Source organism: Vitis vinifera, chromosome 14 (assembly GCF_030704535.1).
Source record: "Vitis vinifera cultivar Pinot Noir 40024 chromosome 14, ASM3070453v1".
In the NCBI taxonomy this organism is placed as follows: domain Eukaryota; kingdom Viridiplantae; phylum Streptophyta; class Magnoliopsida; order Vitales; family Vitaceae; genus Vitis; species Vitis vinifera.
This window is the reverse complement of record NC_081818.1, coordinates 11816122-11888210: the sequence shown is the minus strand read 5'-3', so window position 1 is coordinate 11888210 and position 72089 is coordinate 11816122. Positions and strand designations below refer to the sequence as shown.

General features: G+C 34.3%; 3 protein-coding genes across 4 annotated transcripts; 2 read left to right on the top strand and 1 right to left on the bottom strand.

Annotated features, from left to right (window-relative positions):
• Window positions 1–38357: 38357 nt before the first annotated feature.
• Window positions 38358–62191, top strand: LOC100257920 (peroxisome biogenesis protein 12). The gene is made up of 10 exons (XM_002264947.5): window positions 38358–38685; window positions 39017–39122; window positions 41748–41896; window positions 43624–43873; window positions 44962–45071; window positions 52959–53033; window positions 59585–59671; window positions 59945–60031; window positions 60461–60598; window positions 61657–62191. The coding sequence occupies exons 1-10, from the start codon at window positions 38578–38580 to the stop codon at window positions 61726–61728; spliced, it is 1182 nt and encodes a 393-aa protein (XP_002264983.1). The 5' UTR covers window positions 38358–38577; the 3' UTR covers window positions 61729–62191.
• On the top strand, window positions 53481–57178 carry LOC132255015 (uncharacterized). Of its 2 annotated transcripts, none has more exons than XM_059742407.1 (5): window positions 53481–53563; window positions 54303–55315; window positions 55420–56229; window positions 56311–56429; window positions 56539–57178. In XM_059742407.1, the coding sequence occupies exons 2-5, from the start codon at window positions 54319–54321 to the stop codon at window positions 57022–57024; spliced, it is 2412 nt and encodes an 803-aa protein (XP_059598390.1). In that variant the 5' UTR covers window positions 53481–53563; window positions 54303–54318; the 3' UTR covers window positions 57025–57178. The 2 variants fall into 2 exon arrangements, with proteins under 2 accessions (XP_059598390.1, XP_059598389.1); XM_059742406.1 differs by lacking the exon at window positions 53481–53563 and adding an exon at window positions 53621–54049.
• A 6818-nt stretch (window positions 62192–69009) lies between the features above and the next one.
• On the bottom strand, window positions 69010–71053 carry LOC104881493 (uncharacterized). Its single transcript, XM_010661894.3, has 4 exons — window positions 70913–71053; window positions 70532–70611; window positions 69396–70443; window positions 69010–69319 (listed from the first exon to the last, which is right to left on the bottom strand). Exons 1-4 carry the CDS (start codon window positions 70994–70996, stop codon window positions 69239–69241), a joined length of 1293 nt encoding a protein of 430 aa, XP_010660196.1. The 5' UTR covers window positions 70997–71053; the 3' UTR covers window positions 69010–69238.
• Between the last annotated feature and the right edge of the window lie 1036 nt (window positions 71054–72089).

Sequence of the window (72089 nt, the reverse complement as noted above, 5' to 3'; positions counted from 1 at the left end):
TAGCTACCTCCAATGCTATCATTAATTGCAGGAATGGGGTGATGCAGCTCACATTTGGAAACATGACCTTGGAATTAAACATATTCCACCTATGCAAGAGGCATCTTCACCTAGAAGAAGAAGAAGGATTGGAGGAAGTGTGCTTGATCAACACCTTGGTTGAAGAGCATTGTGACAAGAATTTACAAGAGAGCTTGAATGAAAGCCTTGAAATGTTTGAAGAAGGGTTCCCTGAACCCTTTGATGTGCTAGCCATAATGTCTCCTTGGAGGAGACGGGAAGAGATCTTACCACTGTTCAACCAGGAAGACTCACAAGGAGCAACTGTGGAGGACCCTCCAAAGCTAGCTTTGAAGCCACTTCCTGTTGATTTAAATGCAAACTTCATATGGGATTCGGGCAAGCTAAATCCGGATCCAATTTTTTTTATGGACTTAGTCTTTCTAAAGACTAGCTAGTCCATATCTTTTTGTTTTATTTTTAAACTTGTTTTAATTTTGATTTCTTGCTTTAATTTTATTTTGGTTTGATTTAACTTAGTTTTTTTTTATGATCTTGCTATGGGGGCTGTTTTGGGACAAAGAGTCTTGCTTTATGATTCTAAACTTCATCTTTTTCCAGGAAAATTGAAATCCAGGTGGACGGGTCCTTTCATAATTCATGAAGTGCATCCCAATGGAGTGGTGGAAGTATTAAATCCCACAGGCAATCAAACCTTCAAAGTTAATGGCCATCGTCTCAAGCCATTCATAGAGCCTTACAGTACAGACAAGGAGGAGATCAACCTCCTTGAACCACCACAACTCTGAGTGAAAGCAGGGTATCATGGGCTAAATAAGTCCATGAATTTTTTGTTATAATTTTATAGTTATATCATTATTTTTATTTCTTTTTATTATAATTTTTCCTCAATCTTAGTTTATTTTGTCTTAATTCAAGTCAATTTTGATGATAAATTTCAGAAAAAAATCATGAAAGATGGGGAGAACTCTTCAAAAGCAAGAAAGGGGAGTAAAACCAAGGAAACAGAGCACCTGATTTCAAGGTGCGAAATTTTCGCACACCTCAAGCCACTTTTCGCACCGTGCGAAACAAGGTGCGAAAATTTCGCACACCTGATTTCAAGGTGCGAAAATTTAGCACACCTCATTTTAAGGTGCGAAATCCTCAGTTAAAAGGGTGCCATTTTCGCACACCTAATTTCAAGGTGCGAAATTTGCAAACCAAGATGCGAAAATTTCACACGGTAAAATTTTAAGTTCCAAAAATTTTAAACTGACTTTTAAATTAAAATTTTACCCCCGAAATTGTGCCTAACGTCCAAAAACGACTTTTCGGTTGCCTTGGAAAATTTTTAAACATCAAAACCCCCTAAACCTCATTCCTATATAATCCCTTGAAGTCCAGAAGCTCAAAGGACTCCCCACAATCCAGTTGAGAAGCCTCTGGAATCCCGAACAGCCACCTCCCTTCATTTCGGCCATGCCAAAGACCAGAGGAGGCCTTTCCGGCTCCCCATCCTCACCGACACCTCGACCACATCGAGCCGCCATGGGAGCCGCAGCTTCGTCACCTGTTCAGGCCCCGACCATTCCCCCGTCTGAGGGGGAAGCCCCTTCTCAGCGCCGATACCCCACCAGGAGACTACCCACGGACCCTGTGCCACCAGCCGATCAAGCCACGAGCTCTGTTTCTCGGCCACCAGCGAAGAGAACCAAGTTCTCGGGTCCTGGAGAACCATCCCACGCACCTCCGGCAGAGCCACCCATAGAGGAACCTCGGATTCCTGTAGAGATTAACCCCGAGACCCTTATCAGGCGTCCCATGATAGCCGGACCACCGATAGAGGGCAACTTGGATTGCAGAGATCGATCCTTCCATTCCGAGACCTACTTTGATATAGAGACCCTCAGACAGCAGCTAGAGCTCAGAGATTCATTCCGACTACTACAGAGGTATCACATGGAGGATCTTCTCACTCCTAGGCAATTCTACTATCCCAGAGTAGTTATAGATTTTTATCAATCTATGACTACTCGAGGCCTCCGTAATCCTACCCTCATCCAATTTACCATAGATGGACGCCAGGGTGCCATTGGAGCTCGTCACATTGCTGAGGCCCTCCGTATACCTTATGAGCCTGTGATTCAGGCAGACTTCAGGGAGTGGTCCTCATTCTCTCAGAGTGACATGGTCCGCATTTTGACCAGGGGGACTTCTACAGCCTCAGTGTTGACTAGGAGAGAGCTTCCATCTGGGATGCTCCTTATTGATGTCCTCCTGCGTGCCAACATCTTCCCACTTCAGCACAAGGTTCAGAGGAGAGGAGCTATTCTTGAGGCGTTATTTAGGATTTCTGAGGGCTATTTCTTTGGCCCTCATCATTTGATTATGACTTCTCTTCTTCATTTTGAAGAAAAATTCCATCAGAAGAAGCTTCAGAGGGCAGATGGCATCCCATTACTATTTCCGAGACTCCTCTGCCAGATTTTAGAGCACCTGGGCTATCCTGAAGAGCCCCGTCTTGAGAGGCGCCGCCATTGCAGAGAGGATTTCTCTCTCGGCAAATGGCATCACTTGGTAGCCTACTTTGCGCCTCAGGCAGCCCCAGCTGTGCCTGCACCTCCAGAGCTACCCCGAGATGAGCAGCTACCTCAGGCCCAGCAGGATGAGATTCTCACAGACACCACACCTCCTACCCCTGCAGCACACACCTCTGTGCATATGCCTGAGGCTATACATCCTTCTTCTCCTCTCACTCAGGCTGCTCCACCAGTCATGCCAGCTACCCCAGTACCTCCTCCTTCATCTGAGCCTACTGTCACCGTTTCTCTTACGAAATTCAGAGGCCTAGTGCGTTCATTGCAGACACTGAGCACTGCTCAGGATTCTATTATCCACCAGATGGCCACTATTCGTGCACACCAGGATCAGATCATTGCTACTCAGGCCCAGCATACCACGATCCTGCATCAGATCCAGCAGCATCTGAGTATGCAGACACCTCTTGGGCATGATAGGTCTGCACCATCCGAGCCTTTAGTGCCAGATGAGGAGACCATACCAGCTGAGCAGCCCATATCAGCTGAGGAGATCAGAGCAGAGCCATCACATGACCCCACTCATATCTGATCTTTTTATGTTTTTTCTTGTTTTTTATGTTAGACTTGTAAATCCCATCTTTTGCATGTTTTATAAACTGGGATTGGAAGTATTACTTGAAATCATACATTGTATATTTCTTTTCCAAGTAATATATATATATATCCTTTTTGATTATATTCCCTTTTCTCATTACTCTTTTCTCTTTGGAACATGTGGTTTAAGGTACTCCATACCTCCTTTACACTCAGACTTTGTCTCACTCAGGAGGTACCACTTCCTCCCTTTATTTTTAATCGCTCTTGAAACATTGAGGACAATGTTCAACTTGGTTGGGGGGAGAGTTGAGAAAGGAAGTTTTGTTGTTAATACTAAGTTATTTTGTTTTTTTTAGTTGATTTTTGCTTAAAATTTAAAATTTTTAAAAGTTTTTTGAATCATTCTCTATGGTTGTCAAAGATAATTTCTCAAAAATAAAATAGGATAAGTTGAGTTTTAACTTAATTATTTAAGTCTTAAAGTTTGTTTTATGCTTTCAAAGTTGATAATCTATTGAAGCCTCTTTGATTTCGAACTTTCTTCTTCCAATTCAAGCTTTACACACACTGTGCACATTAGATCTCGGATATATGATGAAAAACTTTCTCACCTTCTAAGCTTAGGAAAATTTTGACTTGGTTCATTACTTAACCTCTCTTTAATAGTGTTGGGACACCTCATAAAGACCAATGAGTCTTTGAAAAAAAAAAGAAAGAAGAATAAGCTTTTATTCTTTCCTTGAAACCTAAGCATGATCCGAAGGGGTGGCGAAATCCTTTAAAACCCGATGCCCTAAACCTTGATTGGTTGGGAGTCATCGATCCTCTGCTTGCTACATAGGTGAATTGGTTAAGATTAGTGAGTAAAAAGAATTGTGAATAAGAAGGTGCGCTCCTAACCTATTAAGAGTTGATTAATTTTGCCAATGTTCGAGAAAAGCTTAGGTTGGAGGGTGAGGATAGTTGTATATACTATATCCGGAAGCTAATCTCATTAACACTTAGCTTATTATGGAAGAGTTTGATTTGGAACCTTGAGAGTAGAGATTCTTTTGATACTTAATTGCATAATCTCCACTCTTTGTACTTTTTGTTTAAGTTTTAAGCTTTGATAACTCCTATTGCATTTTGAATCTTCATATCTTTAGTTACCCAGGTGAGATGAGTTTGGATATCAGTCATGCCTCTCAATTATTTTTTTTTTTTTTTTTTCGAAATGATTTGCATGACTTCTTTTATGTATATTATTACGTTTGCTTAGTTTTTCTCTCCTTAATTGCTAAGGGACTAGCAATATGTCGGTTGGGGGGAGTGATCACTACTCAAAACATGCTATTTTGTAGCTTGTAATTAGTTATTTTAAACACCCTTGAGTAGTAATTATTACCTTTTAACCCAATTAACATGTTAGGGACCCTTGCAATCGTTTCTAACAATTGTGTTAAGTTTTGGTGCTTTTTGATAGCTTTATGCTCACCAAAGCAATTTAAGAATGAGGGAGAGCTATTTATAGTTCATGGCAAAGCTTTTGAAAGCTTAAATTTATGAAGAAATCAAGCTATGGAGACTCATAACCCTTTGCCTTATTCGTTCAAAGTATACAAGGAAGAAACAATGGAGAAGAGGAAAACAGGGGATGAAAATAGGGGACACAGCTGCAGTCTTTCATCGCACTTTTGGAGCACTTCCCAAAGTCCATTTTTTACATTCTATATACCATTTCAAAGCTCAGAAAGTCAAGAATCCAACGGTTCAAACAATGTACGATTTGGAGCTGAAATGAGAAAGATATGGCCTTCGGAAGACAACTGCATCAAGCTAAGGGACAATTTCGCACACCACTGTGCAAGGTGCGAATTCCTCAGTCCACTGTGTGAGAATTTCGCACACCTCAAATCAAGGTGCGAAATTGGAACTCCAGCGTGCGAAAATTGGATATTTTTGCCGACTCTTTTTCTTCTGATATTTTTGTGTCTAAATTTCCATTTTCTCCTTGTATTCAACCACTCATGTAATTCCTTAGCTAGGAAGTATCCAAGGAAGGGTAAAATTACCTTCCTATATAAATTCTCTTGTAATCACTGAAAATCATCTTTCGGGGAGCTTTCTCTAAGAGACCAACTTATATAAATTTGTTACTTAGTGAAATACAGAGATCTCTTTTGTTTTCTTTTTCTCTCTTCTATTTTCTATTTTCTTGCAAGCCAAACACCCTCTGAGGATGTTTTCCCAGAGGATGAGAGGCTAAACATTTAGTTTCTTGGAGTAAAGGAAGCTAGGTGAAAAGTCCAGATTAAAACATGGAAAGTTTCCGTGCATTAAATTCAGGTAGTTGGAGTCCATAAATGGTTTTTAAAGCTAAGGTTTTGCCCTAAATCCCTTCGAATCACTTTGACTGGCCAATACATGGTAAGCTTAAGGTCTCTGTGGATGCTTATTGCTAGATCCATATCAGTCCATTAGTTATCATGTACGAGCCATTGGAAAGTGATTCAAGGTGATAGCCCATAGTGTCTTAAGCCATTAATGGACCTTGACTACCATCTCTAGTGACTTTTTATGGATTAAAACTTCATTGTCAAACCTATACCGGTTCGGGAAATAACTATAGGTTAAATCCCCAATGCGAGGAGAAAAATCCAGAATTTTCCACTTTGCATCTGGAACTTGAACCTAGCAACCTTTAGCTCCGGGAGACTTTCTTTCTTCCACTTTTTACTTAGTTCTATGTGAGTTTAGTTTAAATCACCACTTTCAAAACAATTTTATTTTCTTTTTCAAGTTTGTGCTAAAGGAAATCATCAGAATCAATTTCTAATTTAGAGTCTGTCACTGATAGAGTGAAAACCCATCCCTGAGTTCGACCCTAGAACTGCTATACTATAGTAGCTTTGCTACGCCAGTATAAGGTCATAGGTTTTATAAATGTTTTTGATTAAAAGACCCAGCTGGGCATCGAATCAATGAGACTTGCTCAAACTTCTGTATAATAGAAAAAGACATGGTTTAATCGGGGACCAAGAGATACCTGGTTGTCAAAATGGCTTGGTCCAAATTCTGCAGCTGTCGGTAGAGACATTCTGACCAGAATTATGCATTCCAAACATTTGGGCACGCGGATATGGCCTTCGGAAAATGAGAAGCACAGTTTTAAATGGAATGAGAGACTTTAGACTGTCTAAATTGGAATGTCAAGATGCAGTGTTGATGTCTTAACTGAGGTTTGCTGGGTCCAGTTATGTGGTAGAGTGCCTATCAGTTTATGGATGCAGATCGTGATACTCGGATGTCAGTGTGAAGTTGTGATTAAGGTGAAAGTGTTGAAATCAGAGCTTAGAAGAAGGTCATCGACTGTTAGGACTGATATAGAAAACAATGGGAACACGCATTATCCTTTCATTTTAGGCCACTCTATTGCAAATATTCACTCCCTCTTGGAGGCGGGTGCATTTTCTGGTTTCAAAGCTGAAGAGATTGATATTGAGATACTTTTCAACGCACAAAAGCAGGATTTGGATGGGATGAGGTTTGGAATATGACATCAAGGATATTTTCAGTTTGCTCTTGATGAATAAATGAGAATCACGTACAGACTTTGCCCGTTTGTCCAGCTAGGAAACTAATTGATGCAGAATTCTGGAACTAAAGGGAAATGCTACACAACTCTGCTTTGCTTTACTTAAAATTCCAAAATTCGAGCTTTGCTGATGGCCTCTGAATGCATAGAACCCCTTATTATCGTTGATACAATCTGATATCAGCATAGTTGTAGAACTTGGCGTTTTTCTTTTATTTAAGAGATTGTTGAATGATGAATAATTAGCAGAAGCTGATCTCAGCTTTTCATCTAGACTTTGGTGACTGTCAAGTCACAATATGGAATGATAAATGATGGTGCTCGTTTCCATGTCATATCACACTTGATTTGAGAAGTAGTCAACAGCAGAAAGAAGGAAACTGATGTAGCTTCTGTGGATAAGTAAGTCTCAAATACTTCGATTGGGAGAGCCTTCTCTATATAGTAATCAATCAGATGAGGTATCTTGCATAGAACATCTTGATCTTGCTTCTTTTGTTGCATATGTCAATTCTGGTCAACCATGGAATTTAAAATCCTCATTGCTGTTGTCTAGAAGATAGACTATGGCAATTAGAGAAGACAATAAAATTAAAGGATCACGGGTAGTGCCAGAAGCTGGGAGTCAGAATACTGTTTCAGTAGAAGCTAGCAATCAACTATAATTCGTCATGATTGCGTCTAAAGCTGAAATTAACTTCTATGCTTAATCGATTTTATTGAAGAATCTCTCGAGATGCTCCATTAGAAGACAAGCAATCCTATGACAGTAACCTTCTGTCAACTCCATTACCATGAGGACTCTTCGAATTAAAATTCTACGCTAAAGCAAAATTGAAGACTTACATCCCGTGAGCCGATTTGCCATCCAGATCGCGAAGGTCCAGAATTCTAGTTTTTTTTTGGGGCTGAAGCTAAGAGACAGTCCACTTTACGTTACAGCAAGGGCATGCGAAGCTACCAGTGTCTCTGAATATACTAATGATGAGATTCAACCCCTTGCCACCCTATTCACCTTCGCAGTTGCACCTGAAGCCTTTTACATCTCTGTTAAGCTTGGGGTGTATGTTGTTGAAGAAGGAGTTCTTGATCACAGAGTTGGCATGAAAGCAAAGCTCTCATGAGCCACTTTACATTCTCTTCTTCATCCGAATAGAATTGCTTATCAATACAATGAGTACGCCTGGTCTAGTGATTTGCTGATTGCAGAAACTAATGAGGAAAGGAATGCCAGTATATGGTCAACTATAAGTAACCCGCCTACGAACGTCATTGCTAAGATGAAATCAAAATCTGAAGTTGAAAAAGAAAAATGTCTGTTGGAAGCAACAAAGACGCCATATCTGAAGCCAAGGTTCTGAATGACTCTGTTTTTTTTTTTAATAGTGGAAGTGTGACAAGCAGTGTTGTACATGCTAGATGTTAAAATTGAAGGAGGTCAAATCAGCACCGAGGACATTGAACAGTTTGCTTCTGGAGGGTATTTCTTTTCATGAAAGTTCTGGAGATTTTTTTTTTTTTATCTAATCATTCTAGATTGAAAGGCGAAATTGGTGAGTTTTCATTACAAGAGAGTTTGTCATCTTCAGTATAGAATTTGGTGTCTCAAAAATTCATTAATTCTTGCTGTGGACCGGTTTGGTAAGTTTGTGGAGATTCAATTTGATCAGAGGAGAAGGATTTCAAGAGCAACTATCAGGACTTATTTTCCGGAAAGATCCTGTGTTTGTCAAGTGCCTAATCCTGAGAAATTATCATCGCTTCTACATGCTTTGTGATGCATCAACGGAGAATGTTCAAAGGTCCAGATTGGGAAAAGCAGGAAGTTTCCATTATCTGAATCAATCCAATCGCTATGAGCTAGAAGGTTGACAGCAACTAAAGACCTTTGCCATCTCATTTTTCCCTCACTAAAATCTGAACCTAAGGCATACATGCATGTGTGGACCTGCATTTTTCACATGTGCCCCCACTCGATCGGCGAGACTCGCTTTTTATTTGTGAAAAATTGATTTTTGAAAAAAAGTTGGAGTCGCCACCTATTTTATTTTTATTTTGAAGGGAAAATAAAACAAGAAAGAAAAACCCTAAAAAGTGACTCCATAGTTTTGGAAAAAGCATGTCTTTGAGAAACCCGAGTCTAAGTCCGGGGATCAGGTTACTTATTGGGAAGGTACCTCTAGAAGGTAGCACCCCTCTAAGCCCTAAAAAGGTCTCTACTGACTAAGTTAAGGGAAGCGTGGCAATTAAATGGTTGATCATGGATACCTAAGTAGACTAGGTGATTTCAAATATTGCATGCCTAATAAGAAAACAAACCATGAGAGGGAATCGAAGTGCATACCTGAACGAATTTTCAAGCGCTATCACAAGACATCAAAGTTAGTATAGAGATATAGCACTCAACATGCATTTTATCCAAGCAAGTCAAACATACATCTAAGCACCCAAGGATTAAATCAAAGCATGGATATAGCTCATGATAGCATGCATTTTCATAGAATTTTGGAATTAGAGGGTAGAGAACGTACCTGGATAGCAACTTGAGCACTTTATTGGGAAGCAAGGTTGACTCAACAATGAATATGAAACAAATTCAAGCATATCTCCAAGAGGAATCAAATTCAATTAAATACCAAACAATCATCTTTAAAATCAATATTAGTGAAGATATCAAGAATGTAGGACCCCCCACCAAAGCCCTAATTAATTTCGCACGAGTGGATTCCATAAATTCCATGACTTGGAATTATGGAGTTTGTTCATGCTTGTTGAAAATCAAGAAAAATCAAGAAAATAGTTAAAAATCAAAGAAAACAGTGAAAGTGCATACCCGAAATAAAGTGGCAGCAAATTGCATGTTAAAATCTGGATTTTGTACCTAAATGCTTCTAAGGAACCTTAGAGAAAACCAAATTCATTTTTGATAGAAAAAGGTTTTGAAATCCAGCTTTAAGACGTATAAGATCATAAAAAAGAAAAAGAAACAATAGGAGGAGTACAATGTGAGGCAAGGCGGCCAAGCTGGATTAGTGTCTAGGCTGCTTTTGAGACTGAGTTACTTAGGTTGCCTGATGGAGTGGAGTTCGGGATAGAAAGACCCAATTCGTTGCCAAAGTATTCAGTGATCAGAAGCATTTCCATTTATAAGATAACTTGGTTCATAAGCTCAGATGGATTCTCCCCAACGCTGGTCAAACACTGAACATAAAGCTCAAAATTCTTACTTTTCTGTATTGCTATATTTCCTGCATTCTGTGCTATTTTCTCATCATCAAGGCTTGATTCATCAGCTCCTCTAGAATACATACCCTTGCTGTTGCCTTTTTCTGTCTTTTCAATATTTTCAGCTTGCTGCATCCTTATGAATTCTCCTTATTTCTGGAATCTCCATATCTGACTTCTCAGGGCCATTTTCTTGAACATATAAGCTCCTCGTTGCTCATTGTTGTTAATGCTCTTGTCTTCACTGGTGAAGTTAGCAAGCAATGAAATTCTGGGTTTTGCATCATTTTCCTTAGTTCAGGGTTGGAATAAAGGGGGAGGAGTATTGAAGCATTTTTAGCATGGTTGACGCTACCAAAATAACCACCATTTTGCCAACTGATTTTAATATTGGAGAGAGTAGAAGCTGAAGCTTTTTGGTCTTCTGTGGTCAGAAGAAGGATGCTTGCATTTCAGGAATACAACTTTAAACAATTCCTAATGAGACATTCTTGTACCAGCCACTGTTTCATTTTTTTTAATATCTTCTTTCCCCATATTTCTGAATTTAAATTCTGGGATCCCATGCAAAGTTTCATTGGATACGAATATTTCTGACAGGTAGCCTAACTCCGACATGTAATAACTTTGATGAATTCTGGGTTCGCATCTGGTGTGGAAATGTATAGAAGAAAGAATCTCTTATATTAACATCTAGATTCTGTTTCTATTGTCAACTTGCTCGTAGTTAAATTTCTTCAACTGAATACTCGCATCCTGATTGATATTCTGATGTTCGATTTCCCGAGTAACTTTTCATTCTTCAAGCATATCAATTTGCCTATGGTCAGAAATTAACCTTCAGCCAATGGGTTTCAATAACTTATTCGCATGGATGAAGGTAAATGAGCAGTAAGTTAGAGACTTTCTGATATATCCCGCATTTCTGGACTTTCAAGAGTGGCTGTCAAGAAGATACCAAGCTCCACCATCCTCTTACTTCTCTTGTGGTTTCTTCTTTGCTATTTAGATCTGCTCAGACATTTTTTTTTTGTTCTCCCTGATTTTGCGAATTTAACTTTTTGAGCATTTGGAGCATGAATCGTGACCTTCAAAACCCTTATCATGACAAAGATCACCATCCCCTCTGTTACCTCTTTCATTGCATGTCTCGTTTAATAATTGATGTCGACATCCTCCCTAAACTGGATATAGATTCGGTCTGAAACCTGGAAGCAGCTTCCTCTTTAGACGAGCTGTATGAAGGATGATTGCCAGCTTGAGAAGAAGACTTCCAATTGGGTTGGTTAAGGACGTGAACCCATGAACTGATTGTATGACATAGCTTTTATATTGATTCCCGGAAGTTGAGCATCTTTTTACATGACTCCGCATTCTCGTCATCAATATTCAATCTAAGGAGTAATTAAATGGAGCCATATTTTGAGGGAGCTTTGGAATTCTGTTCGATCTTCATACCATCAGGTAAAGAAAGCCACGAGTACGAACCTGGTGTCAAGGCCTTGTAGGCAGCCGCACCAATCATTGGCACTATGACAAGACCCTCCTCAATGATGAGAATTCTATTTTATTCATCCTTAGCAAGTTCCAGCAATGCGTTTCTACATCAATTCTTAAAAGCTTTGCCAATTTTGGAATGACACCTGCTTCAACCATGATGCTGTGAAGAGATTTGCCTAATGCCAAATTTACCAAAACTCCTTCACAACTACCTCCAACCAAATTTTCTGGCACTTCACTGCCAATATCAGCAGCATCACTGCTGATCCCTACACCAATCGATCTAACTGAACCATGCTGATCATCATCCCTGCAATTATCATCCAACCTTGGCCTCCCACAATCATTCATAACTTTCCCATTCTTTAACATCATAAGTTCATTCGTCTGAATGACAAACCTCTGCCATACAAATTCTACGCGCATCAAATTCAGTTCCTCTTCAGTAGTGTCATAAGAGTGACTTCATGAGAAGTTTCTTGCTGTATCAGAATCAGCAGCATTAGGAACTGCTTCATCTCTTTTGCAGGCAGACATTCATCTTTAGGAACCAAACAGCTAGGGAGCATCATCATAAACTAACTCATTGACAAGAAGTGGACTTCCTGACACATCAGGTAAGTAGATCTTAGATTTATATTCATGAAACTGAACTTCAGCCGGATGTTGCACCTAAAAAAAAGCAAGGTCCGTTGTCAAAAGCTCCACCATCAGAACATCCATCTCCATTAGAATACGCAGAAACAACTGGAAACTGTCCACGTTTAAGCTCCATCTTGCATGCACTCTTTAGATAAAGCAATTATGGTTTGGCGGATCTTATTCTATACAATCCATTAGGGTTATCAACCCAGCAACTGCACCTGAATTTGCAATTATAAGATTTATTCCCCGACTTCCATTACAAACAAGACTAATCAGCCTGGGCAACAAAGGATCTGTCAATCACTTCATCAGATTTCATTAAAAGTGCAAGTGAAGGTATGATGCGCACGGTCTTCAAGATTACAAGGAACCTAACGACAATAGAAATTGCTCTAACAATCTTTTCAAACCCGTCAATTCGATCCAATGTATTCCCTGCCTAACTTTGAACTCAATGAGTGTTCTTGGACCCAACTAGAAGGTCATGATCATCCATGTGAGTAGATTGCAGGGTGTGTGCTACGTCAACAAATACCAGAAAGCTCCTCTGATAATTAACGATATTTTAAACTAGCCACTTGATGTATTATGATGCATGCCACGGAAGGCTTTGGATGTAGAAATCATGTGAGAAAAGGATGACGCCTGTAACTTGTCTACGAGTCATGGAAAGCCACTTGGATTTTAAGTGGATAATGATTAAGTGAAGAGCTTCTAGTCCCAAGATAGTGGACTTGAAGTAAATTTGGCTCTACTATTCTCAGATGGATAAACTGAAGATAGCATTAATCCAGAAACTGACTGGCTGCGATTAATATAATCAAAGTTCATAATCCTCGAATCTATGTCTTCCTCAACATCCGTCATCTGAGTAATTCCAAAAACATATTTGATTTGATCGAATATTGTGACCAGAGATCTTGCCAACAGTTGGACTGTGTAATCATAAGTCCTTTTCCATAGAGGAAATTCCTGAAGATCCCTCTCTCTTTGCTGTTTCCATGCAACCCTTCTTCTGTTATTCAACCAAATTCACACGATATGAATCTCCATCACTACCCTTCATTCCTCACAGTCCACCAGGAATACACTGAGTACACCGCGTTTGCTACGCACTTTATCTTTCATATCACCACTTCTATCGGTCCCGAATACACACCCAAATATGCAAACAAGGACTGGAAGATAGTATGAATAAGGGAACAGAGGACATGGATAAACACATAGGAATAAGCAAAGGATGCCAATTAACGTAGCCCCATTTCAAGTGTTAATCCAGGGGCTTAGGTTGGTGGGAGGAGTAAAAGAGAAACAAGGCAACCAATGTCATCAAATAATATGCCATGAAACAGAGTCTCACCGAGTTCAAATGATAAAATTAAATAAATGAATATAGTAGTAGGGAATGAAACAATATCTGTAAGCATATACAAAGACTAGAAATCAGCAAAGTTCACATAGAGTTTCCACCATCCTCAACCCAACAAGCAAGCAGTGTTCCAGATCATAAAAGGAGAGAATGAAGAATATAGATTGGGAAGGTGAGCCAGAAAAATAAACAGAAAGCTTACCTTAGAACTTTTCTAAAGAAGTAAAGTCCGCTTCTCTTTTCCAATTCCCCTCTCCCGGATGAATCTCTTTCCCCATGTTTTCCCTATGTGTGCTGAAAAGTCCCCTCTGAAAAAAACCCCTTTCTTTCCTATCTCTCCCTCCGGTGTATCCTTCTCATGCGTGCTGCCAGTCCCACTTTTCCAAAAGAAACCATCTTGCTGAAAAGGAAAATCCTACTTCCTTTTCTCCTTTCTTTCCTTTCTTTCTTTTCTTTCCTTCTTCCTTTTCTTTCCTTCTTGTAGCCGATCCCCACATGGAAGAAGTATATGTGTTGTCCCTCTAAAAATCAAAATCTCCTCTTTTCAAAATTCCGTTGATTTTCCTTCCAAATAAATGGCGGTCCGTTTCCTCATGCCCAAAAAATAAATAAATAAAGATACAAATAGAAATAAGAATAAAATAAAGACAAAATAGAATAAAGATTAAAATCAATAAATATCATGAAATTGAAAATCAAAAGAAATTTAAATCACACATCTAAAAAATAAAATAAATAAATAAAAATAAAAAAATAAAAAATAAAAAATAAAAAATAAATTAAAAACGAAAATAAAAAAAATCAACCACATGCAAGTCATACGAGCTATGTAACCACCAAAAGAATATGAGTTATGCAACCATGCAAACCATGCAAAAACATCTAAAGGTGACCTAGGGTGTGTCCTAGTGCGCTAGGGCAAACGAAATGGACTAAGTGTGCTTAAAAGCTATCCTAAAAAAAAAAGAAAAGCCTACGACTAAGTTAGGGCTGCCAAGGGTCACAATAAGGGATCAAATAATCCCTCAACCAAAATCTCCGAGGTGACTCAGAAAAAGGTAAGTGGTATGAGTAGCCATGGGCCACCAAGGAACTATGGGGCACTGAAAACGAATTTAAAGACATGTGCTAAAGGGACAAAATTGAGGGTCTACAGCATGCTGTCACCATGGCTCCCGGTCACTCACATCTAGAAGATAAGAACATAAGGAAAATTCTTGTGCCAAATGAGACATCAAATGTGCATGATGGTACAAAAATCAATGATAGAATTGGCACTTCCAGTGGACAGGTGGAAAGAATGCCAGAATTGGTCACTTTGTCTACAGACTTGCATAGTGATTGGCAATGCCTAGGCAGTCTTGAAATACTTGCAAATCTGTACAGCTCACCATTTGAGCCTAGGAATTTTGATGTATCTTCGGGAATGGATGATGAATCCAATAATTGTGAGATGGTGAATTCTGGTTTAGAAATCCCCAACGCAGGTGATGGTGATACTCTTCATGCTAGCGCTCTAGTTTTCTTGCCACTGAGATCCACAAATTGTCAGAAAGACCTGTCCCCAAATCCGTCCAATAAGAGTTGATTAAGTTGAAACTCGAATCATCATATTTCTCTCCTCTATTATGGCTCCCGAGAAGTCTTATTTGACACCGGAAACGATCCTGTTTTCTAAATTTGTAGTTAAGCCTTTTGTTGTGAGAGAAGTGATTTCTCTTGGTTCGATTACATATCGATAAAGTTGGCGTTTCGGCTGGAAATGCTAATTCCTGAGCTGCCAAGTGTGAAAGTTGAGTTTACAAGAAGCTGGAGGCGCTTACCTAATAGCTAGTGAAAAGAACAAGTAATTATAAGAATCTGAACCCCTTTGGAGGAGTTTCTCGAGACCAGAAGCTGCCCCACTTCCAGCTATACTCATTGATGAAAGTCTTGAATTACCCAATTGCCTATGGATAGGTATCATAGCTTACAGGTATCCCGAACATGGTGTATAGTTGTACTGATAATCCATCATCTGACAAGCCTTGGAGGTGTTCTCTGCTGCTATTGCATTCAGGAAGCTTGCTGAAAGTATCTCAAACATACTACAGCAAAACAATCTGGCAAAACCTGACAGCTTAAACTTGGAGTGAAGCCTTTGATGGTCTTGGAATTTCTCTTCTTCTGACCATGAACCCCTGCAATTAAGTATACAGTATTTGATCAGCCGAAGCAAAGATGCCTGAAGAGGAATCAAAACGTAACAGAGAAGGGCTCATCCCCAGAAACCCTTTCTGCCCTCTCGATTTTCATGTTAGGTGTGATGTCAAAGAGTATCGTCAACAATCTGGTGTAAGGTCATGATTCAAGCAGCAGACTCAAATGATGATGAAGCCAACAAAGCTCCATAGAAATCCCATAAAGCAGGACATAGTGTTCTTTACGCTATTTAGAATAGAAAAAGGGTGTCAGGGTTCTTTAAGGGATTGTAAGCTGAGGTCCTGAAAATTGTACTAAGCTCAATATTGTTTTTGATGATCCCGAAAAAAATTGCAGCAGGCACTTGAGTATTAATACTTGCAGTCAGAAAGTATATGTTGCTCACAGAGAGTAGACTGAAGAAGGCTCAGAAACCATAACATCAATGATGGAGCCTGGTGTCTTCTTGGTGGCCACTCTCGAAAATCCAGAAATGCAGAATCCATCAGAAAGTCCTTAGCCTACTACTCATTTACCTTCACACGCGCAAAGAAGTTGCTGAATCTTATTGACTGAAGGTTAATTTCTGACCATAGGCAATTTGATATGCTCGAAGAATGAAAATTTATTCGGGAAACCGAACATCAGAATATCAATCAGGACGCAAGTACTCAATTGAAGAAAACTGTCTGTGAGCAAGTTGACAACGGAAACAGAACTCAGATATTAATATAGGAGAAATAGCTCATGCATGTTTCCAGATCAGATGATAAGCTGAAATTGCTTTTCCGCCAGCATTTCCTCTTTTCCGCCATCTTTAAGATGATGATAATGGTTCTACTTTCTCCAATGTGGTGAATCCAAATGACTTCTTGTCATTCTCTGAACCTGAATTAGAAGAAATATTGGAAGACATCAGCTGGAGTGCACCAACCTGGTTTGGGTTGTCATGCCAGTGGACAGGAACTTTAGGAAGAGATGGCAGTGAAATTTCTTTCTCCACAGTTGTTTTGAGTGAATTGAGTTTGCAGACAGCGACCACTGATGTAAGAACGCAGAATTCCATTTCAGCAATCTACAGAAACATCCTCAGGCAACTCAAGTAATTCAGTCTCAAAAGTAGCTTAGACACTAATCCAGCTTGGCCACCTCACCACACATCATACTCCTTCTATTGTTTCTTTTTCTTCTTTTGTGATTTTATACATCTTAAATCTAGATTTCAAAACCATTCTACGTCAAAATAACTCCAATTTTCTTTAAACTTCTTTAGAAGCTCCTAGGTACAAAATCCAGATTTTAACATGCAATTTGCTGCCACTTTACTTCGGGTATGCACTTTCACTGTTTTCTTTGATTTTAACTTTTTTCGTGTTTTTCTTGATTTTCCTAAGCATGAATAAACTTCATAATTCCAAATCATGGAATTTATGGAATCAACTCATGCAAAATTAATTAGGGCTTTGGTGGGGGCCCGACATTCATGATACCTTCTTCAATATTGTTTGCTTGATATGTTGATTTTTTATTCTTCTTGATGATATACATGAATGTGTTTCGTATTTATTGTTGAGATGCTCTTAATCCCCATAGAGGAGTACTAGCTTGCTATTCAGGTACGCTCTCTTCTCATCTATTTTTTTTAGAACTCTATAGACTTGTATGCCATTGATAACCATATCCATATTTGACGTGATTCTTGGATGACTTGATATATGCCTGACTTGCTTGAATAAAACAAATGTTGTGTGCTACATTCCTACACTAACTTTTATGTTTTATGATAGTGCTTGAAGAGCGGTTCAGGTACGCACCCTAACTCTCCTTTATTATGATTTGATCTTGTTTAACATGCAATTTTTTTGAAATCACCTAGCCTACTTAGGTATCCATAATTAACCGATTAATTGTCATATTCCCCTTAACTTAGTTAGTAGAGACCTTTATAGGGCTTAGAGGGGTGCTACCTTTCAAAGGTACCTTCCCAATAGGTAACCTGATCCCCGGACTTAGATTCGGGTTTTTCAAAGACACGCTTTTTCCAAAAATTATGGAGTCATTTTTTAGGGTTTTATTTCTTGTTTTATTTTCCCCTTTAAAAAAAAAAATAAAATAAGTGGCGACTCCAACTTTTTTTCCAAAAAATCAATTTTTCACAAAATAATAAAAAGCGAGTCTCGCCGATCGAGTGGGGACGCACGTGAAAAATGCGGGTCCACAGCTATGCTCTTCTCGTGTGCCATAGTTCCCTTCATGTGCTATGGTCTTATCATGTGCTATGATCTTCATGTTTCTTTACTACATTCCAATGAGAGAATAATTTGTTCCACCTTTAACTAAAATTCATTTTTACTTATCTTGTGTGCTTTGTTATCTTTGATTCTTTCAAAAATATTCAACCAAAACTCTAATACCACTTATTATACTAGTAGATGTTAGAAATTCATATGATACATTCAATTCAAAATTAACACTTGCAAGATGAACTGAATCTGTAAAAGACTAGGCATAGTCTACTTACCTCCAGCCATTGATTCAAGTTGTTGTAATCGGTTTCCAAACTCTGATGATCTCCTATGGATGGTGTATTACTAAAGAAAGAAAAATGGTAGATCACGAGTTTGGGACCATATGTGAAATATATATGCGTGGCTTCCCATCATACCACGTCTCTGCAGATTTGCCACACCCTCCTTTAACGCAGCGGAAAAAGTGCGATCATGGTGGAGGACGTGGGTGTGACCACTTCAAAATCACCCCTTCATGGTGGTGAACGTGGAGACGACGTGGGGTGATAACATTCTCCCACTTGGTCCACACCTTTAACTTAATGTCCTATCTTAATCCATCAATTATCCATATTAAGTAACAAATACATGAATCATGGCGATAAGTCCTCTATATAACGAGTGTTATCTTCCATGTATTACAGTGCATTCATTTCTTAACATTTTACTTTATGTGGCAATATTAATATTACTTAATGAATAAACCCTATGTTCATTCTTGGTCCAATGAAGTTGAATTTTCTCAAAATTAAATAAAGGTGCACATCAATATGAGAAAACATCATAATAAGAGTTTGTACAATAAAAACTACATAAGGGAACTAAGTCCCATATTCATTACATGATCCTTGAATTTCAATGGTGGCATGCCTTTAGTCAAAGGATCAGCGATCATCAATTCAGTGCTAATGTGCTCAATAACCACTTTCTTTTCTTTAACAAGTTCTCTTATGGCTAGATACTTAATGTCGATGTGTTTACTTCGACTTCCACTTTTATTGTTCTTCGCCATAAAGACTGCAGCTGAATTGTCGCAATATATACTCAATGGCCTAGATATTGAATCGATAACTCTAAGCCCGGAAATGAAACTCTTAAGCCATACACCATGTGAAATAGCCTCAAAACAAGATATGAACTCAGCTTCCATAGTAGAAGTAGCAGTCATGGTTTGCTTAACACTCCTCCAAGATATAGCTCCACCGGCCAATATAAAAATGTATCCAGATGTTAATTTACGTGAATCAAAACAGCCAGCAAAGTCTGAATCTGAGTAGCCAACTACCTCTAAATTGCTTGTTCGTCTGTACATAAGCTTGTAATCTTTGGTTCCTTGAAAGTATCTCATCACTTTCTTTGCAGCTTTCCAGTGGTTTATACCTGTGTTACTCTGATATCATCCTAACATTCCAACAGCAAATGCAATGTCAGGCCTTGTGCAGACTTGAGCATACATCAAACTTCCGACTGCAGAAGCATATGGAATGTTCTTCATTTGTTCCCTCTCAAGATCGTTTTTCGGGCATTGCTTCAGATTGAACCTATCACCCTTCACTATAGGAGAAACACTAGGTGAACAATTCTTCATCTGAAATCTCTCTAAAACTTTATTGATATAGGTTTCTTGAGACAGACCTAAGATACCTTGAAATCTGTCTCTATGGATCTTAATGCCAATGACATAAGATGCCTCACCCATATCCTTCATGTCAAAATTTTTAGAGAGGAATTGTTTCGCCTCATGAAGTAAACCCTTATCATTGGTTGCAAGTAAGATGTCATCCACGTATAAAACAAGAAAACAAACTTTACTCCCACTGACCTTAAGGTATATGCATTGATCCATAACATTTTCAACAAAACCAAATGAAGAAATTATGTTATGGAATTTTAAATACCATTGGCGGGATGCTTGCTTCAAACCGTATATGGATTTCTTAAGCTTACAAACCAATTGCTCACCATCACTAGAGGGGAATCCTTCAGGTTGTTTCATGTAAACCTTCTCCTCTAGCTCTCCATTAAGAAATGTTGTTTTCACATCCATTTGTTGCAATTCCAAATCAAAGTGGGCTACTAATGCCAATATAATGCGTAAGGAATCTTTCTTAGATACAGGAGAAAAGGTTTCCGTGTAATCGATTCCTTCTTTCTGAGTGAACCCCTTTGCAACAAGTCTAGCCTTGTATCTCTCAATGTTGCCTGATGAGTCTTTCTTTGTCTTAAAAACCCATTTACAACCAATGGCTTTTGCACCATTAGGCAACTCAACAAGGTCCCAAACATCGTTGCACTTCATGGAACTCATCTCATCCTTCATGGAATTGTACCACAATTTTGATTCTTTACAACTCATGGCTTGTGAAAATGATTCGGGATCATTTTCGGCTCCTATATTATAGTCAGATTCTTGTAGATACACTACATAATTACTAGGAATTGCTGACCTCTTAGTTCGAGCAGACCTTCTTAAGGTTGCACTAATATCTTCCGAGGAAGTATGAGGTTCAACTTGTTGTTCAGAAGTGTTAGGCAACTCCTGATCAACTTGGTCTACTGGAATGTTGTCAACAACTTGTGGAACTTCAATGACTGGTTGAACTTCATCGATTGTTCGTTCAACACCCGTTTGTACTTGAGGGGTGTTTTGAACAATAAACAATCTATCGCTTGAAGTGGAAGGTTGAGACTTTGTATGATCAATATCAGAAACTATGTTTCTAAATTGATCGCTCCCACTGACCAAGTCATATTCAAGAAATTTAGCATTTCTTGATTCCACAATCCTAGTGCTGTGAGATGGACAGTAAAACCTATACCCCTTAGACTTTTCAGCATATCCAATGAAATACCCACTAATAGTCCTTAGGTCCAGTTTCTTCTCTTGTGGATTATAAATTCTCACTTCAGACGAGCATCCCCAAACGCGCATATGTCGCAAACTCGGTTTCCAACCTTTCAATAACTCAAATGGCGTTTTTAGGACAGCCTTGGTTGGAACTCGGTTTAATATATACACTGCTGTCTTAAGTGCTTCAGTCCACAAGAATTTAGGAAGTTTTGAGCTGCTAAGCATACTCCTCACCATGTCCAATAAAGTTCGGTTTCTTCTTTCTGCTACACCATTTTGGTCTGGAGAACCAGGCATGGTGTATTGGGCAACAATCCCATGTTCTTGAAGAAACTTCGCAAATGGCCCAGGTGATTGTCCATCTTCCAAGTATCTACCATAATATTCTCCACCTCTATCTGATCTCACAATCTTAATTTGTTTACCATATTGTTTCTCTACTTCTGCCTTGAAGACTTTAAAGGCATCTAAAGCTTCATGTTTATCTAAGGCTCTGATACCAAATGTATAAATTCTTACATTTGGTATCAGAGCCTTGCAATCTTGCCTCTGCCTTGGTGTTAGTAGCTTAGATAATGGTTTCCTTTCTGGAAATAAATTCAAATAGAACCAGAAATTAGGTGAAATGATTCAGCTTTTGTGGTTTACTTCCACCTACAGCCATGTAACCCATTCAACTACAGCGTCTTTTGATCTAGATTGTTTCTTCACCATAAAAACCCATCTCTTTCTCTATCTACATATATATATATTCACTGCATGCACAATTTCGAGCCCCATTTAGAGCGCCATTAAGCACCACTGCAGGTGCTATTCAAAGCGTCGCTGCAGGCACCATTTAAGGCTTTCCAAAAGAGCCATTTTCGGTGTTTTTTGAGGCTGCAATTTCAGCAGCTGTAGGAGTCATATTCAGGGGCTGTTCATAGCGGCTGCTGGTGCTGGTTTCAAGCACTACAGGCGCCCGTTACGAGCGTCATTCAGGCGCTTTCCAAGCGCCGCTGCAAGTGTAATATCCATACTCTGTTGATGCGTCTTTCACCTGCGAATGAGGGAGTCGGGCTGCACTCCGATGGATGCAACCCGTCCCAATTGTGGCGGCGATCACATTACTATCGGAAAAGAGGCAGCCTGTCCCATTGGCCGCGGCGTGCATGGCGATGTTGGGGATGAAGCAGTCCACGGGTGGCTGAAAATTAGGAAGATGGGTTTGTGACATTATTAAAAAAAAAAAAAACTAGAGAGAGATTGGTTCTACTAAGTTTTTTGAGCCTTAGTATAAGTGACTTTTGGGCCTATTAAGCTTATTGCATGGCAGTGACCCATTTTATTAAATTAAAGGGCTTTAAGTGTTGGGCCATGGATTAATTGTTAAAATTGGGTCAATTTAGACACTTATGGCCTAGTTTAAATTATTTTTTATTGGGCTTGTAATTGATTGTAAAATTTGGGCCAATTTAGGCGAATATGACCCGTTTGAAATAATTTTATTGGGTTTAGGCACCCATTCATAATTTGAAACCTTTTAAATTATTCTAAATTATATGTGATTTTTATACATGCAAATTAAATTATTTATTTTAATTTATATGTTTGTATGTGTAAAAATATAGCCTAAATTTAGTTAGATATATTAAAATTATATCATATAGTATGTATGCAATTGTTGCCTAAAATTTAGTTAGATATATTAAAATTATATCATATAGTATGCATGCAGTTGTTGCCTAAAATTTAGTTAGATATATTAAAATTATATCATATAGTTTTAATGTCTAGTGAATCCATATGATTTTTTAAATAATTAAGGAATAGCCACAACATCCTTAATTATATAAAAAAAAATTATATATTAATAAGGATCACATTATGGACATTAACTGTAATTAACTATATAAATATGATGATTTTACCCCACAGGGTTTTCATTATGTTTATATAATTAATTAGGATAAAATATTAAAATTAATTTTTCCTAATTTTCCCACAAGAGTTAGGAAGAATTAATTTAATAAGTTTATCATAAAGATTATAGACAAAAAATATCAAACTATATTCATAATAAATTTCATAATTTAATAAAATAGTTTGTTAAAGTCTATCATAAAGATAATTAATCTGATTGAATTAAAGATTTAGCCCACAAGCAATTTTTAATAAAATTAGATTCAATTTTAAGCATGTTCTACATTGGTAAAGCATGAATTTATATTAAAGCCTCAAATTTTTAATAAGCTTGTAATCCTTTTGTGCAGTTTTACCTAGCATATCTGATATTCGTTGTGAGGTTCCCGAACTTAGAGGAGATAACTTTAAGATATGGAATGAGAGAATTCTTCTTCAATTGGAGTGCATGGACATAGACTATGCCATAAGGAAAGATGAACCACATAAGATCACTGATACCAGCACACCTGAAGAAATATTATTGTACGAACGCTAGGAGAAATCTAATCGCCTTAGCGTGATGTACATTAAGACAAAAATCAGTGCTGGTATACATGGTTCAATCGAGCAACATGAGAATGTCCGCGAATTGCTCAAGGCTATTGACGAGCAATTCGTCACTTCAGACAAAGCCTTGGCAAGCACCCTGATTATGAAGTTCACATCCCTGAAGCTCACCGGTATAAGAGGTGTGCGCGAACACATCATGGAGATGAGGGACATAGTGGCTCAATTGAAAAAGCTCGAGGTAGAAATGTCTGAATCCTTCTTGGTGCACTTTATCCTTAACACTCTTCCACCTCAGTATGGACCTTTCAAAATCTCTTACAACACACATAAGGATAAGTGGTCTATCAATGAATTAATGACCATGTGTGTTCAAGAGGAAGGAAGGTTATTGATGGAACAGGGAGAAAGTGCCATGCTAGTGACGCAAAGGAAAGGAAAGAAAGGAAAATCTCAAGCCAGTCAAAAAGGGAAACAACAAATTCCTCCTAAATCTGACATTAAGAAAGACGAAAAGTGTTTTTTCTATAAAAAGAAAGGACACGTGAAGAAGAAATGTCTGAAATTTCAGAATTGGCTTGAGAAAAAAGGTAACCCTACCTCATTTGTTTGTTATGAATCTAATATGGTTAATGTAAATACCAACACATGGTGGATTGATTCTGGATCTACAATCCACATTTCAAATTCACCATGTTAAGGATAATGTGGATTGTAGATCCAAAATCAATCCACCATGTTAAGGATAAAGTGCACCAAGAAGGATTCAGACATTTCTACCTCGAGTTTCTTCAATTGAGCCACAATGTCCCTCATCTCCATGATATGCTCACGCACACCTCTTGTAGCGGTGAGCTTCAAGGATGTGAACTTCATAATTAGGGTGTTTGCCAAGGCTTTATCTGAAGTGACGAATTGCTCGTCAATAGCCTTTAGCAATTCACGAACATTTTCATGTTGCTCGATTGAACCACGTATACCAGCACTGATTTTTGTCTTAATGTACATCACGCTAAGGCGATTAGATTTCTCCCAGCGTTCATACAATAAAATTTGTTCAGGTGTGCTAGTATCAGTGATCTTATGCGGTTCATCTTTCCTTATAGCATAATCTATGTCCATGCACCCTAATTGAAGAAGAATTCTCTTCTTCCATATCTTAAAGTTATCTCCCCTAAGTTCGGGAACCTCACAACGAATATCAGATATGCTAGGTAAAACTGCACAAAAGGATTACAAGCTTATTAAAAAATTTTGAGGCTTTAATATAAATTCATGCTTTACCAATGTAGAACATGCTTAAAATTTAATCTAATTTTATTAAAAATTTCCTATGGGCTAAATCTTTAATTCAATCAAATTAATTATCTTTATGATAGACTTTATCAAACTATTTTATTGAATTATGAAATTTATTATGAATATAGTTTGATATTTTCTGTCTATAATCTTTATGATAAACCTATTAAATTAATTCTTCCTAACTCCTGTGGGTAAATTAGGAAAAATTAATTTTAATATTTTATCCTAATTAATTATATAAACATAATGAAAACCCTGTGGGGCAAAATCATCATATTTATATAATTAATTACAATTAATGTCCATAATGTGATCCAGATTTACTTAATATATAATTTTTATATAATTAAGGTTGCTGTGGCTATTCCTTAATTATTAAAAAATCATATGGTTCACTAGACATTAAGATTATATGATATATATATTTTAATATATCTTATACAATTCAGATAAAATTTGCATGCATCAATAGCTACAACATTTAATATATCTAACACAAGATTAAGCTACATTTTATACATACAAACATTAAAATTAATGATTTAATATGCATGTATAAAGGATCACATATAATTCAGAATTAATTTTAAAGGATTTCAGATTATGAAAGGGTGCCTAAATCCATATAAAACTTAATCAATTCAAAACCCAATAAAAAATAATTCATGACCGGGCCATTAGAACCTAAATAGACCCAAATTTCTTATTTAATTCATGGCCCAATACACAAAGCCCTTGATTTTGTAAAATGGGCCACTGCCCATGCATTTAACTAATGAGCCCAATTACCATTTTTTAATACACAAAGCCCTTGATTTTGTAAAATGGGCCACTGCCCATTCATTTAACTAATGAGCCCAATTACATTTTTTTTTTTTAATCCCTATGGCCCAATTTCTTTAGTGGGCTTCATTGGAAACCCAATCTCTCTCTAGATTCTCCATCAACTTAATATCACAAACCCATCTTCCTAATTTTCAGCCACCCGTGGACTGCTTCATCCCCAACAGCGCCATGCATGCCGCAGCCAACGGGACAGGCTGCACCCTCATTGGTAGCGATGTGATCGCCGCAACAAATGGGATGGGCTGCATCCACCGGAGTGCAGCCCGATTCCCTCATTCACAGGCTTGGAATGGGGTTGAATGGTGCTCTGAATGTTGCTGAATGGTGCTCGGAATGGGCGCCTAAAGCGCTTAAAACCAGCACTAGCAACCACTATGAACAGCGCCTGAATATGGCACCTGCAGCTGCTGAAACTACAGCCTCAAAAAGCACCAGCAGCGGCGTTTAAATAGCGCCTGAATGGCTCTTGAAATGGGCTGAAAATAGCACCTTAATGGGCGCCTGCAACCCTTGAAACTAGCACCAACAGCAGTGCTTTAATGGCGCCTAAATATGGTGCCCGCAGTGGCTGAAAATACAGCCCAAAACAACACCAAAAATGCGCTTTCGAAACGCCTTAAAATGGCGCCTAAATGGCGGCAATGATCAGCGCCATGAAGGCCTGTGATATGTGGTGGCAAGGCTGAAGCTATTTGCTCCTTTTAAAGCATGATCAAGTTATAGATAGTATCTTACAGAGAAGAGAAACCATTAAAAAACAATTCTCTAGCAAAATAGATACCAAGGCAGAGGCAAGATTTTCCAGCTCTGATACCAAATGTTAGAAATTCATATGATACATTCAATTCAAAATTAACACTTGCAAGATGAACTGAATTTGTAAAAGACTAGGCATAGTCTACTTACCTCCAGCCATTGATTCAAGTTGTTGTAATCGGTTTCCAAACTCTGATGATCTCCTATGGATGGTGTATTACTGAAGAAAGAAAAACGGTAGATCACGAGTTCGGGACCATATGTGAAATATATATGCGTGGCTTCCCATCATACCACGTCTCTGCAGATTTGCCACACCCTCCTTTAACGCAACGGAAAAAGTGCGATCATGGTGGAGAACGTGGGTGTGACCACTTCAGAATCACCCCTTCATGGTGGTGAACGTGGAGACGACGTGGGGTGATAACAGTAGAAGCTCTATTGGAAACATATTAATGGAAGAACACGAAGATCAAATAACACACACAAACGCACATGAGATTATAATGTAGTTTGGTCAATCATGCCTATATCCACAAAGATCAAACATATTGATTGGAAAATATTTAAAAACTTATATTTTTACTAACCATGCCTTAAATTTCTCAAAACATACATGTAGTATACTTTGTTCACAATGATAAAACAATTCATGAAAAAAAAAAAGATTCTAAATTCACATATATGAAGTTCTATTTGGCTTACATCACAAAGAACATGACTCAAATGGGGATGACAATTGGGTACCTTTTTTATTTTTTGGGATACCCACTCTTAGTATATAGATTTGATAGACATATAAATGGAATAAGGGCGGGTTTCGTATTTTATTTTAAAACTTAGGAAGGATTCAGGTATTGTTTTGTCTCACCCATTTGATTATATATAACTAAATAAAATAATCTAACTTTTTTCCTGTTTTCTAACCCATATAAAAATTTTAAAATAAAGTATAAAAATAATATATTATATTTTATAAATTATATTTATTTTTATTGTAATTAAAAATTTTCTTAAAAAATAAAAATACATAAAAATTAGATTGGGCTGGTAGGGGAATTTCCCCTACTTGCCCTAACCCATCTGTTTCGTTTAATTTTTCTTTTTTGGGAATGAATATGATAGAGATAGGGTTAGATATATGTAATTGGAATGGGATTGCGATAGGGTTGACTCCGTCTTGTTGCTATCCCTAGACTTATATAAAAGAAAAGAACTTACCCATATATTATTCAAAACTTGCATGTCTACATGCTTTGATTCAAATGATATAAAACTTGATTCAAAGTAATACTTTATTTGAAATTGACATGTATAAAAATTAATTAAAGTAAGTTCATAATGCAAAGAACTTGATTTGATTAAAAAAAAAATCCTTTATATCATTCCAAACTTACATATCTAAAAAAACTTTATTGGAAACTTAAATGTATAATTAGTTCACGTGACAAAGAAGTTGATTAAAAGAAAAACAAAAGATTTCTCCAACTTGAGTCATTTTTTGAGATGCCAGGTCAAAGAATAACTTTCATGGCAATGACTTAAGCTCAAAGATAACGGAAAAGAAAAGATATAGCTTGCATGTTAGGGATGACTTTACCTTGAAGAGCTTTGCTATTTGGAGAACCTTTTATATATTGAGTTTAACAGTACTAAATAAAAATGGTACCAAGTAATGAAATCAATGAAGTGTAATGAGGTTTAAACCTTTTATATATCAAATCGATCTACCTTTTGTTTTTGGCGATGCCATATTTTCATGTTAATAGTTAAAAGAGTAGAAGATAATTTAGCATTTAAAAAAAATAGAATTGATGGTTAAAACTATCAACTATATTTAATCATATTAATGGTAATTAAATAATAATAATATTAAAAGATATAGTTCACTTGACAACCATAATTGATTTTTCGACTGCAAAATAATTCATTGATTTTGAAAAAAAAAAAAGTAAGCAGAATTACCTAACTAAATGTGCTAACTCTCTAAGGTCTTATATCAATAGAACCTAACTAAATGTGTTAACTCCCTAAGGTCTTATATTAATAGAACCTTCACTCTTCTTCCATGTCCCTAATGCAATACTCCCTCCCTCATACTGTTTAACGAATCCCTCAAAGCTCTTATCAAAAAATTTTGTCGCGTGAGTCTCCAACTTTTATTCTAGTTAAAAGGTCATTTCAAGAAAGATCTTGAAAGCTTTAATGCAAACATGTCATGTAAGAACATAAAGATAATACCAACCACACACAAAAGTGTATATGGTTTTAACGTTATTTGACCAATTGTGTCTAGATCCATAAATGAAGAGATTATTCCACTATATTATAGAGAATATTATAGAAAACAAATAACATATCAACTATTGGGTCCCAAAACACTTCATGTTTCCTTACTCATTATATCTATACCATGAACCATGAGTTCACTCGCTTAACTAAGTGTCTCTCATTCATCTCCACATGTTCATCCATCACGTATAATTTTCATAAGCTCATCTTTATCTCATCACTTTTTTCCCTCATAATATATGATATTTATAGAGATTTAATAACTAATTTCCTTATTCTAAAGAAAATTAATATTACCATTACATATGAACATAGGAAATATTCTATATAATATTCTTTACAAAAACATATACTTGATAGAAATAAGACACTTTCCAACCATCTCCACCTTAGATCTAATATCATCAAGTCAATCTTTCATCTCTCCATGATACACTCTATTGTGCGCCATGCTCTCCTCATGTGTCAGGCTCTCTCCTTGTGAGCCATAGTTCTCTTCATGCACCATGGTCTTCTCATGCACTTTGATCATCTTGCTTCTTATATTACATTCCAATGAGAGAATAATTTTCTCCACCTTTAATTAAAATTCTTTTTATAATCATCTTGTATGCTTTGTTATCTTTGGTTCTTCCAAAAATATTCAACCAAAGCTTTGATACTACTTGTTATGCTAATAGAAACTTTATTGCAAATATGTCAGTAGAAGAACAAGAAGATCAGACAATACACACACAAAAGTACATGAGGTTTGAATATAACTACTTCGATCAACTATGCTTATATCCAAAAATGAGAAAGATCATTCCACTATATCCGTTCCACCAATTGTCTCCTATTCTTCCTAACATCTCTATTCATCACATATGATTTTTACAAACTCATCCTTATCTCATTACTTTTTTAACTTTATGACCTAGAATATTTATATTGATATTAATAACTTTCCTTATTCTATAAAAAAAAAAAATTAATATTAGATTTGCATAGAGATATAGGAAATATTTTATATAATATTCTTTATAAAAAGGAATGCACATTTATTAAGGATTTGAGATATTTTCTAAAATTTTAAAGTATTTTCTTTAAAAAGAAGTAAGGAAATTTTGGGAAAGTATTAACAATTTTATTTTTCTCAAATTTTTTATGAATAATTAGTTAAAAGAAGTTTTATTCACCAATTTATTTTCTTCCATTTTTTTTCTAATTTGTTTTCTTTAAACTTTTTAACTATTAGAATATAACCCTTAAAAGTATGACATGATGTAACAATATGAGTTTTTTTATTAGACTTTAGTATCATGTTTATGTATTATGATTTATTTTAGTATTCAAGTCTACATTATTTACACTATACATGACTTAGGTATATTAGAAGTTGTACAAAAGACCTAAGTCATAGGTTTCTCACAAGATGATGAGTTGTTTACAATTGGTTTATAAACTTAGGTAATCCATATGAGGTTGTAGTGCATTAACTCCTAATTGACAAAATAATTTATCTTGGTCATCGAGATGGGTTTCCCATTATGAGTGCACTAGTGTATATGGTTACACATTGGACAGAGCCTATAGTTCATCATGAGATTAACTATCAAGTAATGTATATGGTTACATGAGCTCTCAACCTTGAGAGAATATTAAACTACTGTTGATGTCTTGAATGACTTTGATATATAAGTAAAATCGTAAAGTAGTCATATAATCTCTATGGATTGAGTCATTGTTGATCAAGGCAAGTGGCAACAGGTATTTTTGAAATAAGCATCATGATATCTTATGGGATTGAGACAATATATATATCTCCTTAGATGATCCTAAGAACTTGTTATCATGAAACTTGTAGCATTGCAGTAATTCTTTTAGTGGAATTTGACATATGCTCTTAGTGAGCTAATGTATGTTAGTTAGTCACATAATAAAAGGATATTAATTAAACTCAAAGATGTTAGAGGTAATCTTGAGAAGTTGATAATTTCCATCTTATTAGATTATGGGCATTAATTCATGGGGAGCTTACATATAGCAATTAGTAGGTCATAGACCCAAGAAATTGATTAAATTATATTTAATCAACTTATTTCTTAATTTAATTTCATAGGATATTCGAATACAATTGACTCTCTATAATGGGATGTTGAACCAACTTCAAAATTGCATTCTAAGGGAGCTAGTATTTTCCTATAGGTCTTAGTGGTCTCTACTTGAGCTTATATTCCTTGATAGTATGTTATTTTGAGGGATATTTGAGATTTTATTTGTATGTATGCATAAGAGTGTTTTCATAAAAGTACAAAATTGCACAAGAATTTATAGATTGTATTTTTGGATTTAATTAATTAGAGCTCGATTAGGTAAATTAATTCATTAGGACCTAGTGGACAAGATAAAGTAACTCAAGTCCGAGATGGATTCAACTTACTTAAGCCCACAAGGTCTATAAGAACCCTCTTAGGGTTTAGAACTAGAGATTCTAATTTATTATTGTCTTCCAAAGAGAGAGAAAACTCTAACCTCCATCCCTTTAGAGAGAATTTTTCTCTTCTCCATTGACAAGATCTATGAAAGAGCTATTGGATAGAAGATCTCTAAGCCTTTGAGATTGATTCTTCATCGATTGAAAAAAGAATTTGGGAATATCCAAATTTGAGGTATCATCATCTACTTGATTCTCACCCTTGAATAAAGTTTTTAAATGCATATTAGTTTTTGTTGCACCTAGAATCTTAGATGCATGCACCATTTATCCACCCATCTAATTTATTATTGTCTTCTAGAGAAAGAAAGAAAACTCTAACCTCCATCCCTTTAGAGAGAAGTTTTCCTTTCTCCATTGCCAAGATCTATGGAAGAGCTACCGGATAGAAGATCTCTAGGCCTTCGAGATTGTACTTTATCAATTGGAAAAAGAATTTGGGAATATCCAAATTTGAGGTATCATCGTCTACTTGTTTCTCACCCTTGAATAAATTTTTTAAAAGCATATTAGTTTTTTTTGTGTCTAGAATCTTAGATACATGCACCATTTATCCACCTATCTAATTTATTATTGTCTTCTAGAGAAAGAGAAAGAAATAAAACTCTAACCTTCATCCCTTTAAAGAGAAGTTTTCCCTTCTCTATTGCCAAGATCCATGGAAAAGCTATTGGATAGAAGATCTCTAGGCCTTCGAGATTCTTTTTCATCGACCAGAAACAGAATTTGGGAATATCTAAATTTGAGGTATCATTGTCTACTTTGTTCTTACCCTTGAATAAAGTTTTAAAAAGCATATTAGTTTTTGTTGTGCCTAAAATCTTAGATGCATGAACCATTTAGAGAGATCCAAAGCTTGGATGGATTTTTCCAAGCATCCAACACTAACAACCAAAATAGTATTAGTAATATATAAGAAGAAAATTAATGAAAATTAATTATAGAATAAAATATTGCAATAGGAAATGAAAAAAAATCTTATATACCATTCATAATAAATACTAATAATATATTACCTAATTTCACCATCAATTTTTTATCAAAATCATTTAAAGAAATAAAATCATAATTTTTAGTTTTGAGTAACCATTTAATGAAAAATTATATATAATTATATAAATGGAATAGAGTTGATTTATTAAATTAGTTGTTATGAATGAATAAAGTAGAGTTTATTTGGAATTCTAATTTTATTATATTAAATAAACTAAAAAAAATGACTTTATTTTAAAATAAATTCAATTTCTACATAAATCAATTAAAAATAGATTTTTATTTAATATAATTTTCATAGATCAATTAAAGTAGTTTTTTATTTAGAATTTTAATTTTATTATATGTGAAGGAAATAAAAATTTTGATTTGAAAGAAAACAAACTATACAATAAAATTATTTAATAATAAAATCTTTATTTGATAAAAAAGACAAATATGAAATAAAACATTTATAAAAAATTTAGAATAGAGTCATAAAAATGAATCCTATAAATCAATTAAAATGTATATTATTTATAATTTTTTATTATATCAATTTATTAATAATAAAATATTTTAACTTAAAGAAGTGTTTTAATTAAAAAAAAATCAATGTTACTATAAAAATTCAGAATAAAAAATATTTATTTAAAAAAATGATAAAAATGGAATTAAAATTTATTAAAATTTATATATTATTGACTGTGTTTTACATAAATGGTTAATCAAGGCTCTATTGCTAAATGAATTTAGTGATTTTTTAAGTAGATTTAATTTTAAATGATTTAAAATTTGAGTTATGAAAGGAATTTAAAACTTTGAACCCGCCAATTTTATCCCATTTTTTAGTAATTGGTTTTTTTATCAAACAAGACCTAAATGAGAATGGTTGAATGCATAAATAAACAAATATATATTAAAGATTAATGAGGCAAGATGAGGCATAGTTTAGTTGTGTGAGGAACTAAATGAGTAATAGAGGGACTTTTGGTCATGAATTTTGGGCTTTTTTATTTTTATTTTTTATTTTTATTTAATATAATCAAATTGGGCAAATCAAATCAAATCAAAGGAATCATGAAAGGTGGATAGAATTTGTGGTTGAATCAATGGATTTAAATTAGTGCACACTGAATTTGGAAAAAGGAGTGTCAAATATTTTTCACTACTTTGATGGGGAGAGTGTTGAAAATGTCGGTTTCTTGTGAAATTGAAAGTCTTGATTAATTGGTGATTGGTAACCATATATATATATATATATATATATATATATATATATATATATATATATATCGAGTCAAGGTATAGTTTCAAGTAGATAGTTTCTATGAGGCATAGGCCTCCCAAAAGGTAACGGAGGCGTACAAGGGTTTCCTCAAGTCGGACGGATTGACCCTTACATACAAAGGCATAAGGGAGCTTGATTACAAGACCCACCCGTCAAGTAGGGGCGAAAGTCGGCTTTAGTGATTCGACGGTGCTGAGTGGAAGGGTCATCACTCAATAGATAAAAGTTACTCTAGGGATAACAGGTTGATCTTCCCCAAAAGCTTACATCGATAGGAAGGTTTGGCACCTTGATGTCAGCTCTTCGCCACGTGGGATTGTAGTATGTTTCAAGGGTTGGGTTGTTTGCCCATTAAACCGGTACTTATATATCTATATATATATATATATATAGGTTTAATTTCACTGATACCCTTGGGATTTAGTATAAATAAACCTAATTTATCTTTGGTTTCAAATTCTATTAGCTATTACCCTTCTAAATTTATTTTATTTATAAAATTTAATTTTTAGAGAGATTTTAGATTAAAAAAATGGTAGATATATTTAACAATTCCTTAAAAAAGAAATTTTATTTTCTAAAAACAAATTTTATATATGAAATATATTTATAGGAATGTTAAATGATGAAATTTGAAATCAATAATGATTTAGTGTGTGATAGTTAGGGATGTAAATAAAATTAATCATATATTTTTCTAATAATCAACAAATGCTTTTAACTTGTATGGTTCTTTTCTATAATTTTCTTTAAAATATTTCTTGTCATTTTTTAGTATTTTTTAGACAAATACTTTAATTCTTATTAATTTTTTTTAATCATACTCGTTTTTATTAATGAAATGATCTTGTGGATACAAAAGGAATAAGGATAATATTTTGGTTATAATATGCAACTAAAATGACTCAAGTTGTACCAGATAACAAAGTGTATTTGTACAAGGTCCCGAAACATTACATACATGAAAATAAAAATTAATTGAATCATGACATGAGGAAGTTTCCCTTAGATGGCAATTGTGCTCTACTGAAAATGCCTTTGTGATAAATATTGTTCTATTTGTTTTCTTCACTAATCTCACTCCTATCAAATTTATGAAAATCTCAATTAACCCAAATATCTCTTTTACAACTTTGGTAATTTAGTCGCACAAAGGGAACCAACTTTTGTATAGACAATGCAAGTTACAAATAGTTTATCCCTTCTTATTGACACTTGTAAAGAAATTTTATAACTTGGAAAGTCACAATGCTATAAATGTAATGCCCCAAACCCAATTTCAAGGGTAAAATTATAATTAAAAATAAAATAAATAAATAAATTAAAAGGGTAGAAATGTCTTTTCATATTTAAAAACCCTATATATAAATTAGATTTTTTTACTTTCAAAAATAGAAACCCTTTTATACAAATATTAAAGAACATGGAGCAATATAGGACCGAAGATTTAGAAACTTAGGGTTTGAAAATCAATTTTTCCCGATAAGATTTTAACCCTTATATTAGTATTTTATATTTGTTATTAGTTTTGAATACTTTAGAAGATCTCAATCTAGATTGAAAACTTGTTATTATCCAAATGAATGGATCTAGATAAATAAATAAATAGAAGAAAAAAAATTAGGTATTGGACTTGAAAATTAATAAAAATAATAATATTTAGTTTTAAGTTAATAAATAAAATAATAGCAATAATGGTTTAATGCAATAAATAGAAGGAACATATTTTTGAGAGATTTAGTTTAAAATAATAATAATAATATATTGATAAATTCTTAGGAATAGGTTTTTAGAAAGGATACTTGTGGACTCGCATTTTTTACGTGCATCCCACTGACAATACTCGCTTTTTGCAGGTGAAAATTTACTTTTTTGAAAAAGTTGGAGTCGCATTTATTTTATTTTATTATTAAAAGTAAAAACAAAATAAAAAATAACTTTATATGACTCTTTATTTGAAAAAGATATGTCTGTTAAAACTGAGTCTAGATTTAGGGGTCATATTACTTATTAAAGAGGTACAATGATAAACCTAGCATCTCTCTAGGCCCATATAGATATAGTATCTGCTAAACGAATGAAGGAAGTAGTGACAATTAATTAATTAATCATGAATATTAATAATAAAATAATATGAATAAATATGTACAAATCATGATAAAATCAAATAAATAAATAATTAAAAAGAGAAATACATAAATCAATTTATTAAGTTAATTAAAAAATTATTATTTCAAATGTCACAACGCAATTTTAAGAAATTTTGAAATAAATTAATATGCATTTGAAAAACATTTTTGAGTTGATCATTTCAATTTATTTACCTAAAAAATGTTTCAATTTACTTTCAATAATTTATTTGACTCAATTTTATTTGTATTCATTTTATTAAAAGAATTTATTACAAAATTTCAATTTGGGAATAAAAATGGTTTTTACTTGTTTGACGGGAATGAATTTTTACAACTTTATTTGCAAAAGTGCTCCAATCCCTTTTTTATTTACCAAAAATGATTTATTATTTGATTTTATTAAAAAAAATCTACTAAAAAAAATATATATATTTGTTCTATTTAAGGAAAAGTTTTGCAATTTTATTAGAACTTAAAAAAAAAATATCCTTCATTTATAAAAGGAGATTTCAAATTTATTACTTATCTTTAAAGAATTGGAATTTATAAAAAATAAAAATAAAAATAAATAAATAAAACTATATCCAATTTTATTTTATTTAAAAAAAAAAAAGATTTTTCCTATTTTATTCACAAAAAGTGGTTCAATCTTATCTTTAATTTTGATTTTATTTATTTATTTGGATAAATCGTTTTTTTTAAAATAGGATGTTATATTATATATTTGTTATTTAAAATAACAAGTTACATATATGTTATTTAAAATAAAAATATATTTGTTTCACCATATATACATACCGATAAATAAAATACATGAACAAAAAGGTTGTTATATTAAATATATATATATATTCCGTTCTTCTTGTCTTCTATGAAACCATACTAGTAAGAACTTTAGTTTTTTTTTTAATAAAAGAGTATTCTTATAAACCAATCAAATCATGTTTACTTAGAATTTTAATTTTAATTTTCTTATATTAAGGAATTAAAAAAATAAATAAAAATAATTATCACAATATATATAAGAATAAAAATTTTGAAAATAAATAAATAGCATAAAAAAGTTCTTATATTCTACTTTTATTTTTATGCCCACCTCTAATTAAGCTCATAGATTATTTCATGCCTACATTTAATTATAACCCCTATACATGGTTACAAGCCCACTATATGAGAAGATGCATGTAAGAAATTTCTACTACAAGTTCAAGCTCTCATTCCTTTCTTTGTGTTCTTAAAAGCTACCCACACACCTTGAGGCTTAAAAAAGAATAGAGAGAATGGCTTGAAAGAACTTTTTAAGATTTTTACTGTAAACATTCAAATTTTTAGAGCTAAAATGGGATGAGGATTGCATGTGCAAAGCTTGTACAAATGAGTAGGGAGTAGGTGTGTTGGAAAACCAATTAAAATAAATGGAAATTTTTGTAAATTGTATGGATAAAATATGCTATATTTAAAACCAATAAATCCAAAATGAATACATATTGATCAATGCTCTAAATGAAAATGAATCTCACCTATGAATAACATTTCGGGGGTGAATAAGTGTTAAATCTCCCCTAATTTTTTCAATTATATTTGATTTTATTTTTCTCAATCTGTAAACAAGCAAACAAGCAAACAAAGCACAAACAATAATGGGAACTACCTCGCAAGGAATCGACTTTTACTGGTTGAAACTCCTACTCATTCGTAGAACAATGAGAATGTCAGCTTAAAATTCATTTCTACATAAATTAGATAGGTTGCACCAACACTCTTCTAACAAGATAATAAATGCAATTGAAATGTAAATGAGTTAATACTCGAATCTTCAAATCCTTTTATTGTCCAAAATCCAAGATTAAAATAAACATTTGATTCCAATATGTTTTGCTACAACATTAAGGTCGTATTTGAATATGTTGATTTTAAGTTAAATTATACTTAAATTATTTACTTAAAACTTATCATTTAATTCTTATTTGAAGTATTAAAATTATTTGATAAAATTAACTCAAAGCATATTTTAAATCATTAAATTGACATCTTTACCCTCATAAATTATAATTAGGGTCAAAGAGATTGAGTAACATTGAAAGTTATGAATAACAAAAGAGATAGTGAAAGTAATTAGGGCAAACGAAATAAAAAATGTAAAATAAAGATTTAAACTTAATAATAAATTAATTATTTTTACTTATCACTTAAAATTATTTTTTTACTTTAAGTCATACCATTAATTTATCAAATATATTTAATTTATTTAATTAATTAAATTAAATTATTAAGTTACTTTAAGTTATTAAGTCAAACACTGGTGGTGTTTGTTTTTTTACTTAATTCTAAATAGAACCTTAATACTTAATAGTATTAAATACTAGGTTGTTTGTTTTTGTAGTATTTTATTTCTATTAAGTATTAAAAAGTAAAAAAAATAATTGTGTTATTTTTTCTATTTAGAAAAAGCCACATATTTTGGCTTTTTCTATTTGGTAAAAAGTTTATAATAAGTCATGAAAAAGTAAAAAAACAAACAACTTAAATTCTAAAACTAAATGGTTTTCAGTAAAAAGCCAAAAAAACAAAGACCATCCGGTGTTTGTTTTTTTACTTAATTCTAAATAGAACCTTAATACTTAATAGTGTTAAATATTAAGTTGTTTATTTTTGTATTATTTTATTTCTATTAAGTATTAAAAAATAAAAAAAAACCAATATGTTATTTTTTATATTAAGAAAAAGTTACATATTTTAGTTTTTTCTATTTAGTAAAATTTTTTTAATAAATCATGAAAAAGTAGAAAAACAAATAATTTAAATTCTAGAAACAAATTGTTTTAAGTAAAAAGCCAAAAACACAAGCACCCTCAACTAGTTTATGATTTCCAAAACAAGTGAGGTTTGTAATTTTCTAAAAAAGTGATTAAAAAGAAAAAAAAACTAGGTATCACAGTTTGCCACTGATTCATGGTGCTATTCTGGTTTTGGTGTCAATTTTGGAAGTGATACAAAAAGATAGAAAAACTTTCTTATTTTAAAAGTATTAAAAAGTAATAGAAAAACATTAGGAAAAATCTTTAAATTTAGAAAGCCAAAATTGAATCAACGTTGCAAAATTTAAAGCATTTTCTTGTAGATTTCTTATTACATGTTCGTCCCTCAAGTTTCCAGAAATAACAAAATTACCCATTTCTTCCCTTATCTTATTCTTCCCAACAGTTCCATCAGGAGGTTGAAGAAAGGCCTGTAAGGGGATGTGGAGTTGAGAGCTTAGAAGAAGAGAAACGAAGATAGAGAGATGTTGTTCCAAGTGGGAGGGCAAGGGGCTCGTCCCACCTTCTTCGAGATGTCCGCCGCTCAGCAGCTTCCCGCTAGTCTCAGAGCCGCCCTCACCTACTCTATCGGTGTAATCTTTTCATACATACCCAATTTCTTCTCTTTCATTTCCTTTCATTTCAGTCATCTTTACCATTTAATTGTATGATTCAGAAAAAGTTCAACTTCTGGGATGATTTCCCAATTCCGTTTCACAGAATATGAAATGGGTATACTTGTTTTGTACAGGGGTTTTTCAAATTTTTTTTGGGGGATTTAATTGAATTTTTTATATTTTGTTTTGGTGATTCTGTTGCATTTCCAATTTTTGGATTGAATGCTATTTGATGTGTGATACAGTTTCAGAGCTTCGTTGTTTTTAATCCTGAACGTTAGGGTTTATGTTATGTGTACGCTCGCAGGTGTTGGCATTAAGAAGACCGTTTCTCCATAGGGTGTTAGACTATGAAGACGAGTTCTTTGCCTTATTGATGCTGGTTCTTGAGTCTCATAGTTTAAGAACTACAGGTTTTCTTCCTTCTATGCCGATTTTGAGTTTCATGCTGCTGGTTTTTATTGACAAATGCAAGGAACTATGTTTTGTTCTTTTTTCTGATGATGCATCTGAATCTACCATGTGAAACTGAGGTTCTATAATTTTAGAAAAAAATGTACTATATATTGTATGGCATTTATCTCTGATGCATGTATATTTGAATGTGAGTGAAGCACTCATGTCAGATATGATATGTTACTGTTACACTTAGTTTTAGCATACAGAAGCAAAAAGACCGGGCTCTTAGATAATTCAGTTATGCCCCTGTGTCCAAAGATTGGGGAATTTGATGGATCTGACACATAGATACATGCCAGAATCCAACACATGTACTCAAGTCAATTTTACACAGCTGTAATAAGAAACCCTAAAGAGTGCTTATTTTCTTGTTTGTATTGGCCTCTAACTGTTGTTTGTTTGACTAGTTTTTATTTGTTATGGACAACTTCTTGCTTTGACAAGTTCTTGAGTTTATCTGAAATCACTTATCCTCTACATGTTACTTTTAAACATCATGTGATTTATGAATGTTAAAATACTAGTAAAAGTTCATCTATGACATTTTATATCTGCTGTGTATTGGATGTCTCAGAAAGGCATCTTCTAAATGGTATTACAGCAATAGAACTTCAGTCTAGTTGATGCAGTTCACCTGCTTGCTAAGCTAGCTCTTTGTTTTTTTTTGTGATCTAGGTGCACAAATTTGATATCCGTATCTGCATTCACTTTTTGCCTGTTCATGCCATGCAAAAGAGTGTGTTCTTCAATATGGTGTATAAAGAAGTTGTAATCAACAATGTAAAAATAATAAAGTAATATATAGTATCAAAGCCACAGAGTTGGACAGTACACTATGTAAAATGTCAGCCTTCCAGAAAATATTTATTGCATAAGTTAAGCATAGAGAGAAGCATTGATATAATGAGTTTAAAAAAGAGGTAATTTATTGGAGATCAATGGGCTCTACAGAAAAGAAAGCAGAAGTCACCAATGTCTAATGAGGAGCATTAAGATGGAGAGCTCTAAATGGTAACAATTGTTGAGGATATTTGGTGGAAACAGAAAACTGGATGTCTTTGGCTTAAGGTTGCATCTCTCTCTCTCCCTCTCTCTCTCTCTCTCTCTCTCTCTCTCTCCCCCTCTTATAGAGGTAGTAAGTCACCAATGTCTGTTGAGGGGCGTCATCAATATGAAGAACTCCAGCTGGTGACATTGCTAGAGGTGATTAGATTGAGATGTCCTCGCTGTCTGTCTCTCTCTCTCTCACACACACACACACAAAGAGGTACATAAGCCACAAATGCCTGTTGAGGAGCATCAAAATGAAGAGCTCCCAAAGGCGACATTGCTAGAGGAGATTAGCTGGAGATAGAAAACTCCTCTCTCCCTCGAAGAGTTAATTAAAGTCACCAGTGTTTGTTGAGGAACATCAAGATGAAGAGCTCTAGGAGGTGACAATGCTAGAGGAGATTAGATGGACATGGAAAATGGGATTTCTTTGGCTTTAGGCATCTCTCTCTCTCACTCTCTTCCCCCAACAGGTGAGAATGCTAAAGGAGATTAGACGGGGATAGAAAAGGGGATGTGTGTGCTTAACCCTCCCTCTCACCTCCTTAATATGGCAGGATGGTAGAGGATGATGGTCACTAGGAATTGTGAAGTCATACATATGATTGTGTAAACAACTCTGAATTTCTTGATTCCACACATATTTGTCTTATGCCAATTGCCCTCTGTGGGGAGATGTAAAGGAATGATCTCGTTGGGATGGAATGGATATATGAGAGATACATCTCATGGAAGTAATGGATGATAGGTGCTCTATGGTGGTTGAAATGTGATATGAGCAAACTACATGAAGTTGAAGGATGGGTTCCCTGGTATATCCATGTTCCACAGCAGTGCTAGTGGTATTTATTGAGCTGATTCAAATAAAAACAGAGCAGTGACTCGTGATGACTGACCATTGACTTACCTCCCTTTTTTGTCAAGTTAGTCATTCAGCAGCATTTATGTCCTTGATATGGCACATCGATTGTATGGAATCATTTCTTTGCCAGGTATCCCATGGTATATTTTCTCCATTTCAATAGAGATCTGGAGACTTCTGGTCTTTTCTTATGCATTTACTCCTTTGTTGGTAGTTGGGCATTTTTCTATTGTTTCATCAGCAAAAGAAAGCTCAAATATGGTTTCTAAAATTTCCTGCTATTCTGTTGAGCCTTCTCATGCAAAAAAATGAATGAAAGGGAAAAAAACGTAAGAAAGGAATGGTGATGGCAATCCCTCTTACATATATGATTGTTAAAACAAAGACTTGTTGGAAGTGAACATTTTCACTGACAAACTGCAAATTGGGTCTCAAGTCTGATCCAGATATAAGCAGCCACCTTTCCACCCTTTTACGCTTTCTCGTTCTCAGCTAAAATGCTTCTCCCATTACTACTGTGTATCTATTGTACTGAGTTATGGATTTGGATCTTTTCAATTGGATGTATCATGGTTCAAATTCGTTTCAAATATGACTATTTTCTTACCTCTTCTTCTTCTTCTTCCTTTTTATTTTTTGTTTTCTTTTTGCTCTTGATTTTCTTCAGATGCTTCTTTTTCTGAGTCTCTATATGGCTTGCGGAGGAGAGCTGTAAGGATAAGAGTGAAGAAGGATAATACTCTTTCAGACTCCAGCGATGTGATTCATCACTCTGGATTAGAAAAGTATCAAAAACGCCTCTCGGTTTTATTTCTGGTACAATCTACCTTCATTTTTTACCCATAAAAGAAAAAAAAATACTACTTTGATGTAAAAGGTTGAAATTTCTGTTATTGATTAATTACTGGATTCTACCTGGTTACCAAGGAGAAGCTTAGATCTATTCTGCTCTTTGTATGGGAAACATTTTTTTTTTTTCTCAAAAACAAGAGATGTATATATTTATATTAATGAAAACATGAGAAGGATGAGGAGTCCTCCCCATGATTACAAAAAAAAAAAAAAAAAAAACAAAATCCTGATCATAATTGCATGGGAAACTTCCTCACCTATAAATTAAAAGAGGAGACTCATATGAGAATTGTTTTATATGTGCAGCTTCTGTTCACCTATGTTGCTTGGACACTTAAAATATGTATGAATACCTGTGTTGATCTTGACTGGACAAGGGTTTGAATATGGGTATATGTCTGAAAATGCCTGTCAATCAGATATGCAAACAATAGGTGTATCCAATAAAGAAGAAGAATGAATCCCTAGCTCATTGTTTGATCTTAAGCTCAAACTGGACATTTTGTTTCAGTTATATTTTTCATGTTGGACTATGGTATAAGTGAGAAAAAAACTTAAGTAATTGAGCCTATCCCTGTGTCCTAAGATCTGAGGATCAAACAAATCCAATGCTGGGCAAACACCAACACCGTGCGCTTCTACCCGAGTCATATAAGAGAGCCGATACTTGAGTTGAGCTGAGCAGACCCATACTTGAGTTGCTGAAAGTTTGATCCCATCCAAGAAAGAACAGACAGAGAATTGACAATTCTTAAAACACTTCCATTGAATACAACTATTCTCTTTCCCTGTTAACTTCTATCCTAATAAAGTTGTTTTGTGAATAACTCAATTATCTTTAGCTCTCTATCTTTAGCTCCCTGGTAACCTGAATGACTAGAGAAAATCATGTTTTAAAAGTCAATATCCATGCCACTTAACTGAAAAGGAAATGAATTTCTCTCAAATTTTAATCTTGATTGAATTGACTTGTGGTATAGCATGTTGCAATGATGCATTTTTAAAATTGATGAAGAACCCAATATCTAGTGTAATGGGCATGGGTATTGGTATGGGATACAATATGTCCCCAACAGGCAGCTGTCAGGCATATACCTAGTTGATGTGTGCAAGAACATGAGTGAAGTGCCTATCTCAAATTCTCTGTCATAGACGCCCCATTTTGTCAAAGGATAATGAAGAAAAAACACTTGGAAACTTTGCCAAGTCAGTTGCATCCTTGTGTTATGATATTTAGATATCAGAGAATCTGACATGAGAATACACATCAGACTGGGCACACATTGGATCATGTTTTATTTTCTGCAAATTACCTAGAGATAAGTTATCCTTATCCGTAAATGTAGTAAAATGATGATATGTTATATACAAAATAAATGAAAATTCTCAATGATAAGCATGATTTCTTATGAGAAATTTGGTAAAATTAATTATTATCTTGTTTTTTCTATTGTTTGTTTTCATTTGGTACTTGTTTAGGTATATTGGCTGATAATATGGAAAAGTTTTGTACCTTATATCTGCCTATAGTTTTATATTTACAAGATGGCTATTTGGCTTGATTCATTTAAACAGTGAACTATGTATATCAATAGTTTTAAATATCATTGAATGGTAAATTAATTTCTTCCCCTTTAAATCCCTGGTGAGATAAAGAGCTGATCTTTTGGGAATTGGTTGCATTGATTTAGGTTGTTTTGCCATATTTTAAATCAAAATTGCATTCAGTCTACAACAAGGAAAGAGAAGCAACACTTCAAGCTAGTTTATGGGGTCATGGTGATGAAAGATTTGATGATGCTGATTATTTTTCTGAAGAAAGGGGTTCTCTCATTCCAACAAGAGCTTCAGATGTTGAAGTTTCAGTCAGAGCACGATTGACAAAGAGATTCCAAAAATTTATAGGCATTTTCTACCCATGGCTTCATGCTGGCAATGAAGGTTTGTGCAGATAAGGTTTAGGTTTGTCATTCATTTAAAGAACCAATATTGTCTATTTGAACTGTGACCAAAATTGGAACTTAATTGGGAAGAAGAATGACTTGATCCATGCTCTTGTTGTTTTATGAATAAATATTTAGCTATGGTATTTAAGTTTCCTTCTTCCCTGGTGCAATATAAAAAGGTCGATTATGTGGTTACTTGATGAAAGCATGAATACCATAAGTTGAAAATTTTTTATTGGAGTCAGCTAATACCATTTACAACTGCGATGTGCTTCAAAGGAAAAGAAAATTTATGGGTCACTTTCTTTAATGTTTGCCTAATATATGAATCAGCACTGCTAACATTGGTCCCATAGGCATTTCCCCTCAAATTATTGTTATTTTTCCAATCTTTGTTTTGCTCCCAGAAACGTAAGGATCCTTTGTAGTCTGACTTATGTTTGCTGGATAACCTCCATACTTCTGTTCCTTTATTGTTGCAGAGGCCATTTTTTCTTTGTTCTCCATGTGAGGGTATCTCCACCTTGTGTGCTATTCCTTTTTCTTCTTCAGTAATAGTCACCTTTATGGCAGTTATTTTGCCATTAAATCTATAATTCTGGTGTATGTACAGGGAAGTCCAAGTGTTTGGCTTAGCTTAGCATTTTGTTTGAACTTTTTATTTTGTTATTTTCATTTTTAAGCTAATTTTTAGGATATAAGGTAACAGGTAGAGAAATGCATATGTGCTATTAAGGACTGAATTATGTAATTGGAAAAACCATTGATCTTTTTCACTCTCCTTCTAGATAGTTAAGGTACTCCACCTTTTAGTACTAATAAATATTAAAGGAAATGAAACCATGGTTAGGTGTTCAAGAATCTTTTCTCTTCTAGCTATTTAGAGTTCCACTTATGGGGTATAATTGGAATTTCTGCTTTTTGGAGCTGTTTATTACATCTCCACTTGAAGAAATGTGCTCGGTAGTTTTCCTTATAATGTTTGCTAGGAAATGTTAGCTTGGTCTTGTGTCTGTCTTCACATGTTTGTTATGTGAATCTCCATTTTGTTTCCCCAATCTGAGCTAGATTTTTGCTGTGCAGGATTATCATTTGCCTATCAGCTGTTATATTTGTTGGATGCTACTGGATTCTATTCTCTAGGACTACATGCTCTTGGGATTCATGTGTGTCGAGCTACAGGACAAGAGCTGGTATATATTTTCCATGAGTTTTCCTTTTTTTAGATAGGATTAGTTTTTTGTTGGTTAAATAATTTCAAGGATTTGTTTCAGTTTATTTATGTATTTTTCTCACTTATCAAAAAAAAAAAAAAAGTATTTTTCTGGACTACTTAGTTGCATACTTGCTACATATAGATAAGCTATTACTAAAATTTTCTATATCGGTGTTGTCTATTATATTATACCACTTTATTTTGAAATACTAGAAGTTGATTAATTTGAAGTCGAATACCTTTGTGGTTAAGTGTCTTGGTACCGATCAAATCTCTTGTAGCATTTCTAAAAAGTTATCATGTACACGCAAATATTTAATTATTTATGCTCTTGAGTGTTAGATTGTTACTAAAATAGAAATGAAGACAAATAAGTAAATGCAAATGAAAGAAAAGGGAAAAAAACAAGAAGGGAAAGAAATCTGCATTATTGTAGATGGGAGATCCTTTGCTTCTCATTTACTATGATTAGTTGCAGCACTCATTTTCTCCCATATATATATATATATATATATATATATATATATATATATGTATTTAAGGAAAAACACATTCCTTTGCATCTAACCTAATAATAAGATAAGGTGGATTTATAAATAATGATTTGGGTTTTTGTGTATACAATTACATTCATTTTTTAATTTAGAAGTTAAAGGGACTTGTGAAAAAGAGATCCTTTGTGTCTGTTACTTCTCATTATTGTTATGGAAGCTTTGAGTGGACTCATCAATAGTGCTATTGGTGGAGGTCCCTTCTAGATTTTTGAGGTGAATGGAGGAGTCAAGGTAGTAATCAGTGCACTTATAAATATGGCAATGAAAATGTTTTTTTTTTTGGCAGCATGGTGAATGGCTACTTTTGTTTTTGACACTCCTCTCACATTGTTTTGATTTGGTTATGTTTTGGCTGTTAACTTCAACTAAGAGGAGCTGATTCTCATGGATGAGAAGGGTATGTGTATTGGTTTATAACAAATCTTTGGTGTTGTATCTATAGCATTTCTTCAAGCTATCTTTAACCTATGTAAATCCACCTTTTAGCCTTATTGCATCTCATGATATCAGAGTAGGACTATGATGAATGCTATGACAATAGTCAGAATTCTGCACCACCTGCATGATTCATTTATCCTTCTCCTTGTAAATTGAAACTCTTAGCTTAGACAAAGTGTTAAGGAGCTTTGCTTTCAAACTTGTGACACATAAGATGGCATCTAGTCTCAGGATTTTGGATATTTCAAATGCTACCAAGTACCATCTTAAAAGTAACAGCTTCATCAGGTAAATCCTCTCAATAAAAAACCATGCCGTTTCTTTGCCTTTGCTTTCTTTTGGACTTTTTATCAGGACAGTAACTAGCAGTATGACAATAACTTTGATGCTTATAGAACTAAGCACCATTAGCTTTTGTTTCCTCCCTTTTCACTTTTCTCCTTTTTATTGCTCCTAGATTGTGGTTTGGCTCTCTTTTTAGAAGACTCCTTTAAGTTTTTACCTCTTTTGTCATATCAAATTTTCTGACTCCTAGAAAAGAGATCCAAAATTGTCATGACCAGGAGTGATCATCTTCACACTCATCGTTGCCCTCTCGGGAAGTTTTTATGTCTAATGCCCTAACTATTTCTTAGTTTGTTTGGACAAAAATTCAAATGTCTAAATTTTTTTTTTTTGATTGGATGTGTCTAAATTCAATCTTGAGAATATCAACGTTATGTTTATTCTGTACCATAGCAGTGGCTTTAGATTGGAATCTTTTGGGTTGAGATTTTAAATCCTTTTCCTGATATTTTAGCTTCAGGAAATTTGTCATTAAGGGTTGGACAAGAATTCATGGTCACTAAGTTTGTTATAAAATGCACTAAATGCTATCTTTCATTTTAGTGGTCAGCTTTTGATGGTTGGGAGATCTTCACATTGTTGGTTTGCTCATGGTTGATTTCAAGAATATCCCACGGTTTCGTTAGTTATCTCACATGTAGAAATTCAATAATGTTTATTAGCTGTGACAACACCAAAGATGGTATTTTGGGCATTAGGGTTCCAGTGACAGTGACAGTGACATTCACTTTCTCTTCATTGTGATTAGGCCTTTTTCAGCAGCTGTACCAATCATGCCCACGATCAAATGAAGTGAAATTTCACCTTGGTTCATGATAAATGGTTTTTTCCCAAATTGGGTAATGGTATGCGGTATCTCACAGACAGATTTAAGGGAAGCCCTTGTCTTACCTCTGTAAGAGGTATAGTTATTTTCATCTGATAATCAAGGATAAGAAAAATGGAATTGCCCACTTGTTGAGCATTCATAACTATTTAGTTGAATAGAATCACTCTCACATTATTGTATCATATGAGTGAACCTTGCTCAGATAGCAATTAAAAATCTGGTAGCATAGTCCAGATAAAATTACCTGATCAGGAAAATTACCTGTCTTCAATCTGGAACAAATCTATTATATCGATAATGAATCACCTAGTCCAATGAAAATTGATGAAATATATTGAATAAACTACATTGAGCTAGAAGAACCAAATTAGATAAAACATATTGAAGGCCAGTCTTCAATCTAATCCTAATTCCTAAGAATCTTCATTCACACAATCAATAGACCTGAGGGATTTTTTGACATGAAATTTCTAGAGGAAAAACCACAGTGAACCTAATTCAGAGACAATGCACATTGTCTAAAATAAGGTAAAAAAGAGATCCAACTTACTCAAAGCTTTAATGTTGATTAATCTGATCCCACTTTTGTAGAAGACGCTGTAACCAGTTCATAATGGATCATTTCTATGATCTAATAATGAACCAAACCCTTGATCCATTACATGGAACTATTCAAAGAGTTTCTACCCACCAAATTTGTTACACCAAATCCATCCTTATGCATGAGCACAATAAGCATAAACAATGATGATAATGGTTGTTTTTCTCAGAACACAAAATTTCTTTGAGATATTCCTTTTTCTTTCAAAATTTGATATTGAGAGGTTAAAACTCTGATTCCACACTCAAATTGAATATGATGTTTTGTTGAAGGAGTGCATCTCAAATATGATGAGCAATAAACTTGATCACATTTCACTTTAAGGAATTAATCCTTTGAGTGAATGAATAAAACTGGCTTCAATCAATGGACGACAAAGCTCAATCAATTGGTCAAATAATACTCTATTCCTTCTTGCTTTTTTTTTTTTTGTGTGTGTGTGTGGGTGGGTGGGGGGGTGGGGGTTGGGTTTGGGGGTCTTAAGCTATGTCACATGGGTTTGGGTTCAGGTACATGTTTGGTGTTGGATCCTTTGCATCCCAAAATATGATGACATTGGATTTGGATGAGAAGGTTTTCAACTATAGATGTAGGTAATTGGATACAACATTAATTAAAAATAAAGTGACACTAAATATAAGTATAGTAAGATAAGTCATTGACTCATTTACAATGCTATATGGTTAATTATAATTCAAGAATATGTTTGTTTTATATATATATATATATATATATATATATATATATATATATATTATTTTGGTAAGATGCTAAGCTTATTTTACTTTGATGTTACTACTAATTATACATGAAGAACATGTTTATTACATGTTTTTATTTTATTTTAATAGGATGTTGGGAAAAATATTTAAGATGATTATACTAGTAAACTTTGATTAGTTTAAATTTTAAAAAAAATCATATTGATTTTGTGATAAAATTTTTCTAATAGGTTAGATATTGATAAAATATAACTCATTTAATTTCTTATCATATGAAAGTTTTGAATTTGTTTTTTGTTATTATATTTTATATAATTTAAAAAAATTAAGAAATATTTAAGTTTTTATTACAAGAGTTAAAAATTAATTTAATTTTTTTTATATTTTTCATGATAGTTTATTTTATATTATCGAGTATAATTTTTAAAAATTAAGAAAGGGATAAAGATAGAAATAAATATATCTAAAGCAACATAAGCATTATTTTAGAAAAAATAAAAGAAATAGATAATGCAAATAAGTAGGATGCTGGTAAGAGCAAGGGAGAGAGGCTTAGTAGAGGGTTTCCTTGTGAGCAGGAGTAAGGCTAGAGTGTCACCTTTGCAATTTACAAGTGATACCAATTTTTCTTTGGAGCTTCTATGGTAGATTTGCAAAACCTCAAACTAATCTTGTTGGTTTTTGGGCGCATCCCACAACCAAAAATCACTTAGAAAATAGCACTTTTTGTGGCATTAACATGAGTTAGGATCAAAGCTTTAGTTTGGCTTCGATGTTAGATTGTAAAATCTCAAACTAGCCTTTAAATTATTTGGGTCTTCCATTAGGAGGAAACTTGAAGGCAAACACATTTTATGATCCAGTTATTTATAGAATTTTGAGGAGATTGGATGAGTAGAAAAAAGCGTACTTGTCTTTAAGTAGTAGAATAACACCAATCCAATCCTGTTTGTCCCACATTCCTTGCTATTTCCTATCCCTTTTCAAGATTCCAACATTAGTGGCATCAAGGCTTTGAGAAATTGCAAAGAGACTTCTTGTGGTTAGGGGTTGGATAAGAGATCACCTCATTAGTTGGGACCTAGCATGTAAGCCTAAGGAGTATAGAGGTTTAGGGTTAGGGAAGGTTTCTTCGAGGAATCATGATCTCTTAGGGAAAAGGCTTGGGAGGTTTCCAGGGGAAAGGTTTGACTTTTGGCCTCAAGTCATTTTGAGCATCTATAAGACATATCCTAATGAATGGAATACGAACATTCTAGTTAGATGGTCACATCGGTGCCCCTTGAAGACCCTTGCATAGGTTTTTTAATATATATTTTTTTTTTTCCAAAACTCACTTTGTTGTGAGTGAGAATTTATTTTTGGGAAGATTTATGGTGAGGGGATCAACCTTTGTGTTGTCAATTTCCAAGATTTTTCAGAGTAATCATAAAGAAAAACCTTTCCATCTCAGTTATCCTTGACAACTTCTCCTTTTCTTCTTGGAACCTTAATTTTTATTGTAACCTTGCTAATTTGGAGATTAAGGACCTTGAAAGACTTGTGTCTTCCCTCAATCATGTGCATTTGTCTTCATCCTTTGCAGATGCGAGAGGTTGGTCTTTACCCTCCTTGGGTTTGTTCTTAGTAATTTTTTTTTTATTGTTTGTTTGTGGCCTTGTCCAATCTATCAAATTTATGCCCCTTTTCTCTAGCCAAACTTGTATGGAAATCCAAAGCCCTAACTAAGGTCAAGGCCTGTGTTTGGCTTGTGGTACATAAAAGGTAAATATCAATGACATACTACATTTGACAAGACCTTACAATGCCCTTAGCCCTAACTGGTGCATAATATGTTCAAGGAGTTGAGAATAGTTGATCATATTTTTTTACATTGTTTGGTTACTATGAAACTATGACAACTATCTATTTAGACAATCTAGGCTGGAATTGGTTCAGCTTAGGAGCATATATGACATGATGACCATCTCATTTAAGGGTTTCAGAAGTTCCCTAAGAGGCAAGATCTTATGGCGAATCACTTGTCTCACGCTGATGTGGTTTGTGTGGCGGAGAGAAATGCTAAGTGGAGAGCTACAGAGACACTTTGGGGGGGATATAATCCACTTTGATTCATTCATCTTTTTTGGCCTCTTGTACATTTACTTTTAAAGACATTCCTCTCAATATTGTTCAGCTTGATTGGTTCTCAACGTGTAGAACAAAAGAGTCTGAATAGCAACGAGAGGAGTTTTGTGTGGGCTAGTGGAGAGGCTTTTGTATTTCTTTTTAGTCTAAACTGGTTGGCTAGGTCTCCTCGTATTGTGGTAGAGTTTGGCCATTTTAATCAGCTTTTTGTAACTATGGGGAGGACTCCTTATCCTTCTCATGTACTTCTATGCATAATAATATTAATAATACCGCACTTGTGTGGTATCATGTTGAGATGGGTATTTTAGTTGAAATTAAATTGTCTATGTATCATAGGTCTGAAGTAAGACATGTCAACCAGGAGCTAATAGGCTCAATAGGGGAAGATTAATGGCTAGAACTAAATCACCTAACGTTATGGTCTGTAAGTGTGCATGTTGGTAATGCCAGAAATCTTGAATGGCTCACTTGCAAGGCTTTGTCCTCAGAACTTGATGTGAACTAGCTTGGGCTAAAATTGACTTAAGCCTGCATACTTTCTATGTCCAGAAGTTCCCCCAAAAAAGAAACGCTGAAATGGGTCATCCCTAATTGGTGGGTCATGGCATCTAGTGTAAGGAGAACATGACATTGGTTTATCATCTCTTCTTTTGCTGTTGGGTGGCATCTGATCTTTGAGCTTCTATTTTGTCCTTTTGATATTATTTGGCTAATGCTGTTGGTGTTATTATATTTTCTCTTGGGTTAGAGTATTATTAGTGACAACAAGAGCAATGAGGGTAGCACTCCATATGTATGTTTTGTTCCATTTGGAAGGAAATATTATGTTGGGCCAAAAAGGGAGGCTGTGTATGAATTAAAGAAAATGTCAGGTACCTAAAATTTCATCTTCAAAGCACACAAAAATGCATCAAGAAGTTAAGAGGTTGTGTATGAAATATTCTTAAGGCCAATCAAACACAGGACACTGATGAAGAGGGAAAAACCACACTACAAATCTAATTGCTCATCTGCTAAATCAGAAATAAAGAATTACTAAGTTCTCTCAAGTTTCTTCTACCTAGAACTTGAGGTATTACAATTTCTTGGAAAAAAAAAAATACAACTGGTACCTCATGAGATTCCTACTAGTAACTTTTTGGAGAAACCATATTCTGCAGATAAATCTGAAATGACGGTGATAATACCACAAACAACTCTCCAAATCCCATAGATCTTGAGAACCAAATCAGACCTTAGAGAAGACCATATTTTGATATTGTATCTTCACTGGTTGGTTTCTTTTCTTTGTCTCTGATGGTCACAGCACAGACAACTGCCACGCAGAAAAAGAAAAAAAGGGGAAAACTACCTTTTTTCCTGTTCTTTGTTTAGTTTTAAATAAAAGCCTTGTGCAGCTGGACCCATAAATTAATATACATATCATGTTATATGAATTTTTGAAGGTAAAAAGCTTCCTTAGGCAAAGTTGATAGTTTTTTCTGAGTGCTTTTACCTTTGGGTTAGGGTGAATGATTATTGGTTTGGATTTCCATCTTTTAACTTGTTTGATTCTGTTATTTGAGAACAATTTTCTTATATTAGAAAACAGAAAAACAGTATATAAGTTTAATATGCTATTTGGTTAAGCATTATCAATGAAGAGGAAAATATGAACCATTTTCAACGAATTTTCGTTTAAGCATGTTTGAATAACTGTTCTTTTGAAACAGGGTGTGCTCAGAGAGCACAAAAAGATGCCCTCGAAAACTGTTTGAATACTGTTCTTGGAGATGAGATGTGTTGCATTCTTTGAATTTATAATTTTTCTTTTCCTGCTTTTTCAGTTCCAGTATCACCTAATGGGTTCATGGGCTTTGGGCCTTCTTCTAAGCAATACAAGTTTATTTTAAAAAGATGATGCGTTATTTGTGTCATTTGTTTAGGAATTGGAAAATTTAGTGTTGTGTGCTTAAATGGGATTGCATAGATCTGTTGCATTGCGTGAAGCAACTACAAAGATTATACATTGATATATAAAACAGAGTAATTGCATCTTAAGTGATATATTCTTTTCCCAATACAAACAATATTGAAGTTTCTTCTATTCTCATACTGAAGTTTCTTCTATTCTCATAATTGTAAGTTCCCTAGGTTCACTTCCATATGTTGTTACAGTATGCTAGATAGACAATGAAATTTTCCTTTTCATTTGATTTTTGTTTCTCATAGTTTTGAACTTTACCATTTTTTGATGTCAAGGTAGATGGATACTTCTTCTAGGATTTCAAAGATAAGGAGTCGTGAACGTGATAGGCTTCGTGGCCCTCCATGGTTGAAGGTACATCATCTTATTTGCTTAAATTTGACTTTAATTCTCTTTTGTATTCACTGGTATAAAATAAGACTAATTCAATTGTGCAACTCCATCTCGGATGACATTTATAAACCACTTCTGCTGTTCATAAATTGTATTTGGTCACCTGTTCTCAATTCTGTTCTTAATGTTCAACACAGGGAATGGTAGGATGATAACATCCTTCCAGAAGGCATTCTTCCTGATTTGATTAAACTAGATGTTTTGGTTATAGGATCACTACAATCATTTTGCAACCTGTCTTAATTATTCTTATTTCCCATTGCATGCCACCATCAGTGGGACAAAAAGAAGAGAGATGTAGCAAATAAGTACATAGTTCTGAAAGGCGCGCCTAAGGCGCGCCTAGGCTCGGGGCGGCGCGACGCCACCCTCCGGCGCCTCGCCTGAAGAGAGGCGACGCCCCTTCACGAAGGCGCCGCTTAGGCGCGCAAGGCGCGCGCCTCCAGCAAGGCGCGAGGCGGTCGCCCGAGTCGCCTCCGACGCCCGACCAGGTACGCCCCTCCTTCTCCTTCTTCTTCTTCTTCTTCTTCTTCTTCTTCTTCTTCTTCTTCTTCTTCAGTCGGGTTGCAGAGACAGCAGCAGCCCTAGGGTTTTTTTAGTTTTTTTTTTTTATTTTAACGGCCCAAAACGACGCCGTTTGAGCACTGTGCACTTAAGTGAACAGTGACCAAAACGACGTCGTTTTGGTCACTGTGCACTTAAGTGCACAGTGCTCAAAACGGCGTCGTTTTGGAGCCTGTTCATTTAAGTGAACAGGGACCAAAACGACGTCGTTTTGGACCCTGTTCTTTAACAAATAAAATCTCCTTCCATCCAGCCCCCTTTTCTGCTCTTTTTCAACCCGAGACTACTGCCATTTTTTGCCCTAGCCTCTTCCGTGCTGGAGAAGTGAAGAAGAAGAAGAAAAAGAAGAAGAAAAATAGGGGGAAAATAGGAGAAAAATAAAGGGGAAATAGTAACGTACCTTCCGGACCTCGGTATTTTTCTTTTTTCTTCACTTTTCTGCAATTTTTTCCATTCTTACCTCATAACTCTCATTGGTAATTTTTTTTTTTTAAATATAAATATTATATTTTGAGTTTTTGACATGAAAATTTAACAAAATAAAAATAAATAAATAAAAAGCACTCATGCATATTTGTTGTTAATGTGACATTTGATAATGTGATATGCATTTTTTTTTCAATTTTTTTTCTTAATTTAATTATAATTATTTTATTGTGGAATTAGATAATTTGTTTGCAAGATGGATAATGAGAGTGAGACTCAAGTGGACTCTAGTGCAAGTGGAAGAAGAGATCCGGGGTGGAAATATGGTCGTTTGGTTAATGAAAAAGATTTGAACACCATCATATGCATTTTTTGTGATAAAGTAACCAAAGGAGGCATCTATAGACACAAACAACATCTTGTTGGTGGATATAGAAATGCTAAAAAGTGTAGAAAATGTCCGGAACATGTTAAAGAAGAAATGGAAGAGTATATGACTTCCAAGAAAAATCAAAAAGAGCAAATGAATATGGGGAGCGAATATGTTAATGAAGATTTGTTTGGTTTGGAAGATGAAGATATTGGTGAGGAGATTAATAGTAGAACGAATATCACCAACATTTCTAGTGGAGGTAGTAACCGAGGAGGAAGTGGTGGTAGGACGTTTTCTTCAAAAAAACCAAGACAAAAAGGTCCTATGGATCATTTTTTCACTCCTAATGCAGAGATGGTTGTTCAAAATCAAAGGAGTGGAAAGATGAATCAAACTACCATCAATGATGCCTACAAAAAGGAAGCAAGAGAAAGAGCTTGCACGCTTATCACAAGATGGATGTATGAGGCCGCTATTCCATTTAATGCAGTCACATATCCGAGTTTCCAACCAATGATTGAGGCTATTGGCCAATATGGTGTGGGTATGAAGGGACCAACTTTTCATGAGGTAAGAGTTACTAACCTTAAGAAAGAATTGGCTCTCACAAAAGATTTGATGAAAGATCATATGGTGGAATGGGGGAAAAATGGATGTTCACTTATGTCGGATGGATGGACCGATAGGAAAGAGAGAACTTTGGTGAACTTTTTGGTTAATTGTTCAAAGGGAACCATGTTCATGCAATCCATTGATGCTTCTTCAATGATTAAGACGGGAGAAAAGATGTTTGAGTTACTTGACAAATGGGTAGAGCAAGTTGGTGAAGAGAATGTTATTCAAGTTATAACAGATAATCACTCAAGTTATGTGATGGCAGGTAATAAATACTATTTCTTGAATTTTTATTTTCTTTTAAAATTTGAATTATCTATGATCTATCTTGAGAACTTATGTAAATTTATTATCTACAATTTCATATAGGGAGGTTGTTAGAATTAAAGCGTCCACATTTGTATTGGACACCATGTGCTGCACATTGCCTTGACTTGATGTTGGAAGATATTGGAAAGCTACCAAACATCAAGAGGACATTGGAGAGGGCTATATCACTAAATGGGTATATTTATAATCGCTCAGGGCTACTCAACATGATGAGGCGGTTTACTGGACAAAGGGAATTGCTTAGACCTGCTAAGACTCGGTTTGCAACTGCTTTCATCACATTATCGCGATTGCATGAACAAAAAAACAATTTGAGGAAGATGTTTACAAGTTCAGATTGGTCAGATAGTAAATGGGCAAAAGAGCAGAAGGGGAAAACTATAGCCAACATAGTTCTAATGCCTTCATTTTGGAACACTATTGTGTTTTGCTTAAAGGTTTCGGGTCCCCTAGTTCGTGTGCTTCGTTTGGTTGATGGTGAAAAAAAAGCTCCTATGGGATACATCTATGAGGCCATGAATAGAGCTAAGGATGCAATTGTGAGAAGTTTTAATGGAAATGAAGAGAAGTACAAAGAAATCTTCAACATCATTGATAAGAGGTGGGAGATTCAGCTTCATCGGCCTTTGCATGCAGCAGGGTACTTTTTGAACCCGGAATTCTTCTATGATAAGCCAGAAATAGAGCATGATGCCGAGATTATGAGTGATTTGTATAAATGCATCTTAAGGCTAACAAGAGACCCTGCTAAGCAAGAAAAAGTTGTGGCCGAAGTGAGTTTGTTCACAAATGCCCAAGGACTATTCGGGAATGAGTTAGCTGTTAGGACAAGAAAGACTAGAGCACCAGGTTAGTTATTTAAATGATTAGATTGTATTTTTGCTAAAATAGGTGAATTGTTTCACTAAATTGTTAATATCTATACTACAGCTGAATGGTGGGCTGCATATGGAGCTTCAGCTCCAAATTTGCAAAAGTTTGCAATGAAAGTCCTCAACTTAACATGCAGTGCATCAGGTTGTGAACGGAATTGGAGCATCTTTGAGAATGTGAGTGACCAAATCCAAAATAATTACAAGTAATAGTCTAATAGAGTCTTGAATGTAACTTAAAAGTTAAAATTTTAAAATATATTTATGAGCTTATGAATTTTTGCAGATTCATAGCAAGAGGAGAAATAGGTTAGATCATCAACGCTTGAATGATTTGGTGTACATCAAGTATAATCGAGCCTTGAAGAGAAGATACAATGAACGTAACACCATTGACCCAATTTCCTTGAAAGATATAGATGATAGCAATGAATGGTTGATAGGGAGAATGGAAGATGAGGATTCTCATGGAGGTGCACAAGATGATTTTGTATTTGATGATGACAATTTGACATGGGGTGATGTTGCTAGAGCTGCTGGAGCTGAGGAGGCCAGGTTTGATACTAGAGCTAGAGCTAGAGCAAGCTCAAGCATAATACCACCAACAAGGGGGATAGCTTCAAGTTCTAGAACTTTGCCTTCTTATTCACTAATAGATGAAGATGAAGATGGAGACATGGTTGATTCAGCAGATGAAGAAGATGGGGAAGGCTACAAATGTGGTGATGGAAATGATGATGATGATGATTTTGTTGATTTAGAGGAGGAGTGATGATTGCTTGTTGTGGACAAATTTGTGATTTAAGTGTTTTTTAATGATGTTTTTGAATTGTGGACAAATTTCATGTTTTGGACCTTTAGGTTTGGAAACTTTGGATTTGGATATGTATTAGGCAATTAGCAATATGGATTTGGATTTGTTTTTATGCTTGGAGTTCTTTATTTTTATGTTTTTTGTTTATTAAATTGAAGTTTTGGATGATATTTGATGATTTATGTGTTTAGGACAAATAAATGATTGTTAAATTTGATTATATTATATAAAAATATATATGTAAATTAGGGTGCGCCTCACTTCACTAAAGCCCGCGCCTTAGATGCGCCTTGCGCCTCAGGCTCCAGGACTAGTTTGCGCCTTGGTGCGCCTTGAGCCTTTTAAAACTATGAATAAGTAGCAGTAGCAACCAACAACGGTTATATCATTCTGAGAGTTTAGAACACTGTTTATATAGAATGGTGGTACTGGTCTACAGTTCCTTTCCTAGGGTAAGTTGTCTTCCAGATACAGGCACTGGCAGACTATCAAAATTTGTGTACGTGGTCTATAGTATACCATCTGCTATTGCTCATGAACTTTGAGTTGCATCAAGTTTATGAATCACTTATATCTGTAGAACTTATTATCAATATTATTGGTGTTGTGTTGGTTTTTTGATCTTTTCTTTTCCAGTTACTCAGTCCTATTACTAACAGTGAATGTGGTGATGTCATCAACATTGCTTGTAGTGATCAGCTTTGTGGCTAGCTTTTGTAAGGTTATTCAAATTCAGGACCTGGACAGATTGTCCAAACAGAATTGAGGTTTAATTTTGGTGGAAAATATTTGTCAGCAGAGGCTATTGAGGTTTAATTCTGGCATAAATTTTTGCTAATTTTGGTTGAAAGTATTTATTTGCTAATTTAGAATATTGAATGTTTTCTTTCTTTGGAAGATTTTGGGTACTGATTAGGAATAAAAAAAAGTTGATGGCCATTCATTGGTTTGCTTCTACTTAAAAGTCAAAAAGTGTATCCCATAATTATTAATGGTTAGTAGTGGTCTTTTCCCTTGCCTTTGGGCATATTATTCTGATGAATTTAACTTGAAATAAGAATTTCGAGGATAGTTTCATATTTCTTGGTGCTGATTTATTGACTGCCATGGGTACTCTACTGTGTACTCAGAATTTCACCAATATAGCCAATCATTTTTAGGGGTTTGAGATTGGTTCATATCCATTACCAAAGTACTTTTTAAATAAAGTGCTCTCTACCTTTGTACAGATTGTGAATTTTCCTTCTCAATGCAATGCAATGCAAATTTTGGGAGGAAAAATGTTATATGTTTTACTTAAATATATGTAATTAACTAGGAGGATTGGTGTAAGGTAAAACAATGAAAGCCTGAGCACAGAATCATAGTCATAGGAATCACTTATTTTTGTTTTTCCTCATCTTTTTTTTTTTTTTTTTTCTCATTCATTTCTTTAAAAAAAAATATATTTTCTTTCTTGTCTGAAAACTCAAAGAGTATGGGTACTTTGTGAGTGTAAAACATGGAATTTGTTTTTCCCCTTTTAAGAAAGATATTGTCATAGGCTTAAGAAGTTTCAAGTCAGCTGTGTCCCCTTCTATGTAAGAAAGGACAAAACTCTGAACCATTCTTTCAAGAGTGAAGGAAAAATTTTAGGTATTACATTAGTTTTAAGCTTCCCCAGCATATGGCTACTCCTGTGATAGCATTTGGCATTTGCATACAAATTTCAGTTTTGTTCCACTTGGTAGTTTTTCTTCGCCTGAATGGTTGATGGTGTTGCAAGAACTAGGGAGGACCAAAGGGAATTGAGGCACAAAGAAGTATTTTGCATATGATTTAACAAAAAGTATGATTCTAGATAGATTGGTTTTGAATCCTGCAGTTGACTTAAAATAGTTGGGAGTTGGGCCCAAGGCTTTCTTCAGTTGATCAGGTAGTTGATCCATTAGCAAAATAACTGTCAATTCACATTGACTATCTAGATGGAAAATTAATAAATTTCTTACATTTTGAACTTGTGTCTAACGAAACCAAAATTGTGCCATGCATATTATGTACAGCCTTTTTTTTTTTTTTTTCCTGGTTATGCATGATACTGAGTTTCCAGATGCTATAAGCATAAAGAATTTACCCTTTCTTCTTAGTGGGGATCACCAAAATTTAGTTGATATGTTAGTGATATTGGTAGATATGTTAAACTGCCCATTCATACTGAAAACTCATAAAATGGTGAAGAGAAATTATGACCCTGCTCACTATGGAGTCACACAACTGTGTTCCTGGTTATGTAAGGTAAGGTACTGAGTTGCCATGTTTTGTTAGTAAAGTAATTAATAATAGATTATTTCTTTAGGTGAAGGTAAATAAGGCTATCAGGCAGTTGGATATTTTTTCTATTTTGGTCGTTATTCTTTTCTATTTTTTTACATGCTTGACAGTATTAGCAAGAAATGGAGTTCTCTATCATGTTGTTATCATAGGAATAGTTCTAACTATTATGTGGATCAAGATTGTTTGACCAAATTTTACAATCCAGGCATTGCAAGGAGCACTGCTCAGCTGCACCTATACTATGCTTGACTATGCACAAACTGGGCTAATTGCAGCAGTATTCTTCTTTAAAGTGAGTGAGGCCTTACATACTAATGATGTTAATACTTTATCAATTGTCTTAAAAAAAAAAAATGATCATGTTGTATTATGTACCCAAACCTGTATGTAATGTCATTAGGGAACTAAATTGATTTCATAAAATTCTCTTATTGGTTCTTGGACACATATTTATGTTTATGCATTTTGACATGAGTTATAATCATGGTAGGATTCTGTTCTTGCTGTTTAACATGTTTTGTAGATCTAGTTTTCCATTGACATGCTATTGATTTGAACTACTCAGATGATGGAGTGGTGGTACCAATCTGCTGAGGAAAGAATGTCAGCTCCAACTGTATACCCCCCACCACCTCCCCCTCCACCTCCAAAGGTGAGTCATTTCTTTAATATGCTTCCAATCTATCTCTTTTCCTCCATAATCCACCTCCCTCCATTTCTATGCATGTATATCAAACTTTCTATTTCCCTATTTTAAGTAGTTTGAAAATATATTTCACGGTTGAAGAGAAGACGACCTATTTTCCATAACATTTTTGTTTCAGTGAATGAAAATGAATAGTGTACCAAAATAATAATAACAATAATTAATCAAAGAAGGCCAAAACTTCCATATATTTTTGTTGCAAATGTTTCTGGATTTTTTTTTTCTTTTTTGTGAATTTAGATGATTTTCAGAAGCCAGTTGGTCAGAGGGTTAATATTTCCAGAAGAAGTTAGAAGAAAAACACTTATGTTGCCATGTTAATTAAACAAATTCAATGGTTAATTTGTGATAGTTTCTAATCCATCTTGAAAACAGGTTGCTAAAGAGGGGATTCCACTCCCATCTGATAGAACAATATGCCCTCTATGCTCACAGAAGCGTACAAATCCATCAGTAGTTGCTGTATCAGGGTTTGTCTTCTGCTATGCTTGCATATTTAAGTATGTTTCTCAGGTGAGGTCTCCAGTTTCTTTTCAGTTGACTATTTCCTCTTGAAATGGAATTTTATTTTTTGTGTTAATGAGAAGATTTGTTAAAGGGGGTGGTGTGAGTATTGAAAAAAAGAAAGGCTTAGAAGATGCTGCAGAATGAGTCCCTTTTTCCAGATTTTCTTTCACCTGTTCCTGTTTTAAGCTTAGAATCTTATTTATGATATTACATTGTTAAATGGGTAACTATAAATCAAATTAATTCTAAGCAAGCAATAATATGACTACTTATGAAATCAGGTTCTAAAATTCACTGCATTATTGTGACTAAACATATCTGCTTGATATAAACAAATCTGTTTGTAATTTAAACAACAAATTTGGTTTTACATGGTTTCTGGAATCTTTCAGGAAAATCCTGCTTCCCCTGAGCCCATTTTCCAAACTTATGGAAACCACTAGGGAAATCTCAGGACAAAAATTATTCTTCCATATGGTGCTGCAAAATGTTAAATCGTTATACACATATGTACATATGCATGTGTATATAATACTTACATGAATAAATAAATATGTGAAGTGTATGCTTCTGCATCGCCCATTTGTCTTGAAATTGTCAATAATTTATCGTTTCAGCTATCTCCTCACAGATTCCCCATTAGGATATGCATACATCACCTTAGCCTATTTCTCAAACTGAAGTCATGGTTTCTTCTGTAGCTGAACCAGCTATTTATATCTTAATGTGAGTTCGATTTATCCACCATTATCTTACCCATCCACAAGAAAACCTAAAAGCATAATCTTTCCAATTGGTAGGGGGCTTTCTTTTATTAGGTTTTTCTCAAGTTTTGGATTTTTAGTAGGGTAAAATCACTAAATCCTGTTTCAAACCGAGATCAGCACCTGGCGCATACAAGTTCTGAAAGGGCTCGATTTTGCTTCTTGTTTTGGTTGACTATTATTTTGTTACTCCATGCTTTGTAGTTTAACTTCCTCTCCTACTTGGGTGGAATATGTTTTTCTTAACAGATGAATATATTTATCTCATGTATCTTTTGTTTTTGATTCACATGGCAACAGTATAAGCGATGCCCAATTACATTGATGCTTGCAAATGTCGACCAGATAAGGAGGCTGTTTCATGATGTGTAGCAAACCCCATTGGGCTTTGTAGGAATAATAACCAAGTCAACACAAAGCAGATGTGCTGAGAGGTGAAGGGTTTTACAAGACAAACATAATAACGCGGATAGTATAATGTGATTCCTTATATCACAAAATCTTTTTCTCATGTGACCTGATTGAATCCACAATTACCCAACTGCAGTATCATTAGACACACGCCTTCAGAGAGAACCACTGTCGATATGTTAGAATTAGATGTATAAATAATTTGGGGAGTGTACCCTAAGAAGATTGTTTGTAGGAACACAGGTTGCAAACAATCAATTGATTACTGCACTGCATTATGTTCTGGAAACAAATCTTAAATGTTTTTTTCTTCTTTTCACAAGGATAAATATATTTGGAAGTGCAAAGTATAATTATGTCATTCAAGGTTGTGTAAGTTGATTTAATTACACTTGCTGCAATAATAATCAGATTTTGGAAGGTACCTTGCTTAGCTCGGAATTATCTGTGCTATTCCTGACTATGGTGAATATTCCTAGAAAGACTGAATGCAGCCTTCTTTCGCTGGATCATTGCTAGGGTTTTTTGACTGCTGTTGGGGTTTCTTCTAGGCTCTTATGGCTGCTGCTGGTAATCTTCTCTTGCTCTCTATGTTAGTGTTGAGTGTGTAGCTGCTTGAGGCCCTTTCCTTTCTATGTTGCTTACTGCTGCTGGTTGCTGCTAGAGTTGTTAGTTTCAGGGGCCTGTGTTGTTGCTGTGTTAAACTTGTGGGCATAGAGGTTGTGGATAGTTCGAAGTTGCTAGTGAATTCAAGCACAGATAAAAAGGGGTTTTACTGTATTCAGGACTTGTGGAACAACTGCATTCTTGGGATGATGTGAATGAGGCCATAGTTGAGATTGGCATGCATTATTTTTAATTGCTCTGAATCACAATGGCCACTTGATGGACATTGTGAGCTTTAGAGATGTCTCCCAAATATGTTATATTTGGCCTTTGAATACTTATATATATATTGGGGCTTAAAAAGAAATACATTTATTTCAATTCATCCAACCCTTCTTCAACCAACTCCATTGTTGATACATGGCTTTCATTCAACCTTTCCGATCCAAATATGTACAGACCACAAAGAAGTTTCTTACAATGATTCCTTACAGCCCGAGGGTTTGTTTAAGAACTTTTTAGAGAACTGCTTTGTGATGTTTTTTAGAATAAAAGTATATTTGGAACTTAAAATGTTTTCAACTTTTTTTTCTTCTTTTTTTTAACAATTCAAACTTCAGCGAGCTCAGTTTCTCTTGCATTCATGATCAATGAATGGAAACAATATTAACTCCAAATAATTGTGGAACTTGTTAGAAATATGAATTTTCCTATTTGGAGTATCTTGTATATATTTATGTAATTATGTATAGTTGTTAATTAGATTAGGAAATTGTGTATAAATGTAAATTAGATTAGAAAGACTAATCCCCGATTTATAAGAATTGTCCTGATTTATGGAGGTTATTAGTTTATTTATTTCCTTTAATTTCTTTATAAATATAAGATATAAGTTAGGATTGTAACAACTAATTTAACAATAATTTTTTTACCATCTTCTTTCATATGGTATTAGAGAGACCTTGACATTCTTCATCAGCCTTCATTATTGATTTTTGTTCAAGTTTTTCAGCCTTTAGTGCTGAAGTTTTCAAGGTTGATTCTTTTAGCTTTGTTGTGTGTTTTGTTTATTTTATTTTTCATTTTTCATTAGTTCTCCTACTTCAATGTCCACTTGCAATTTCTAGGATTTCACCATGTTTGACATATATGAGACTTTCGCCACTCGTAGTTGTCTTTTGTGAAACTTTGCCTCATCAAACCATTGGAGAGTTACAAAATATCAATTCAACATATCGGTTGAATGGCCTCAATTAGTATGACCTTTTTGAAAGGGAAAGGAAAACTAAGTCATCTTATTAGCATAGGTTCAAGCTTGAAGATCCAAAGTTCAACCAATGGGATAAAGAGGATTCCATGATCATGTCATGACTATGGAATTCTATGTTGCCCAAAATCAGTGGCACTTGTAAGACAAACACATTCTAAGGTAAGTGATGCCACTAAAATTTATGAAATTAAGTAAAAAAATCTCAACCACTAAGCAGAGAGCAAGCAATGGATAATTACCAAAACATTCAAATGAAATCTAGTGAAGGCATTGCAATGTTAAGAAAGTTTGTTGAAAGGGAACAAAATTTTGAGTTTTTGCTAGCCTTAATGTTGAATTTGATCAAGTTCAAGCTCAAGTCTTAGGAAGGAAGATTTTTCATCCATTAACAAGGTGTTCATTATTTAAGTAGAGAAAGGACATCGAGGTGTTATGTCTCAACTAGCTGAAGGTTTAGCCCTTGTTACAACAAAACCAAGAGATAGCAATTTCAAAGGCCTAAACCTAGGACAAGGTGGGGGTAATGATAGTGGCAGATATGATTTTTCCAAGAATAGGGACAATGTTTGGTGCACATATTGTAAAAAACCACGATATACAAAAGAAATGTGCTGGAAACTTCATGGTAAAGCACATGGTATCAATTGTGCTAATGGTTTTAAAGGGGGACAACAACGAAGCCAAGGTGTATGTAGCTAATGTTGATAATTCTTAAGAGGAACAAGCAAAGTATAATAACACAAAACTTGGAGAATTGAATCAGGAGGACGTTGAAAAGCTGAAAAAAAAAATTGGGTTCATTGGAGAAGCCTATGAGTGTTGATCTCTTGCACATTTAGGTAAGTTTCCTTTCTCTCTTGCTTTTAGTGCCTCAAGTAAGTCCTTTTCAAGCTCTTGGATAATTGATTTAGGAGTTATTGACCATATGACACATTCATCAGAAAAATTTAGCACATATATTCCACATCCTAGCAATAAGAAAATAACTATTGTTGATGTGTCTTTAGCTATTGTTGCAAGTTAGAGAACAGTCAATTCGTTGAGTTTTTAAAATGCCTTACATGTTTTTAAGCTTTCAATGAACCTTGCTGAGTTCATTCATCAATTCACAAAAGATATGAATTGTAGTGTTATCTTTTAACATACTCATTGTGTTTTTCTGGACCAAGTTTAAGGGAAGATGATTGGGCATGCTAAGGAAAAGAACGGATTCTACTACCTTGATACAAGTAGTGGCAATGTTAGCAAAGTGAATCAACTTCCTTTTTCTTTTTTTGTCAGAGTCATCTTCTTTAAATAAAGACTAAATTTGGCTTTATCACTTTTGACTTGGTCATCCTTCATTTGATGTCCTTAAGGTCATGTTCCCTTTGCTTTTTAAGAATATTGATGTAGACACTTTCCATTGTGATGCTTGTGAATTTTCAAAATATCATCGTATCTCATTTCCTTTGAGAAACAAAATATAAAAGATCATCATTTCCTTTTGCTTTAATTCATAGTGATATTTGAGGGCCATCATGAGTTTCTAATATTTCTGGAGCTTGTTGGTTTGTTTTGTTTATTGATGATTGTACCCGTGTTACTTGGATCTTCCTTTTAAAACAAAAGTAAGATGTGAGCATTGCTTTTCCAAATTACCATAATATAGTCAAAAATCAATTTGAGGTGTCAATAAAACATGTTAGATTGGACATTGCAAATGATTATTTCAATAAAACATTTTCATCTTATTTTCAAAAAGAGAGAATTATTCATGAATCTTCATGTATCTTCATGTATTGATTCACTCCAACAAAATGGAGTAGCCAAGAAGAAAAATGGTTACTTACTAAATGTTACTAGGGCTCTCTTGTTTTAAAAAAATGTTCTAAAAACCTATTGGGGGTGAGGCCATTCTTACAATTGCTCATTTAATAAATATTCTTTTTTGTGTTTTAGGTTTAAAGGGTCCTATGGAAATGTTCACAACATTCTTTCCTCAATTCATTACATCAAGTAAGCTTCCTCTTAAGGTATTTGGGTATCCCATGTTTTTTCATATTCATGCTCATCATTGAGGAAGGTTGGATCCAAAAGCATTAAAGTGTGCTTTTGTTATATATTTATCAACACAAAAAGGGTATAAATGCTTCCATTCGCCAACTATTTTTTTTTTGTCTCCATGGATGTCACTTTTGTAGAAATAGAGGGATATTTTTTAGTTCCTTATTTTTAGGGGGAGATATCATCTATGGAAGATAAGGACATGTTCTTGCTTGAGTTTCCTTATACACTTTAAATCTTCCCCATCTAAAACTTCAAATGGAACCTAAAAAGGGTTCAAAAGTAATGAAAAAGGTCTAGAAATTTCCAAAACACCTTAAATAACTATAACGATCTCATAAATAGTTGAAACTTGCCCTATTTTTTATGCTAGAACAAACAAAAAAGAGCTTGAACCTATTGCTACAAAGGCAGTACAAATTTTTCAAGGGGGAGGGTGATTAAACCTAGATCCATGCAAGTCCAAACATTTGAACCAACTCTTGGATATGAGGTACACAAATATATTGCTCCTCTTGACTTGATGATGTTGACAATATTGATCTTCTCATTGCCATTAGGAAAGGTACACACATAAATGCACATAACACTCATCGTCTAAAAAATTCTCATCATCTCATAAAGCTTTTCTTACCTAAATAAATTTCCTATTCGATTCCACAAACCTTAATCAAGGAACTTGGTAATGAGAAATGGAAACAAGCTATGAAAGTCGAGATGAAAGCATTGAAGAATAATGAGACTTGGGAAATTATGGAGTTACCAAAAGGGAGAAAGTAGTGGGTTGCAAGTGAGTATTTATAGTTAAATACAAGGCTGATGGATCCCTTGAATGATATAAAGCAAGGCTAGTCGCAAAGGGACACACACAAACATATGGAGTGGACTATCAAGAAACTTTTGCACCAATAGCAAAGATGAACAATGAGGATTTTATTGTCTTTGGTAGTTCATTTTGATTGGAATTTACAACAATTTGATGTAAAGAACGTCTTTCTCCATGGTGAAATTGATGAATAAATCTGTATGGAAGTTCCTCCTGGTTTCAGGGGAAGTTTAGACAAGAATAAGGTGTATAAGTTGAAAAAAGCATTGTATGAATTGAAACAATATCCTAGAGCATGGCTTGAAAGATTTACAAAGGTTATGTTAGTTCTAGGGTTTAAACAAAGCCAAGGAAATCACACTTTGTTCATTAAACATTATGATTTAGGAGGAGTTACAACTTTACTGGTGTATGTTGATCACATAATCGTGACCAAGAATGATCCAAAAGAAAAAAAAGGTACTTCGATAATGTCTTGCAAAGGAGTTTGAGATAAAGGATTTGGGAAAACTAAAGTGCTTTTTAGGAATTGAAGTGTCTTAGTCAAAAGAGGGCATTTTTGTATCACAACACAAATATATCCTTGACTTACTTAAGGAAACGAGAAAGCTTGGATGTAAACCAATAGAGACTCCAATTGAAGCAAATCATAAGCTTGGGGAAGCATTGGAAGACAAAGGAGTGGATCAAGGTGTGTATCAAAGATTAATGGGATGATTGATTTACTTATCACATATAAGATCAGATATTACCTATGTTGTGAGTGTAGTGAGCAAGTTTATGCACAATTCAAAGGAGGTTCACTTACAAGTTGTTTATAGGATTTTACAATATTTTAAAAGTAGCTCAGACATGAGAATTCTCTTCAGAAAAGATACAAATATGTTCTTTGAAGCCAACATAGATGTCAACTATGATGGATGGTGGATAGGAGATTAACATTAGGCTACTTCACCTTTCTTGGAGGAAACTTAGTGACTTAGAGGAGTAAAAAACAACCGATTGTTGCATGGTCTATTGCGGAGGTAGAGTTTAGAGCTATGACATAAGGAATTTATGAGCTATTATGGCTTAAAAATATTCTTGAGCGCCTACGGATTAAATGGGAAGAACTCATGAGGTTATATTGCAATAACAAATCAGCCTAAACATTGCTCATTATCCGGTACAAAATGACCGAACAAAGCATGTTGAGGTTGATAGACACTTCATAAAAGATATAATAGAAAGTGACTTAATTTGCACTCTTTGCAGATGTTTTGACCAAGGGTTTGGTAAGCACAACATTTCAAGCAGTTATAGGCAAGCTAGGAATGAATAATATCTATTCACTAGCTTGAGGGGGAGAAGTGTTAGAAATTTGAATTTTCTTATTTGGGTTTTCTTGTATATATTTATGTAATTGTGTATAATTGTAAATTAGATTAGGAAGAATAATATTTGATTTATAAGGATTATCCTAATTTATAATGATTATTAGAAGTTTTGACCCAAAATACTCCCTTTAAAAATAAAAATCCAAAATCTAGATTGGGTTCCAAAATAATTCCCAATGTAGTGTGTTTTCGCCACATAAGCATCCACGTCATAGAATCATAGTTGGTGACTACGGTTTTGAATTATTTTATTTTTTTTTAAATGATCAAAACCTTAATCACCAACTATGTTTTAAATTTAAGTTTAAAACCATAATTGGTAACTACAATTTCAAACCTAACTTTAAATTTTTTTCATATATACAAAATTATATTGTTTCATTTAAAATATTTTAGTTTATTTTTTTTAAAAATAAAATTTAATACCATGAATTTATTATATGATTTTCATTTTCCATTGATAAACTTATATGATTATTTTTTTAAAAATAGTATGCGAAATTAACTAATTGATATTTTTAATTTGATATAAAAATATTCTTGTTATTTTTATTAAAAATTTGGCATTATAAATTATTAATCACTTACATATTAATAAATAGAAATAAAAATAATATAATAAATTCATGATATTAAATTTATTTTGAAAAGTAAAAAAAAAAAAAAATTCAAATCAAACAACATAATTTCATATATATATATATATAAAAGTTTAAAACCATATTTACCAATTACAGTTTTAATCTTTAAATTTAAACCCATAGTTGATGACTAACCCATAGTTGATGACTACAGGTTTTATGATGTGGATGCTTACGTGATGAAAATGCACTAGATTGAGAATTATTTATAACCAAATCTAGTTTATGAATTATTTTTTTAAAAGAGACTATTTTTTGTCAAAACTCAATTATTAGTTTATTTATTTCTTTGAGAGGGAATGTTAAAAATCTTAATTTTCCTAATTTATGAGGATTGTCCTATTTTTATAGGGATTATTAGTTTATTTTTTTTTCTCTAATTTCTTTGTAAATATAGGATATAAATTAGGATTGTAACATGTGATTCAATAAGAATTCTTTTTACCATTTTCTCCCATAGAACTAGTTCACCATGGATGAATTTCTGAGACTTTGAGCTCAGATAATCAGAATCTACCTAACAAGGGAAAAACAAAGTACTGGAGAACTACTCTAACATCAAACAAGACATCCTCTTATTAAATCTTCTCTAGAAGACTGATTCAATTACACCAGCATTACAGTATAAGCAATCTGCAAGTACTAATCACATAGCATTTGACATGCAGGATATCAAAACGAACTCTAATTCTCTTCAGAAGGCCACTTAAACTTCAGCTGCACCCCTGTCCAAAGCTCTCCCCAACATTCTCTCAAATTGTGTAGAATTCCACTTCACTCTCTTTTCCTGCAAAATCAAATCAATGTCATTTCCCCCACATTTATTGATAAAGATATACTAATGAATCTCAGTTCACTGCTACCTCTATATATGTTCCTCTTGTGCTCAATATTCCTTGGCAACAAGAGCTTGGAGCTGTGGCCATGGTCTGCCCTGTATGACTCCAGTAGCTCCCAACAGTCCCTATAATAGGTACTTCATCTGGGCTAGGACTCCTTCTCGGTGACCTTCTCGGAGATGAAGAAGCAGACAACTGTTTGAGCTCTTCCACTGTCATTGCACCTAGAATTGGTCTATCTTCCTGTTTTCTTGGTGATTTCGCTCCCTCAGATGGTGAATTCCCAACAGAAACAGTACTAGTTCTGGAGTTGGGAGTAGTTTCCAACCCCACCAACCAGCTTGAAAGGCTAGCATCCACTGCAGTATCTTCATCCACAGGCTTTGGGTGATCGGCATCCAGTTTCCTACTGTGAGCTAGCGGCTTAAAACTAGGCTCCAGACGAATGGGTACTATATTGAGATCCTGCATAATGTTCTCCTTTGCGTGGTGGGTAACTGGTGGGGCTGCTCTTGCTTTGACCGTCTTCCACTGGCTAAGATTTTCAACCGGTTTCAACACTGAATCAACATACTGGCTCCTGTCTCGGATGTTTCCTTTCAATTCACCAGTCTTTGATTCACAAGCTACCACTGGCTTTGGCATTGGACTGTTGATCTCCTTCTCATCTATTTCAGCCTCATAAACTTGTTTTCGAGATTCTATTGATAAAGAAAACAATGACTCCGAGGACTCTTCTTTAATGGCTGCTTCACCCTCATAGTTGTCTTCATCAATATCATTGTCATCTAATTCCTTCACTTGTAATTCTAGATCTTCTAATTCACTGTCACTATCTCTGCAATTCTGGTATCTATGATTTGAAGGGTAAGACATTACTGTAGGTATAAAAGAATCAGAAAAGGATTCACTTTTTGGGGTTTCTTCTTTCTTTTCTCCCACTTTCTTCTCATTGCTTTCCACCAAGTCATTGGAGCTCTCCTTGAGAAAATTTTCCTCTTCGCTTTTGACATTCAAATCAAAAGTAGCTTTCTTTTTGCTATGGCAACTCAAATGATCCTCAACTTTCTCTCTACACCCAATAAAAAAAAACAAAAATCTATAAATTCGATGAACCAAAAACTGCTATAAACATAATGAAATACAAGAGGAAAGCTTACTTTGATTCTGGAATGGGGCTGATGGGGTTTTCAATCTTCTCTTGCTTTATGGGTTCAGGAAATTTACGGGCTTCATGCTTCTGAAACAAATTTCAGATTAGAAAAAACTGTTCAATTGATGCAACAAAAGTAAAACCATGACGCTCTGTTTGGTTACTGAGAGAATATGGGAAAACAAAACAAAAATGTAGAACAATATCTTGCAGTTCTTTCGGGTTTCAGATGAAGAGCATGAAACCCAGATTCGAGAGTCACATAATTTCATTTCCCCACATTTTCTCGTCAACTAAACGGATCAATAGATGAACACTAAACCAAAATCCAAAAAAAAAGGAAAATTGTAGATCATGTGCAAGACAAAAGCTTTAGAAAAAGGCTTACTTGGACCCCAGAGAGGATTGGATTAGATGATTTTTTGGATTTTCGATGCTTGGAAGTGCCGAAACAAGCGAAAAAGCACCCCATCAAGAGCCACTGATTATCTAAAAAAAAAGGTGGGTTTTGTTTCAAAAGCAGGAGGGCGCTGAGAGAGACGTAGCCGTTCATGTTTTTGGGGTTTTGAAAATGTAACCGTTGGAGAATTGTGGGGTCACGTGCCGTCATGCCCGCTCTAGCACGTGGTAGGCATAAGGTACAATCATTTATCTTTTTAAGCATGAAATATAATTACACATTATATTAATTTTTTTTATAATAAATTGATTAATTTATTAAATCAAATCCAATGAAAAGGAATATGGCTTTTAACTCAATCTAACTTATTAAATAGCAAAGTATAGGCTGAAATTTATTTTTGTTTTTGCTAAAGTTTAAAATAAACTAGTATCAAAAGGGACAATTGTGTTTTGGACCTAGTTGGGTCCAAAAATTAAACTTTGGTCCATATAAGTTCACTATTTAAGCCCAAGACCTAGAAAAAGTGTGAAAATTAAGAAGAATGATATGAATTTTTTATCTTTCCAAAATTAATATTTATTGACTATGAAAAAAAGAGAGTAAAAAAATATTAATTTAAAATTTATTCCTTTTGTAAGCCTCAATAAAATTTAATTTAATTTAGTAATTTGGAAAAAAATACACCACTTTCCAAAAAAATAAAAATAAATTATCATTATTATTTTTTAAAAATCAAACATTTTGGAAAAATATATATATATATATATATATATATATATATATATATATATTTAAAATTATGTATGTAAAAAATAACTAAAAATATGTCAAAATTATTTTTTAAAAATGATATATTTTTAGAATATATTTTTAAAAAAATTAATTTTCTAAAAATAATAAATTTTCAGAATAATTATTAAAAAAAAATTTTAAGATAAAAAAGTTTGTCAAATATTATGGTAGAAAATACTCAAAATAGTTTTGAAAGGTATATTGGTCTTTTCACATTTTATATCATTTTCATCAATTATGCAGCTTTTATGAGTCAAATATTAATTTTTGGCACAAGTTGGGTACAAAACACAATTGTGACTATCAAAAGACAAAAAAAAAAAAAAAAAACAAAAAAAAAAAAAATAAATAAATAAAAGGACGGTGGCTG

Bases quoted from the DNA above. Each gene is read 5' to 3' on its own strand.
- LOC100257920 (XM_002264947.5), top strand. From the start codon at position 38,578: ATGTTGTTCCAAGTGGGAGGGCAAGGGGCTCGTCCCACCTTCTTCGAG. The intron at 43,874-44,961 runs GTTTGTGCAGAT...TTTGCTGTGCAG, and splicing joins GCTTCATGCTGGCAATGAAG to GATTATCATTTGCCTATCAG. The intron at 45,072-52,958 runs GTATATATTTTC...ATGTCAAGGTAG, and splicing joins GAGCTACAGGACAAGAGCTG to ATGGATACTTCTTCTAGGAT.
- LOC132255015 (XM_059742407.1), top strand. From the start codon at position 54,319: ATGGATAATGAGAGTGAGACTCAAGTGGACTCTAGTGCAAGTGGAAGA. The intron at 55,316-55,419 runs GTAATAAATACT...AATTTCATATAG, and splicing joins CTCAAGTTATGTGATGGCAG to GGAGGTTGTTAGAATTAAAG. The intron at 56,430-56,538 runs GTGAGTGACCAA...GAATTTTTGCAG, and splicing joins ATTGGAGCATCTTTGAGAAT to ATTCATAGCAAGAGGAGAAA.
- LOC104881493 (XM_010661894.3), bottom strand. From the start codon at position 70,996: ATGGGGTGCTTTTTCGCTTGTTTCGGCACTTCCAAGCATCGAAAATCC. The intron at 70,612-70,912 runs GTAAGCCTTTTT...AATTTGTTTCAG, and splicing joins CAATCCTCTCTGGGGTCCAA to AAGCATGAAGCCCGTAAATT. The intron at 69,320-69,395 runs GTAGCAGTGAAC...TTGATTTTGCAG, and splicing joins CAAGAGGAACATATATAGAG to GAAAAGAGAGTGAAGTGGAA.